Genomic DNA, 65,136 nt, shown 5'->3' with positions numbered 1-65,136 from the left:
CTTATATGTGTTGACATATGGCGGGTCTGGGCACGCTACCGGGAGGGCCTCCGCCGGTCCCGGGGCGTGACACCCAGCTTATTGAAGAATGATCCATATCTGGTTTTGGGCCAAAATTTTGGACTTTGGTATTATTGTAGCAGTCTGAAAATTTGTTGGTTGATTGAGGCGATAAGTTGATGGCTCAGCATGCTAAATCACCTAAATTTTGAATGCAAGAATCGGGTGCACAAAAAAAATATTAGACACTCCTACAATGGTTTTGGATGATCGAGTGCAGGAGCGAACATTTGGAACAGCTCGAATATGAGGTTTCGAATGCTTGAAATAAGGAATCAGATGCCCCAAACACCTAATTTTGGCTGAAAATGTGATTTTCGTAATGTTATGGACTTTGGTGCAATTGTTATATTATAGAATAGGCCGAGGGGCTTTTGTTATATTGTCCTTTCTAATTGGCCATCATTGTGATGATGAAACGTAGTGCTGAAGTCGAGCCTTGTGCCAAGAGCATCACACAGTGCTTTTCAAAAGTGAATGCGAATCGGGGGTCCTGATTCGATACAATAGATGCTAGAACTCCATCGAGTCGTACGATCTCATCGAGATAGACTTATGCTAATTTATCGCCTGACCAAGTTGTGTGGATTGATAGGAAATGAGCTGACTTCGATACACAATCCACCACCACCTAGATTGTGTTGTGACCTCTTTGTGAACAGGGTAGCCCCATGACAAAATCCATCGCTATATTTTTCCATTCCCAAATGAGAATTGGAAAACTCTGAAGCTTTTCCACTGGAAGCCGATGCTCCGTCTTAATCTATTGGCACACGAGGCATTACGCCATGTAGCGCCCAACATCTTTCTTTATCGCAAGCCACCAATAGTGTATCTTTAGGTCATTATACATTTTGGTGCCACTAGGATGAATGCTATAGGAAGATTCATCAGCTTCTTATAGAACTTCTCCCTGAACCTCCACGTTACTCAACACACACAATCGGTCTGGAAACCGAAGCACGCCATCGGAGCTAACGCTAAAATCACCGGCATGCCCACCCTCAGCGTCGTCTCTCACAATCCTTCATTATGAACAGCTAAAGCTTCGGGAGGTTGTGACTTATGAGGATTTTCCGGTGTGTATTCTTGCTCATGGAGCGAAGGAATTGCAAAATCATTTGATTCCATATGTTAAGGTCCAACAAAGCAACTACGAAGAATGAAAGGCTACCTGGGAACTCAAGGACGTGATGCGAGAACACTACCCTCACCTCTTTGATCAATCGAGCTGAGATATGGATTTAAGTTCCACGGACAAAACTATTTTTATGAGAAGAATGTAGCATACTGAATTTCAGTATACTTTCCCAAGCTTTAACCAAATTGGGTAAAGTACAAATAAAATAGTATATGAGACTACTAAAAGGAGTTTAGAAGGACCCTGGATTAATTACAAATGAGTTGGAGTGGAAATTGTGAGGAAACAAAGTGTCTGGAGCAAAAGAAGAAGGATCAAATATGCTAAAACTCTCGAGGTCTAGACCTTGAAGGAAGGTCTGTACCCTACCTATGCAAAAGTTGGCAAAATGGGTACCGAGTCCGGACCTTGATGAAGGGTCCGAACCCTCTGTTGGCAGAATGTGTGGGTTGAGGAAAAAAATTGCAATTAGTTGGAGGGGTTAAATTGTAATTGTTTGGGGGACTATAAATGGACCCCAACTCACTTCTCCTCTCATTTCTCTCTACACACAAGAGAAAACCCCTCTCTTTTCTCTCAAGCCCCATTTCTCTCTTTCTCACTCTTTAACTTCTCTCTGTAGTGATCTCCCCAACAAGTGAAGATGGGAGGAGATCACACTTGGAAGAAGCCTTGAGAGGAAGGAGCAAGCTCTAGAACAAGTAGGAGCTTGAGGAGTAAAGGAGACTAAGATGAAGTTTTGAGATTTTGAATTAGGGTTTGGGTTAAAACCTTTCAAAATAAGATTTTTGGAGATCCTAGATGATTCTAAACTAGATTGATTAAAAATTCACCGGGTGTTTTTGAAGGATTTAAAACCCTAGGTTTAAATTAGGGTTTTTACATTTTTGGGGTTTCCATTCAAATTGATAATTTAATCCTTTAATTGAAGGATAGTTCGATGTGAGGGACAACGTTGATTTGGAATACGACTTCTAATTGGAGGAAATGAGCCGATTTTGAAGAATTTCATTCGTTAGGTACTGAACGTGCCAAGACGTCATAAAAAATCTAGTTGCTTAGAAATCCTAGCAACTAGTATTTAACCGAGGTGGGTGGTGCCTTCCAAAGTGGTTGAATTTCTTCCTACATCTAATTTCCATCATTTGGTCATATACATTTATATGTGAATTATGCATTAGGGTCCAATGTTGTGTTTCTTGTTACATAAATTGCATGCTACATGAGTTATAAGGTAGGTGATTATTGTTATTAAACACTTGACTTAGTATGCATAAGAATAGTGCCATCGGACATTGGGAACCCTAGAAATGCAAGAGCACTAGTAGTGCAAACTAGTGTATGGACTTGATTAAACAAGGTGGAACACTATGTGTCATTGTAATTGCCAACCTAGTGACTCGGATTGAGTATAGCCTCAAGAACAAGTAGAGGAATGAGACATTGCATGTTTACCTACGGGTATATGGTGATGTGTTACCGTAGTCGCACAAGATGCTTAAGATGAGCATGTTAGGGATCAGTGGATCTCGAGATAGTATTGCCATGGATAGTGGTGAGTTTTCTTGGTTGAGAAAACTAGATCATACTCGCATAGTTTGTTATAGCTTGTGGAGGTTGCGACTCCACAAGCCATGAACTCCGGAGTCTCATGCATACAGGTGATTGGGTCTCACTATCTCTTTCCCGACAGACAACCTAAGTGGGTGATTGGGTTACCTTATGGCCTCCGACATGGCTTAGAGATGTGAGTCGGACTTGACCGTTGGTGAGCCCAGTGCGATTGGGTCATGAACATTACTTCATGTTGTACGGCATAGCGACATTTATTTATTTAGTATATGCATTGTGTAGTGGTAGACTACTTATCTATTTCTTTTGTCTACTTATGCCTTGATTAGACCTACTGGGAAAGTTGCCCGGGCCGGCAGCCGAACACACTGAGAACTTCTTTTAGTTCTCATCCCCTATTATGCAGAGCCAACCACGAGCGATGCGGCATCGGATTGAGGCAAGGGCGTTGCGCCCTAGGTAGCAAACTTTCAATTGTAGGTCACCCATGTATAAAGAAATGATGTATTTGTTGAATCTTTATTAGAAACTAAGATCGTACCTTCTGTCATGATTTTGATTTTTGTACCCGATTTGTTGACGGCGTTTTTCGCTCGTGGTTCGTCCTCGTACGCGATCTGCAAGAAAATGAGACGTTTCGAGTCTAATTCCCTTATCCCCGTAGATTGAGCCATCACAGTAAATTGGATTAGGGTTAGACCGGGACTCCCGTATGTTACATATTTATATATAACTTAATGTAAGAATGTTAAATCATGTCCGTCCATCAAAGACGTGTCCAGATACATCCTAACCGTAAGATCTACCGTATCTTTATAGATCGACTTAAATAGATTGATCGTATTTTTATGGATTGCCTTGAATATATCACGTGGGCCATATACAACATTCTCCTACTTGGTCTAGTGATATATTATTACCGTATAGGCGATACAAAAATTTTATTAGGTACTAACTAAATTATACAGTTAAAATCTCCCACTCGACCAAAAAATCACAATACTTTGATCATAGCGGTTATGCCCCAAAAGATGAACACTTCCTTCCATGTATCAAAAGTACGAATTCCTTAATCAAATAACTTTATGAGTTACAACTATATGTTCCCAAACCCTCATTTTACGCTCAATAGTAGAAGACCAGCGCGATGTTACAAGTATAAATATTTTAATAATAAATTTAAGTTTATATTTTTATAGACTGTGTGGGTTCATATATTTTATTAGTCAATTATTAATTAAATAAAGTTATATAAAAATAATTTAATAATTAAATATATTTAAATAAAAATAATTAAAATTCGTATTGTGCAACGCAAATTTATATAACTGCTTATTAATAATTAAATTATTTTATAAAGATTTCTGTGAAAAAGATTTAAGATAAATCTATTAAAATAATTTAAATAAATCAATAAATAAAAGAGGAATAAAATAATAGAAATAAATTATTTAATAAAATTAATTAGTTATATATATAATTGAGTCCGGCTACTATACTCTTGTGAGTATAAATTTTTTTGTAGTCATAAATTTTTAGTTGTTAGAGTTATCTCTTTGACCATTTTCACCCGTTAGATTATACTATTCAAGCAACTACCCACTCAACCCTAGATCTAGGACCACTATCAACCATCCCAACCTCACATCTTTTCATACAACGATCGAAAACTTAGAGTATAGTAGTTCTAGCCTATATAATTAACTAAATATATATAAATGTAATATTTCTAAAGTTTTGTTGCAGAAATATATCGACATTTCACGTGATTTAGATCGCGCTTATTGGATTAGATATTATTACATGTATTACTAATAAAATTAATTATTTATAATTTATTATTATATATATAGAAGTAAATATTTTATTTTTATTTTATTTTATATTTTTTATTATAATAGAAGTGGAGGGTTGGGGAGACGCGTGTCACTCTGAGGTCCCCAACCCTGCTTTGATGCGGTAAGTAAGAAGAGAGGAGCAGATGACACCGTCCCCCCAACCACACCATCCTTTATTACTGTACTTAGTAGAGTAATGTAAGTAAGAATAGATGAATAGATGAATAGATGACCGGTGTTCCCCCCGATCCTTCCATTTATTAAAGAAAGAAAAAGTAGAAGAATATATATATATATATATATATATATATATATATATATATATATATATATATATATATTGTTTTCTCTGGTTTTTATCCTTCTCTCTGTCGTCCTTCATCCTCCATCAGGTAATTCTTCTCTCGCACCTTTTCTCCGTTATGCTCTTTCCCTTGCTCTTTCCCTTGCTCTGTCTTTTCTCTATCCCGTTCCCGTTCTCTCGCTCTGTACTTCTTCCATGGTCGCGCCGCCAGAACCACGCGGCCACACACGGCCATGGACGAGGCCGTGCGGCCTCTTTTATTTATTTGTTTTTTAATTTTAAAATTAGTGCTCTCGATTATTGCAGGTTTAGTTAGTCGCACATGCGGTTCTCAATTGACCGTACGATCACTGTTACTTGAATAATTGATTTGCTTAATGTATTGCCAATTGTTCAATTGTATCTCAGCTAGTTTAATTAAATGTATCTTGATTCGTTTATAAATTTTTCCTTGTTTGGGTGAGTGTAATTAACATCTCTGTACTGTTCTTGTACTTAGAATTTAGTATCGTATGCATATCTTTGTTTATTTTGCTGAAATTGTTGCTTTTATTTCCTTTGTCTTAAATGGTGTTCAAGATGGATCCGGCTTTACAACTACTGGTAGCACTCATTATTTTAAACACTGCACTGAACATAGCTGGGGAGGAAGACGAGCATTACAAAGACATTTCATAATGCATATAAATAAATATCAGAAGAATAGCTTTAGACAGAGATTTAGCGTGTTACCTTTTATGAGCTTTGTGATCTACTCTCAGTGAGTGGAGGATTGTAAAATATGAATTGTGTCAATAGTTATTTATATAGAAAATCTTGTATACATTTTTACGTGTTAACCTTTTTTTTTTTTTTTTTTTTTGCCTTGAATGTCCCATATTTCTTTTGTTGTTTCAAAATTACAATGTTTTACATTTTTTGATTTATTTATTAATTTTTTATTTAGATTCAAAAGATAAATATGTGAGTAAAAAACATATATATTACTATCTACATTACTAGAATTTTACTTTTCACACGAAACACAGTAATTTCACATTCCTAGTAATATTTGATGAGATAACCGTGTGAACCAAATGCGGGAATTATACAATTCCCAGTAATCTCATTCCTGCCGACGAGATTCCCCTTAATCTCTCAATTCCTAGGAATCTTATATAACGCGATTCAAACGCCCCCTTCAGTTTTATCAACCATGACTTTATGATGCAAGTGTCATCCAAATGCATTAAGTTAGATAACTGATATGACATGTTTTTGGAACCAGGCCACCTAAGAATAATTCTTTCAAATTAGACCTGAAAATCTGTACCCTTGTATCCCTCATGTATCCCTTGCTTATCCTTCGAGTACCCCTCTAATATCTCAGTATTTTTCTATTATTTTGTTAAATCCGAGATGCACTTAACTTGTTAGGCAAGTATTGGTATCCGATACATATCTGATACAAACACAACAACCAAAATGAACTATTTGCCCCCCTCAAATCTCGCTGATTTTAATTTGAAGTTATTGTGGGTTACTTTTTCTTTTTTCTTTTTCTTTTTTTTTTTTCAAATCGTGCAAAAAATATGCGATTTTTTAGTACAGGTTGGCATGAGTCAATGTCAAAATGGGTGGGTATAGGCTGAATATACAATTATGAGTTAGCTTGATCAAGTGAGCTGGAAAAATTTAACAGGTAGCTGTATGCAGTCAAAATTCCATTCCTTTCTATTCTTCCTCTGTTTTCTTCCTCTCCGGATCTAGATTCTCTTGAAAAGGATAACTGAAGTTACAGCTTATTTCGAGCTTTTGCATTGTATACTTATTATGGTATTGTCTCTGTTAGTTTGTTCATTGAAGAAGATACTTGTAGCACAATGTCCATTGACATGGTCATTATCTACTTTCAGATTAAGAATGGCTTGCTGAGTTTGAAAAAGGTCAACCGTATTTTCATTGGAAATATCTCTAGGAGGATGCTCTCTACCAGTTCATTTGGGAGTTAAACAAATACGGATAGGATTCTCACGTTCAATTGATGCGAGCTATGGCTTGTAAAATTTCTAGTGGCACCATGCCTATAACAAAAAGCAGACAGAGTGAGGATAGTTGCCTTTCATGTTCACCAATTGGATCAACTTGTACATGCCAAAATGTGGAGCTCAAGAAATTAAGTAACGGTCATATTTTCAAACTAAGGCTTTGCCTTTCTAATGGAAGTTTGCGGCGTCTTAGCGGGATGCCTTACTCGCACAAATTTTCTAGAGGTTATGTTCTTGCATGTCATAGTAGTGAAGCCAGAGAAGGGATGAGGAGTTCTGACAAATGCATCGATCCTTACAGGTACCGTGAACTTGATCTTGTATCAATTTTGTAATTTACTATATAACTTGCATGATAAATAATAACTATTAAGTTTGTACATCAATTTTAAATCCTACAGGTTTTGAGACTGGAAATATACGAGTTCTCTAGCTTTGTTTAGTAACATATTATAATTGCAAATTATATTTCGAAGCTTAAATTGGAGGGATCAAATTTATCTTATTTAAGTTGTTATATAGCACATGCACAAATTTTGAAGGTTGTTTTCTTGGTCATGCTTATTTGTTATATACGCATGGAGAGCCTAAACTATCTATTGAATTATTCAACTACGTGGAACAAATATTGATATGGGATATGAGTACAACAGGATATGTGTATGTTGATATGACAAATTCTAGAAATCTTAGCATATGATATGCGGGGGTATATGATAACAAAAAGCTATTTTTAATAGATACATCATTATAATATATGACACTATTTATATCAAAACCTAAAAAGAATTTAAAAGATTTAGATAATTAGATAACACAAAGCAATGAACTCCCTAATTTATGTGAAAGTATAGTCAAGCTTTGATTTATCAAGAGAAAATTTATTAGACCAATGTTAATCTTGAGTGTTTTTTCAATTTTTTTCATTTCATCCTTGAATTCTTGATACAGGTATCGTTCAAAACAAAGTGAGATGACTTTATGACAAGCTTTTGCATCCAGGTCGCTTAACAATGATTCCATCCCGAAACATATTAAAAAGAACTCCAATATATATACCCCAAGCACTCTCTCACGTCTTTTCAACACGTCAGATAATTCATTGAAGTATCTGACATGTATCAAGCAACTGGTTATCGGTATTTGATATGTATCAGATACGGACATGACAACTGAATGAAGTATCTATTCATCATAGTTATTCAACAATCACATAATAAGTATTAACAGAGGGATATCTCATTAAAACTTCATGAGAAACATTTTATTTTAAATACTTTTGTAGGATTCAAAATTGTCGGTAGAAAGTTTTGTCAAGTGACTATTATAATAGGGCAGATTAATGGAATTTCTGTTAGATTAACCTAATAAACTTGATTGAAAGGGATGCCAGAACATGGCATACTATGTTGCAGGTTATATGAGACCATAGGTCTGCTGTCACACACTAACCTGGGAATCAATATGTGTCCAACCATACCTCATAACTTTGGCATTCTCTCTTGAAATGTCAAATTTTGGTCGTTTTGAGTCTCTGTAATTGGGCAAACTTATTGTTGCGCTTGGCACATAAGGACTACATTTTTATGACTTAGCTCTTGAATTTACATGTTGCAAAATGTACTAAAAACTCTAATCATAATAGTCAGTGCTATTTTTTGTGACTAAATATTTGCTTGAAAATTTATGTCAGTTCCTGTCAGTGAGAATAATTTAATTTGTAATTTTTATTATCCCATAAGTAAAGAGCAAAAAAGATAAAATATCTATCACAAGAGAACGATGCTTTTGTATCGAGACTATCTTTGCAAATGTATTTTCTTCAGCAGCTTCCTAATTGATAATTTGAGAGAAACCTATGAAAGAAGTTACTGTTAGCTAAGTTTTGAGACATCATATTTCTGGATGGATATAATATAACACTGATAATGCGTGCTAATTGCTATCCAATTCTGATAATGTGTATTTTGCTAAGACACATAAAACGTAAATTTCTTTGTCTATCTAGTGAAGTCGTGTAAATGTTTGATATATCACTTTGCGTGTATGGTTCATATCCGCATGGCAATATTTTGGCACTATCTTGTTGTAAAACTATTTTTCCTTTTTGCAGTAGTCAGCTGATGGACAAGCATTCTGGTGGGAGTAGTTCTCAACTGTGTGATCATAAAGCTACAGCTGATAGCAAATCAACCTACATGAGTCAAGGCTTGGCTGAAGCTTTTAAATTTGTTTATAATGATGCAAAGTTTGTAAACGAAAGAGCTCAAAATGACATCTTGTTGCTCTCACGGTATATTTACAAGCACAATGTAGTCGCTTTTTTTTTTTTTTGCCTGAATTAGTTTCACATCCACTGAGCAAGGATGTTCAAGTACTTCCTATGATAGTGTTCTGGTTCTTGTAAGATTCAGATCGGCAATTAATTTAAGACAAAATAAGTTCAGGCAATACATCTCTATCTATTGTTTGTAACCGGAACTCATAGTTATTCTTATTGTACTTTCACATGACTATATGCAACTGCTGTGAAACAGTCACTCCTTTCCATCTTGATTTACGCTGCCCTTTTTCAATTTTGATAATCATTCACAGTGGCATAACAAGGCTGAATGATCGCGCACGCCAGGATGTTGCTGTTCTAGGGATGGGATTTCTGAAGCTTGATGGTACGACACCATATCCAACTGCGCTAAAAGAACTTGTATAGTTTAAATTGTATTCTCATTTAAGCTCATTTGAATGTTGATGATTTGTGGAAGCTCGGGCGCGAAAGGACACTCAGAAGATTGACCATGGTGTCAAGAGAAAAGCTGCACATTTAAACCATATAGCTACTGTATGTACTTTTACTTAATGTCAGTATATTTGTCTTTCGATTACTTAAAATTGCCTGTGCCATCAAATATATTGGTTGCAGATATTAAAGGAAAAAGCTCATTCAGACTTGAAGAGAGCAGCAGACCAGCACTGGAGTGATGGGGCTTTAGAAGTACTGCTTCAATGTTTATAATTTTTCTGTCTCCATATTTCAACTGTTGCGACTCTTTGAATGGTTTATGTTTTGTTGTTCTTCTCAATAATAAGCATCATTTGCTGGTAATAATGCACTAATAGTTGATTGTTGATTCAAGTGAGTCGAGTAGTTCATATGAAAAGATTAAAACATTCATGATGTGTGTCTGCAAAATGAAATGTAAGCTTCTTGGCTTTCATGAATTTTGCCATGAAGTTTTATGTAGTGATATAATGAAACAATTTTGATGTATCTTAGATGAGATTATGCAGCAGACTATTTTTAGAATATTTGTAGAATGTCTTCTATAACTTTCGGAGTAGTTAGATAAAGATCTTTAATAGGTTAAGCTTAAATTAATGAATGTACAATGAGGCTGTCCCCCTTAATATCTTGAATCTTCTTTGCAAGGTTTTAAGTGCCCGTTGGCACGGGCCGTATCCACCGTGCCGTACCGTGCCAACAATATACCGGCACGATACAAACCCCTTGCCGATGGCACAGCTCAAAACCCTCTATTATTTAAATTAGTAAATAATTTTCTCAATAAATTTCAAAAAATGTGATAAAAAGATATAATAAATAGTTAGAATATTTTGTTGCTAAAGAAAATAAATATTTCATGCTATTATGTGTCAGCACACAAGAATTTTTTTGACTGGCACGCATCGGCACGGCTCGGCACGCACCGTGCCGTACTGTGCCGGCAAGTTTCCGGCACGACCCCGTGCCACGGCACTTAAATCCTTGCTTCTCTGCTATGATGTTGCCAAGCCTAGGATAGTACTTTTATATGTGTTGGTTTGTTATAGACGGTTTAATAAATATTTTCTTAGTATAGGAATGATGACTCATGTTTGCTGGTAACTGATAGAAGTATTATGGAAATGCCAAAATATGGCCTATGAAAGTCAAATTTCCTGCAAATCCTGTATTATTAGGGTTTTAGTAATTTTGCGCATTATTTTAGAAGCCTCGTGCACATCTGGAGCCAGATTGAGAGGCAATCTAGATGTGTATCAAGATAGAACCTATCTCAAATCGTGGGCCTATAGATCTCAATGTAGATCCTAGTCCCGAAAAGTAGTAGCATCAAGAGAACAAATGCTTTTAGAAGCAAAGTTCTATTATACACAACATTTGTGTTGTAGACTTATTTTTGACGGTAGGACATTGGAATTGACGATAAGCACTTTTAAGCATGATTGAGTACCTGACGTCTCTAGAAACAAATTTCGTGATTTTGATATCATCGTTAGAGAATTCTTTTAACTACTTGGCTCAAAATCAATTACCATGATCTTGGATTGAAATATCCAATCATCTACTTTTTATAAGCTTGTTCAATTATTACTCCTTTGTGGCTACGCAATATACTAGAAAATAATTTGGAAATATATATTTGGTTCCTAGCGACTTTGAATGCTTTAGACAATTTTAATGGTGTAGATTGCCTATTCGAATGCCTAATCATTGAAAATATGTCTACAGAATGAAGGCTTCAGTTGTATTAATATTGTTCTAGCTTAACTAGAGAGTAGGGTGTTAGAGCTATAAAGGTAAAATTATTATATGAATATATAACAAAAAGTATTAGATAGAAAGCCTCCTTATAGCTCCTACTATTAAATCATCGCAATTTTTCTACTAATACAACTTATTTGGTCCTTTGTTTTGTTTGCTTACTTTTTGTTCGGTTTCAGGCGGATTTGCGAAGAGCTGACTTTTGTGCTAGACGTCGTGCCATGGAAGATGCTTTCATGGCTTTGAAGGTTTTTGTTCTAATTTTTAATATACCCGTGAGAAATTACTTAGTTTCTCCTTTGTACTTTCGAATCAGTAGTTTCCAACAAATGGGAAAAGTTTATAGTGTTATTGCTCTAATTTTGCCGAAACATTCTTGTGGCCATTCTATTGCGATTAAAAAATATAGATTGTTTCTTTTTTAATTATTCTTCTTGATGTTCTGTGATTTATAAACCGAAAACTGCGTTCATAATTTTTAACATACTTTGGTTTTGAAGTATGTTCTGATTAGTACAAAAGGCTCCTGTTTATTCTTCTCATAGGTACAAAGTCTTATGGAAATATGTTTAGGAGACATGCGTGCTCATCTTTTTCTTGGCTGTCTTGCAGTTTGTTAAAAATATCCATGATATGATGGCAAGCAAATTGTATCAGCAGTAAGCTTCCATTTAAAATCCTGACGGCTGTCAATAACTTTTTCTCGTAAGGTTGTCAATGTTGTCTGTTGTTTTAATATATGACATCGATTTGTAGACCACCAAAGGACGGTTCCCTTTCCATTAACCGCTCGTTGGGATTCATCACCCTTGAGAAAAATGGGAAGGCTCTTGATCTGTTTGCTCGAGAAGTTTTAACTGATCGAATCACTGCCATAGAGGTCTTTTTCTCACTTAATCTATATTTTGTTTGTTTTGACTTATTAGAAGCTATGCCCCTAGTAATCCACCTTGATTCTTACGTAGGACGCCTATTGGAGTATGGCTGCTGCCTTGTCTGAGGCTGATGGTATTGACTATACCGATCCCGAGGAGGTAATTTTTATGGTTCATTTGACAAATTTTAACGTTTTTAATATTGTGCAAAAGGTTTTTCTTTTCTTTTTAAATCCCATTGCCCCATTCCAAATATTCTGCTCTCCCGTTATCCCTCCTGTCTCTTCCCTTATATTAAAATAAGTTATATACCATCTAGTGTGACTTTAATCCTCACCCAAATGATTATCTGTGAAGCATTTAGAAACTTCAAATATCTAGATTGGAGAAGATATATTCTTTTCTCTTTCTCTTTCATTTTTAATATTTGATAACTTTTGTGTTCTGTCCAATGTCTATTCTCACCCCTTTCAATTTTATGCTGTTTGAGTCAAACTGGTGCTTTTTATCTTTTTAGATGATGAAGGCGCTTTTGTGTAGAGCCGGGAATTTATCTTGTGAAATTTTATCCTCATCCAGATGTATTTTTAGAAGACTTATGTTAAGGAAATTACTAGCTTCTCTTCAATTCCACTTTTAAAAGGTCTACCCAAAAATTCTAGGAGTCACTGCATATCCTCATGAAGAGTTGTGCTTATCTCAAATTACTTGCCAAATCTTTCATTTATTTCAATGGTTAAGAGTTAATGCTTTCCTCAAATCACCTACCAAATTCGTTATTTGTTCCAATGGTTAGAGTCGGTTTTATCTCACATTGCCTACGAAATCCATCATTTGTTCCAATGGATAGAGTTGGAGTTGAGCCTTATTTCAAATTTCCTCTCAAATCTATCATTTGTTCCTAGGTATATAGTCGAACCTTTTCTTAAGTTACCTAACTAATGTGGCACATGGGAGGTGTAAGCCTATATTTCCTAAGGTATCGTTTGGTTCGGGGATAAGCAAAAAGTGGCTATTTTAGGGATAGGTATAAATTGAGGTATAAGTGGGGATTAGATCAATTTTGCGTTTGGACGAAAATTGGGTTATTCCTTGGAATAAAAAAAATAGCGTTTGGTTAGGTAAGATGGAATAAGAATTAAAGTGGGTAGTTATAAATAAAAAATAATAATATTATCCCTTTCATTATATTAGGATTTGAATTTTTATATTTTATATCTATATTTTAGAATTTAAAATATAAACTTTTAAAATTTAAAATTTTAAAATCTCAAATTTACAATTTAAAAAATTAAAATTTTAAATTTTAAAGTTTAAATTTAAGATGAAATTTTAATTTAAAAATACAAAATATCAAATTCTAAATATAAAATAATTTAAAATATCAAATTTTAAAATTTAAAATTAAACAATTTAAAATTTAAAATTTTATTTTGTAATTTTAAAAATTATAAATTTTAATTTTTGAACTTACGAAATTTAAATTTTATAATAAATAAATTTTTTTTCTCTCTTTCTCTCTTCACGGGTGGAACAAGATGGGTTATCCATCTATTAGAAATTAACCGACACAAAAAAAAATGCAGCGGAAAATAATTTTGCACTTTTAAATTTTTTTCGGAACCCAAATACATATCACATATGAAAATCAAAAACCAATAAATCAAACTATTGCCGGCGGATCATTTTCATGTTACTATGCAAAAATTTAATTTAAACGAAAACTCTTTATGTTTAGAGATCTTACCGTGGACCAGTTAAGGTCTCTTGATCTACTGTACGGTTGAAATTGAATATGACGAACAGAGGTTCTGATTAGCAGCGCACATGCCCGGCCTCTACGCGTATCCACACGGAATCGGTGACCCGATCGATCTTCGTCTCACGAACCGGATGAGTCACGGACCATCTGGACAGTGCTAGCAATCCCTTCATGATCCACTAGTCGATAAAGAGTACAAAAGTTGATCAGAGCAAAACACGCGTGCGGGAGAGAAATCGAAGAGAGATTGATCTCTATAAGCATATAGATCAAAAGACAATATGCATCTAATTAATTAAGGTACAAGGCACCTTAATTATCAAACCTCCAATCTGTATGGCACTATGTGCTGTACGGTTCCTCTTTTTCCTTTTTTTTTTAATTTTTTTTATGCACATTCATACTTGTATACATATAAATCTATATATGTATATATATAGAATTTCATAAAATCTTATCTAATAAGATTTTCTCTCTCTTCAATAAAATTAAATATTCATACTTATCCAATTAGATCAAATCTAGCAAAAATCTTATCTCATAAGATATTATGAATATTTAATTATTCTCTAATCCAATTAGAGATAAAAATTAATCTCTCCATATCTATTAGATCTTATCTAATTTTATTCTTATCCAATAAGATTACTTAATAAATATTTAAATCTCATTTAAATATCTTTTATGATTAAATATTATCCACTAATCTAATTAGAGATAAATTTAAATCTTGCGCATAATTCTCAAACTGATTCTGAGATCCTAATCTAATTAGGACTATCAGTCATAACCGAATTGAATAATTAAATCAAATTTAATTAAGCAGCTTCTTTTTATTTTTATCGCTTACACTAAACTCTTTAGTGAACAACTCTCATCCAAACAATTCAGGTGCACACAATTCCTAATGTGTGTAACCGTATAGGTTCATTACCATTCGGCAGTGGAGCTCAATATCAAACTCTTTGATATTTAATTAGAACTTTTCTAATCGATAAATAAGAACAATTCAATTCGAATCATTCATATTCTTTCACCGTCCGTGAGTGACACCTAGCAGTATATCACGGCAATCCAGAATGGTGATGAAGAATGAACCTTTCCGCTTACAATTACCATGTGATTAATTCCTTCCAACATACAACGTCCCAATCGAACTAAGGTCATGGTTACTCGCCAAACCTTATCATTCGATCATATGACTAGACTATCTGCAATCAACTCAATATGGCAACACAGTTGGAAACTCTTTCCATATACCATGTACCCTAGCTAGGGGTTTTTCGAGTCAAGTTCGATAGACTGCATAGGACATTCTCCCTCGTCATTGAGAATGTTGGATTCCTTATTGCGCATTCAGATGCCTCCCCGCATAAATCACTACAGCCAATCAATACCGATCATAGACTCGTGTCTAGAGTAAGTATTAGTACTGTCAAACGGTAGCAACCTATACGTGAAGCAACTATGATGCCTCAGGTTCGAGGAGTACTTCACACAACTGTAGCAATGAACTTGTCACTGGCGAGTATAGAACCATGTGACTGTTCAACTAAATAGTCACGCTGAGTGTACTTGTTCTCTAACAAGCACTTGCATGCTTGTTCTAGCATCCCTACACTAGTGACTTGAGATTCGTCACCTCATTAGAAATATAGCATACACCGGCCTATCCGGAATATCATCGTCCCTATAATATTTCTTTGGCTAGGAGCATTTAAAGAGTCTCGTATAGAAAAATATGTATCTCAAATTCCTAACTCTTAGGAATATGTCTTTTCAAACAAAAACCCTATGGACGATTCACGTCAATATTGTATTGCTATACAATAGATATGAATAGAATATCTGCCTTTATATTATGAATTATAAATAATTAATACATAAATACCCTTAAGCTAGTGTCACCAGATTAGCTTTTGGGCATATAACTAACACCACCTTAGGGTGGGAACACTAGTTCCTACCCCTTAACGGGCTATTCTAGAATAGCCCGTTCAGGTGGGAATTAGTGTTCCCACCAAACTTTTTTTGTGTTTGGGGGATAAGGGTGGAATAAAGAGTTTATTCCACCCTTAACCCCCCAACCAAACATAGCCTAAGGATATAGTTGAACCTTTTCTTAAATTACCTAAACTAATGTTGTATATTGGAGGTGTAAACCTAAATGCAGGATAATTTCTACGAAGTAAGAAAAGAAAATTGACCCTGGGCAATTACTCTCTCTCTCTCTCTCTCTCTCCCCGTCTTTCTCTCTCTATGCGAGCGCACGTGCGTGTGATAAGATAAAGAAAAGCTGAAACAGGAAGTAAGAAAAAGAGAGAACGAAACAAAGAAAGGAAATAAAATAGAATAAGATGGGGGAAAAAGAGAAACTGTTGTTTCACACCACTGACTTTTGCATGTGCCACATGCATCACCTTCTTCGGCCTCTACATTCACCACATCTCCGCTTTCACTCCACCATTTACTTTGCGCTCACTATCACACAACCTTTCTATGTACGTCCGCTCAATGCATTGTTGCCTTCTGTTTGCTGCAAAGCTCTGCTTCTTTGGTTGTATTGCCATGGCTACCGACATGCGCATAGCCCTACCACCTCCACCTTCTCCCATGTCCTTCACATCTGCTTTGTCTTTCTACCACCTCCGTGCATGTCGTTTCCATGCATGCCACACATCACTCTATACTCATTGCTCAGTTCTAGATCTGAACCTCACCACCTTCCCGTTAGTGTGTGCGACGCTTGATTCCATAGCATGTACTGCTACCACAGGCAAGGACTCTTTAGCCTACTGCTATATGTGCATGCAGCACTACCATTGTCTTGTGTTACGCCAAATTTTAGATCCAAACTGCTTTGCTGTAGAGCACCCACAACTGAAGCTCCAACCTCGTTCATGCTCATTGGCTCTTAGGTCAACATCGTCGGAGGAAGAGGATAGGCAAGCTCTTGGCCCTCCATTCTTCAGACCCAATCTCTTTATCCATGGGTATTTTGCTTTTTGATTGAGCTTTGCCGTACCTGCACTTCCTGCCCTTGTTTTACTTTAATTGTTTAAGCCTTCTTCTTTTACCACCATTGATGTGCTTCGATCATGACTAGAGGCAATGGGGATGGTGACCTTTCTTCTTCCTGTTCTTCAGATCCCAACTGTCTCAGTTATTGATCTTAGCCGATTGATGAAGCAGCCCACAAGGCTCGATGAGCTACTCACAAGCAATACAGCAGATTTATGAGTTATTTTATTCGGGCACCTATTACTGATTCTCTTTCAATAGCCCCTATTTGGATTTATTGGTGAATTTTTTGAATGCCTGTTATTAGTTATTATCTCAAGTCTTTGATGACCCACAACCAGATTTACAGGTAATTTCTTTGGGCACACAAACGGATTGTTTCTTCTAGAGTTGGGTCTTTACTTGAACTTGAACCGCCCGCAACTGGATTTACGGTTATTATTTTGGACACCTTTTGCCGATAAACTTTTTTTTTTTTTTCCCGCTCGCCCGAAAACCAGATTCATGCATGATTTCTTTGTACACCTGTTGCTAGTTCAAATTGGGCTTTTACTTTGGTGGCTGATGATCATTCAGTTCCAATTTGACATTCCAATTCGATGGCCACATTAAATTTGGTTTTTTACTGTCGGCCCACAGTTGACAATTTTATATCTCGTAGGTCGTTACTTCATCGTCGGCTTATTTTTTTTTTAACAGCTTATCATGCTCCGACGGTCTTATCATATTGCTCTTCCGCACTCTTATCGCCCTCGAGTGTAGGATTTGATTCAGTGATATCCTGCATGATGATATTGATCGGTACATCCGTAGCTACAGGAGGATCAATATGTTTGATTCATCCATTCATCAGGTTTATGACTTTTTTTTTGAAGTAAGATATGTTAATGAAGATTTCTGTCTCAAATGGCGAGCCACATCCTTTTGCTTTTTGACCTTGATGCACCCTACTAGTTAATTAAGATATGAATGAAATACAATTTCTTGTGCATATGCTTTCCTGAGCATAGATAGGATGAATGGATGATAGTGGGTACAATTGGCCTAATCAATTGTGGCCCATGAGTAGAATGTAATTAAGTAGATTCTTTATCGACTCAGGATATAAGCAAACACATTCACTTTACAATTCGAAATTCCTAAGCGCCTGCTCTTTCAGATATGAATGCAATTTTAGATTGTCTCAACAGTACCGTGGTTATTCTGTATGTTTATTATTCGAAAGTGAACATCACCAGAAAATTAACTTAACCCAAAGAACTAATGCACAACTAAGAATGATTTGCACGTAACTAGCTTTCAGAAACTATATGCAATATTCAGAGATTGGAGGGATCAATAGGCAGTATGCTCTTTTTTATTTCTTATTGTTGGCCATTTTTGCTCAATATTTTATTTTATTTTTCCTATGGACAGCTCGAATTGCTAGTGGCAACTCTTATCGACCTTGATGCAATGGACGGTAAAACTAGTGCCTCATTATTGGTTGAATGTTCGAACTCTCCTGATGTTAACACCAGGTATTCTACATAATCACTAGAATTGTCCTTTTGTTGTATGTTCGATGTTCTGAGATTTACAAGTTCAGTTGTCAGTTCAGCACCACCTAATTCGCTTCCTTGAGCTTATTGCAATCATGAACAATGTTAGTTAGAAAAGTTAACTTTAAATTGTATGCTTAAATAAGTTGATGCATTCTGTAGTAGGATACAACAGATAGTTCCTTTCTCTTCACACTTCACAGTGCCTTCTGAACAACAAACAAAAAGCAGCAGTGCACGCTGACAAGACTAAATAACATCAGTAGGTTACCATGCTTATGAAACATATAGTATCAAAGATCCACATATACAAATGGTGGGATGCTTCTGGACACAAACTAGTTGCAGTTCTGATTTATCTATTCCATTCTTGTTGATCATAGCTAATTAGCTGGTGGCTAGACAGGTGATTCTTTATGCTGACAGATCTTGGATGATCTCTGTTTGAGTCAAAATGAGCTGTGCCCCGAGTCAAATTGAGTCATTAACTTGTTTTTTAAAAATTGGGTTTATTTGTGTCTATAGGTTGCTATTAGTTTAAGAGTTGAGCTAAGAATAAGTTTAGCCAAACTAATTTGAAGCTTTTTCTGGATTCTTATATCTTTTATAATTGTCAGTAGATTTTTTATCCACATTAGTAGGGTAGAAAAGATTTGAATACAATCAAAATCCTATTTACTAGAGGGTTAGGAGCAAGGATTTAAGTGCCGTACTGCCGTGGCACGGGGTCGTGCCGGAAACTTTCTGGCACGGTACGGCACGGTGTGTGCCGAGCCGTGCCGATGCGTGCCGGTCAAAAAAATTCTTATGTGCCGACACATAATAGCATGAAATATTTATTTTCTTTAACAACAAAATATTCTAACTATTTATTATGTCTTTTTATCACATCTTTTGAACTTTATTGGGAAAATTACTTACTAATTTAAAGAATAGAGGGTTTTGAGGTATGCCATCGGCACGGGGTCTGTATCATGCCGGTATCTTATCGGCACGGTACGGCACGGTGGATATGGCATGTGCCAACAGGCACTTAAAACCTTGGTTAGGAGGTGGTTGAGATAGATATACCACCCTGATTAAAAAGATAAGTTCATCTCTTTTACAGGTTATGATAATAAAAAGAATTGAATAAAATAGGATCAGCAAAATTTACCTCTATTCTTATTTGAAATAGAGCCTTATCTGATCGGACCTTGTCATCATAAATGAAAGAAGGGGATAGCGTGAGAAGTGCTGTGAGTTCTTGCTGAGAATAGAAGGAATTTTCTTCCAGGCACGGCAAGCCTTTTTCGCAAACTCTTTACTTCTCAATCTATCGCTCTTTTGTTCTTTTATTTAGAAGTATTTTATTACATACTTCTGCATGTTTCAACCACATTTCTTACGGATGAAAAGCATGTGTCCAAAGGTGGCTAACTAACACTTGTATGGTTCATCATTTCCTTCTTTTTTTTGCTGCTCTTTGGGGTCAACAATCCAAATGACAATCTAGATGGTGACAGTGGTGTTATTAACTTGGAACATCTGAAATTTTTTTTTTCCATAGTAGTTCTGATATTTGCTGAGGGAAAATGTTTCGGAAAATGTTACCTGTTTCGGGGACGTTAGTTCTTTGAGCTCTTCTTGGCAAGAACATGCACGGGTTTTAACTTTTCTTTTTTCTTTTTTCTTTTTTTTTGCCATTTTTCAGGAAAGCTTTAGCAAATGCGCTAGCAGTGGCTCCGTCGATATGGATTCTTGGGAATGCTGGTATGGGTGCCTTGCAGGTAAGAGAAAGAGCTTCATTTCTATCCTGAAATGTTAATAATCATCATTACCGTCATCCAAGCCTTCACAATCAAAGAGCACAACTTACCAGATAATAAAGACTCCTCTGAAAGAATAACACAAGTTTCATATGTATGTATTATAAAAAAAAAAAAGAAAAGAAACAGAGAGTAGGTCCCATCATCAACCAGGAGGGTGAGACGGGCACTTAATGCTACTGACATTCCCTTCTGGAATTCAATATTTGACAGGGCTTTATCTCTTCTAATACATTATAATTTGGTGCAGGTGTCAGCTTTTCTCACAAGCTATTAAAATGCCATTTTTGACCGCGCAAGATCCAATTGATGTTTTTGTTGCTGTTCTTTTCAGCGATTAGCTCAAGATAGCAACCCTGCTGTTGCTGCAGCTGCTTCAAAAACCATTAACGAGCTGAAGAAGCAATGGGAAATGGAAGAAGGTGATAGTCTGAGGTTTACTGTGAATCAGTGTTGGCAGGCTGGGGAAAAAGATGGTAATAACTTGGATACTGACACTTCAAAATGACTCAGAAAGATCCAGACTCTTCGGGCGACCAAAACATCCTTTTTATCTCATGACTTCATTCACATGTTCAATGTAAAAAGGTTTTGGCCCAATAGCAAAGGACCGCTTGAGATTTATATTCTCTTTCCTCGTTAGTACCCAATACAACCACTGCAGAAGATAAGAAACTATGTGGGTGTTTCGCCTTAACTTTTGAAAAGTAATTTTGAGCGCAAAAGTAATTTTTAACTCAACAAGCGTATGGCAATTTCGTTTTTAAAAAGCTGATTCTGATTTTTAGAATAAGTTTTTTAATTTTTGAGACTCAAAATTAGAAGCAGCTAAAACCTACTTAAAATCTGATTTTGTTTTTTGCCGCAAATTGTAAATTTTTATTTTGATTTTAGGTTCAAATTATAAATTTAAGTTCAAATTGTAATTTGAAATTTGAAATTTTATATTTGAATTTTTAAATTTCAAATTTCAAATTTTAACTTTTAAATTTCAAAATTCAAAATTTAAAATTTAAATGTAGATATTTAGTTTCAAATTTAAAATTTAAATGCATTTATTCTTTTGGTGCTATTTATTTTCACTAGTCATCATGTTACCTTGTTTTCTATTGTCATGGTTCAATACCTTGTTCATACATTTTTAGGGATCTATGTCATGGTCCTCTATCATTTCATGTATTTTCTACATTGAAAGCATACAAAGTTGTCCGCTTATCCACATATCACATTTACCCTATAATGTATGAGTTCACTATACATGTACATACATGCTCAACAAGGGACATAGACATAATAGGTTATTCGAAGATTTCGGATAACACCACCCACCTTGTAGTGATGCCGGAGTGCGATAAACCACTTCCCGCGATTTATGGACGTCCACTACTCTCGACCCACGACAAATGAAGCCGAAATGAGGATTTTCCCCAATAGCTCGACGTAGACTCGTCGGAGCTTTGATCCGAGTTTCTCAACGCGTTGGATTACACTTCAATTAGGGCTGCAAGAGATCAAACCTATGTTAGATCTCTCATTTCACAAAACCTCATCTTACTCTAGGGTTCATACATGATACCCCAAAACATAATTTTTTTAGGATTTACTAGCATAGAACAAGCTCTAGAAACCCAAGAAACTCAAAACCAAGCCTTTTAGGCTTTATAACTAAACCCTAACAAAGAAATTGCAAGAAACCTACCTTAGATTCTTGCACCATAAAATTTCCCTTGTTCTTGAGCTTCTTCTCCACAATCCTTAAGTTCTAGCTTCAAATCTCCTTTAACTCCACCGTGGAGAAGGGTCTCTAGAGAGAGAAGGACGAGAGGATGAGAAGTGAAGGAGAAAACGAAGTGTTTTCTGCATAGGAGTAACAGGTGTAAGGATTAGGGTATTTATAGGAGCCCCACAATTGCGTTTAAACCCCTCACATTTCCTATTTTTGCACTATTACAAAATAGCCCTTTTCAATCTGGGTACCGGTACTCGGGTTCTAGTACTACCCGGCGCTTCTAGTGCCGGTACACAGTCTCCATTCCGGTACTAGCCCCCCAAACTCGAGGGCTACGAAATTCCTGATCTTCACACAGTATCGGTACACAACACTAGTACCGGTACACAGCCTAGCACAGTCCGGATCTCGAGAACTGTGCCAACACACACTATTTGGGTACTGGTACCGCATTGCTCTGGTGCCAGTACTCAATGCCAAACCTGCACTTTGACAGGAGTAATGCTCTGGAGTCTGTTTCCGCGCCCAGTTTGCGCCGAAAACACCTAAACACCTCCGAAACTCACGACTAACCATCCCCACGCCTCCGAAGTGACTCGGGGATGTCGAAAATTGTACTCGTGCCTCACTTTGATCAATTCCATCAAAGTTAGCATCATAACTCGGAGATTTGGTACGTTACACACGTAGAGCAACTCATCTATTGGAGCTAATTCATTCAGACATATGCGGACCTATGAATATGCGAGCACGTCATGGCACGTCCTATTTCTTCACTTTCATTGATGACTACTCCCTTTATAGTTCTGTATATCTGTTGTCTCACCGTTCAAAAGTTTTGAATTATTTTAAAAGCTTCTTAGTGGAGGTTGAGAACCAAACATAAAAAACTCTAAAAGTTCTACGTACTGATAGAGGACGAGAGTATTTATCAGACCAGTTCAAGGAACTATGTAAGGAAAAGGAGATACACAGACAGTTAACTATTCTCGACACTCCGTAATAAAATGGTGTTGCAGAGAGGAGGAATAGGACACTTTTGGAAATGGTTAGGTCAATGATGGCACAAGCCAACCTCCCAATTAGTTTTTGGGATGATGCGCTGTTGACTGCTGCCTATATACTTAACCGAGTGCCCTCTAAGTCAGTTCCTTCAACTCCCTATGAGCTATGGCATGGTATAAAACCAAATTTGGAAGGCTTACGCCCATGGGGATCGGCAGGATATGTGCATAATACTTCTCATAAATATGGAAAGTTAGGCCTTAAGAAAAATAAATAAATTTTTATTAGATATTCTGATTGCTCGAAACGATATGTGATGTATGGCAAGCATATGGATGGAGGAATGACTGAGACAGAGCTCCGTGATGTGGATTTTTTTTAGCATGATTTTTCAGAGATTGGTGAGATTAAAAAGAATCTTGTACTATACAAGGTGAAAGAACCTAATAGAAATGCCCCATTATTGGGCGAGAATGAGGCATTGAGGCCATATGAAGTTATAGCCCAAAACAGTGGGAGTGATCCTATAGTCAGTGGGAGTGTGCCGATTGACCATGGCTCACAAAGTCCATCATTACGAAGAAGTAAACGTGGAGGTGTTCCATGTTGTTGATTTGAGATTGAAGAGGAATCGTTCATGTGTGCTTCTACGGATGTTGATGAGCCAGCTTCTTATGTAGAAGTTATGAGTTCGCCAGTTTGTGATCAATGGCTAGTTGCTATGGAGGATGAGATGAGTCCTATAGCTAAGAACAATATGTGAGAGTTAGTTCATCTTCCGCCTGGACGTAAAGTTATTGGAAATAAATAGATTTTTAAAATTAAACAGAAGGCGGATAGATCGATTCACAAATATAAACTTGACTAGTTGCAAAAGGATACACCTAAAAAGAGGGAGTACACTATGAAGAGACATTCTCCCTAGTGGTGAGGTTTGTCTCAATTCGCCTGACTCTGGCTATCGTCACACATTTAGATTTGGAATTGTTCCAAATGGATGTGAAGGCTACTTTTCTGAATGGAGAACTAGACGAGAAAATTTATATGAATCAGCTTTCTGGTTTTATAGCTGAAGGACAAGAGCGCAAAGTGTACGTGCTGTTTAAAACGTTCCATTTACGGCCCGAAACAATCGTCTAGGCAATGGTATCAACGTTTGCACAGAGCAATTATTTCAATAGGCTTTGTGATGATCGAAGAAGACCATTGCATATACATTAAAAGGGAAGAAAAAAGTTTTCTTATACTTTCACAAGTTGTAGACGATATCTTGTTAGCCGAAAATAAGATGAAGTTAATTATCACCACACTGAGATGGTTGTTCTCTACTTTTGAGATGAAAGACATGGGACAAGTGGATTATGTATTGGGAGTCAAGATCCATAGGGATCGATCTCGAAAATTCTCACGTTTGTCTCAAGAGACTTACATCAAAAGAATTTTAGAGCGATTCTAAATGTATAATTCGAAACCTATTGACACTCTAATGGAAAAGGATCATTATCTTAACCTTGAACAATGCCTTAAAATAGAAGAAGAGAGAAAGCAGATGGAAAAGGTCCCATATATGAGTGCACTCGGCAGCTTGATGTATACAATGATGTGTACTCAGCCAGACATATGTTTCGCTGTTGGCATGGTTAGTTGATATCAGAGTAATCCTGGTGCGGCACATTGGCAGGCAGTTAAAAGGATTTTCAGATATCTGCGATAAACTGTGAACCTTGCTCTATGCTATCATAGAGGAGAACTTAAATTGATGGGATACACTGATGCTGATAGATCCACAGATAGAGATTGTAACACTCCACGTCCCTCGTAAGTCGTGCCGAGTTCCGTCAAAACGAGCGGAACGCGTAATTGAACGAGTTAAAGTGGACCCTAAGTGCATTGGAGTTCATAAACGGAGCAAAAAGGGACCCGGAGAGCAAATTTGGAAATCTGGCTAAGTCCCAAATTTTGAGCTCTCGGGGACCGGTCCCTGAAGGAGAGACCGGTCCCCGTGCGCGTAGCCTGCCAGGAAATCCTGAGGCATCCGGTCCCTGGTGGTGAGACCGGTCCTCGGGAGACCGGTCCCTGACGGGCAGACCGGTCCCTCGCTGCGCAACAGCCGAAAAACTCGAAAATTTGGCTAAGTCCTGGAAAACCCCCGTTCGGGAACCGGTCCCTGGTCGGGGAGACCGGTCCCCGAAGGCGAAAAATGCCCAGTCTGGGCAGTTCAAGTGGAAACAAGTGGAGGGGCTTAAGTGCAATTGTTACAACACTATATATGACTCACCCCTCTCTTCCACAGCCATTTCCACCCTCTCACCCATTTCCTCTCTTTCTCTCTCTAGAACCCATGCTCTAGGACTTGGAGAAGAAGAAGAAGAAGAGAAGAGGAGGAGGATTTGGAGGCTTTGGAGGTTCTAGGAGCTCTCCAACAAGAAGAATCTTGGTGGAGCTTGGACTAGAGGTAAGTTTTGTAAGGTTTTCCTCTAGGGTTTGGATTTTGGTTAAGAGATTTGGAGCTTTGTGCTCCTTAGAGGTTTTAGAAGCTCTTTTGAGCCATGAACACCATGGAACCCATGAGAGCTCAAGGTGCTCTCATGGTGAATCCTTGGAAATGATGTTTGGAGCCCTAGGGTTGGTACCAAAGGTCTAGAAACCTTGTTAGGATGCTTCTTAGATGATCCTATGCTATTCTTTGCTTAGGGTTGGGATCGATTCATGGGAAAACCCTAAATGGCAAGATTAGGGCTTGAATTTGGGGTTTTTGCCCTAGGATTTTTCGGGGACAAATTGACCCCGTAGAAACCTAATTGGGGGTGCCCTAAACACGTTGGACAACTTCGTTTAATATTTCGAAAATGTTAGAGTATAGTTCATGTACAAAAAGGCCTAATATGGCACTATTTGATTATAGGGCGCGGAATCGGCTTTCGTAAAGTGCGGGGGCCTTAATATTCTACACCCACACGACTCATAGAGGTGGGGGGTGCACGCCGGAATCGTTGGATTCCCCTCTATGTCTATTTCTCTATTTTTGAGCATATATATATATATATACCCATTCATGCATAGTAGGGTAGCTACATGTGGAACTTGGTTTGACTTCATTTATATGCTTCTAACGTAGTTGAACATAGAGAATGATAGAACCAAAACGGACATGTGTGATTGGACCCTCGAGATGTGTGAATGTAAGAATGGACTTGGACATTAGAAAACAAGGGTGTCATTGACATAGAAACAAGAATTGCATTGAGAGATGAACCGTTGAATATAGTTTGACCCATAATGACATGGTCGAAGATAAAGCCTTGAGAGTGGCAAGAATAAATAGGTAGAGACCTATCGTGATATTGGCATTGTGACTAGTGGCTATGAGTCCTCAAGTTGAGGATTAGATCGATACTCACCTTTCGTCTTGGCTTGAGGGAGGTCGCTCCCCCTCGAGCGGTGCGCTCCGGAGTTGGTCACCACTGGGCGTGGTAAAGTCCCACCAGTTGACGGTCCCTAGGGAGGTTCGAGTCCCCCGTTATTAAGGGATTTTGGGTTGTGAGTCATTGGGGTTAACAGAGTTAACCGGCAAGATTGGGTAAGAGCCAAAGTTTGATCATGATTGGAGCATGCATGCATTTCCATTTTGTATTGAAATTGTTTATCTTCTGACTCTTTCTTGCAGGCATAGTATTAGTTGCATTAGTAATGGTTACTTTTCTTCCTTTGAAATACTTATGCCTGGATAGACCTAGTGGGTAAGTCGGCGAGGTCGGATGCCGAGCCCACTGGGAACTTCGTTGTAGTTCTCACACCACTAACCCTACAGGTCCTAGCACGAGCGGGGCGGCGGAGGACCGAGGCAAGGGTTTGGCGCCGTAGGTAGCGGCCACCGGGGACTTTATGCATTTTATAGTCATTCCCTTTTGTTATACATGTATCAACTTTATTTTGTTGAATTAGGTATGTAAAGTGAAAACAATCATGTATTTAGTGGATGACTAAATGTAAAAAGATATGATGGTCGAATGGATTGTAATAGTATTATCTACTTGAATTTGGTACAAAAGAAATCAAATATCATATGTGTTGTATATTTAGCTTAGAGCTTTCGCTTCCGTTGTTGCTTGCCCTCGAGTAAGCCTTGCATTATATATGCAATTTTCTTGTTAATTCCTTAATTATACGTATTGTTAGAGCCTTGGGCGGACAGGGGAGGCTCTGTCCGTTCGGCGTCTGTTGACGCGACCCGAACCCGACCAAATTGGCGGGGATTGGGGCGTGACAGAGATAAATGCAAATCTATCTCGGGATATGCGTTTATACTTGGAGGAGCTACTATTTCATGGTGTAGTAAGAACCAACTATATGTCTCCTTGTCGACTATGGAGTCGGAGTACATTGCATGTACAACAGCAGTACAAGAGGCTATTTGGCTAAGGAGATTTATGATAAATTTGAATATAACAGCGCGTGAAGATGATGCTGTTATTATCTATTGTGACAACAAATCAACGATAGCTTATGCCAAGGATCCAAAGTATCATGGAAGATCTAAACACATTAAGACTAGATATCAGTTCCTTTGTAGTGTTATGTTAGTTGGATGATGGCTTAATATAACACTCCTCACTTTTAATTCTTCTCGTTATTGATCGCACCAACCACTTTCCATATGAAGAGCAGAACGAGATGAGAATATATTTGGGATGAGAAAATATGAATAAGTACCAAGTGTGTACGAATGAGAGATGTTGGAATTCGTCTACATTAGGATTTATCTAAAAAGGTTAATTGCATACACATCCCTGCAAACATGGTGAATTGCAGATATATTCCTGCAAAGCTCAACTTTCATAAGTTATCCCTGCAAAAGTCTTAATGTATTCAGAAATGTCCCTCTGGTTAAGATCTGTTAAATAGCTATTAATTTTTTAACAGTAGAGTTGTGAAATGACAATTTTCCCTTCTTCCTCTATCTCTTCAGGCTACGGGAGCAGATGGCGGCGACGGCGACGGTGACGGCGACCTTGTGGAGCTTGTCGGGGTTGCGACCAATGAGGACAAGGAAGAGGCAGAAAGCAAAGGTGCGGCCGATGCCGTTGGAGGCGCCCGTGACGATGGCCCATGCGGCCACCACGATGGTGACGACGATCGGATCATCGACGACAACGACGAAGAAGAAGAAGAAGAATGAGGAGAAAAGAATGAGGAAATGGAGGATATGGAGAAGAAGAGGAAAAAGAAACAGCAGAGGAAGAGCAAGAGGAAGAAGAGGAAGAAGAGGAAGAGGAAGAAGAAGAAGGGCAAAATTGTCAATTCACATTATTAATTAATCATGGTTAAGTATTTTAACTGTAGTTAAGTAAATTTCTCTAACGGACTCTAACGGTAGGGACATATCTGAATACATTAGTACTTTTGTAGGAATAACTTATAAAAGTTGAGCTTTGTAGGGATATATCTGCAATTCAGCATATTTGTAGGGACGTGTATGCAATTAACCCTATCTAAACTATTCCTAATCCATATGGGATAAGGAATAAATATTGGTAAGTATCTGAAGGTTGAGCTTTGTAGGGATATATCTGCAATTCACCATATTTGCAGGAATAACTTATGAAAGTTGAGCTTTGTAGGAATATATCTGCAATTCACCATATTTGCAGGGACGTGTATGCAATTAACCCTATCTAAACTATTCCTAATCCATATGGAATAAGGAATAAATATTGGTAAGTATCTGAAATATTCCTATTGCACATGGGATAAGAAATAAATTTAAGAGATAAATCCTAATTTGTTTAAATCTCTATCTATATGAGATTCAGTCAAAATAGGATTAAGATTAACGTCTTCCTTATTATTTATAGGGGTTATTTGCATACACGTCCCTGCAAACATAGTGAATTGCGAAAATATCCCTGCAAAACGAAAATTTCATAAGTTGTCCCTACAAAAGACCTAAGTTATGCAGATATGTCCCTACCGTTAAGGTCTGTTAGAAAAATTGTATTAACCACGGTTAAAATACTTAACCATGATTAATTAAATTATGAATTGACAGTTTTACCCTTCTTCTTCTTCCTCCTCTTTCTCTTCCATCTTCTTCGTCGTCGGCGAGGGAGGAGGTACGGCGGCGGCGGCGGCGACGGCGGCGAAACCTCTCCCTCTTCCTCTTTCTCTTCTCTCTTTCTCTCCCTCTTCCTCTCCCTCTTCCTTTTCCCTCTTCTTCGTCGCCGGCGAGGGAGAAGATGCGGCGGCGGTCGCGAGCCCTTTCCCTCTTCCTCTTCCTCTCCCTCTTCCTCTTCGCCCTTCTTCTTCCTCTTCCTCTATCTCTTCCCTTTTCTTCGTCGCCAGCGAGGGAGGAGATGCGGCGGCGGCACGCGGTGGCGAACCCTTCCACTCTTCATCTTTCTCTTCCCTCTTCCTCTCCCTCTTCCTCTCCTACTTCCTCTTCCCTCTTCTTCTTCCTCTCCTTCTTTCTCTTCCCTCTTCTTCGTCGTCGGCGAACCCGACCTCGCACCGCCACAGTCGTCTGCTCCGGCAGCCCAAAGAGGAAGGGAAAGAGAAGGGGAAGAGAAATATTTTTGGAGGGATATATTTGTGAGGGCAAAAAGGTCATTTCACAATAAAATTGTTAAAAAATAAACAGTTCACTAACGGATGTTAACCAGAGGGACATATCTGTATAACTTATGACTTTTGCAGGGACAACTTATGGAATTTTCGTTTTGCAGGGTTATTTCCGTAATTCACTATGTTTGCAGGGACGTGTGTGCAAATAACCCCATTTATAAATACATGAGGTATTGGCCATATACAACATGCAAGAAAAATTAATATAATCTCTCCACAAAATTCTCCCTCTTGGGTTCGCTCTAGTGCACCATCAGAAACCCTAGGGATTTGGGCAGTGTGTTGCGTTCGACTCTAGTAGCCGGTTCGCAACGAGAAAGAACACTGTATGCTANACTCTCTCTATAGAAATTCTCTCTATTGGATTCACTCTAGGGCACCATCAAAAACTCTAGGAATTTAGGCGGTGTGTTGCGTTCGACTCTAGTAGCCGGTTCGCAACGAGAAAGAACACTGTATGCTACAGATTTTTGGTAGATCAAAGAGTTTGTAAAACAAGACGAGATCCGATCCTGATAACTACAACATAAATTCCGTTATAAAGAGGTATGTAGAACTTTATGTGATTTTTGCAAATTAATTTGCGTATTAATTTTATCCATTACACATATTTTATGAGATCTCTTTCATATCTAGCAAGATCCTCATCTTTATTCTCTCTTTTGTACTTTCTCTCATATCTTACTTGGCTTCCTGTCAAATGTACCGAAAGTTATTTTTCGGCTTGAAATTTTTTTTCGTGTATTTATTTAGCCATAAAATTTTTTTTCAAGAAACTATTTTTACGAATTTGAGGGAAATATAGTGTTTTCGTTTTTGGCTGATTTTCAACAGAAAATGAAAACTCAAGCTACGTAAAACTTTTTCACTTATTTTTTTCCACCAACCCAAACAAATGTTATTTTTTTTCTTTCAACCAAATAAATGTTGATGAAAAATTAGCTTTTTATACAAGCCGGACATTACAAAACGTAAAAACTTTTTTTCCTCCAAATTTTTTTTCCAAAGAAAACTATTTTTTACGGTTTGACATTCCACCCGTAGATGTTATTTTTCAAGAGTTGGTTTTTCTCTTTAGAGTGTTTATTATTATTTCTACTTAATTATTTATCTACGAGCATTACATTTATATTAGAATAAATATTATGATTTTTTGTTTGACTATATAAAATTTTATGTTTTCTTTTGATGTTTACCCGCTGCGAAGCATGCGCACTTGTCTTAGTTTATGAACCAAGTTATATTTTAAAGAAAATTGGCTAAATGTTTAAAGATTATTATTTTAGGTATATGGCGTTTTAAAATTAATAATTAAATAAAAAATATCGTCAGATATTTTAATTTTGTTTCACAATATAAATAGTTATAAGTAGTCTACTGCATCACAATATTGAGAGTAGGACTCTATATTTCTCACTAAAGTATTTCTAATTTTATACTTTTATATATTTTCAATTTAGAATCTTTTCTTTTAAAAAAAATTATTCCTGTAGTTGAATATTTTTTTAAGCTTATTAGGATTAACCACTTTTTAGTCAATTGATCATTTTGTTCCTCTGTAAATTAACTAGTTTATCTTATTTTAACCCCATTTTACTGCACAAAAGGTCATTTTAAGTAACAATCAAGATTTTTAAATATTTACAAACTAAACTGTGATATGTATAAATATTTAGGGATTAAATAGGAATTTTTTTTATAAATAGGCTTCCCGAAAATTTTATTTACAAAAATAGACCTCCTTAAAAATTTATTGTAAAAATAGCCTTCAAATAGGCAAGGTCAGCATGAGTGGGTGGATAATGCATATATGCAGTGAATGGTTCACCGCATTCATATAGCGGTGAACCATTCACCGCATTCATATAGCGGTGAACCATTCACCGCATTCATATAGCGGTGAACATTTGTAGGTCTAGGCGCGTCGCGCGGTAAAAATAAATAATGCGGTAAATGGTTTACCACATTCATAATGCGGTTAACTATTTACCGCATATGAATGCGGTGAATCATGTACCGCATATAAAGGCGGTGAATGGTTTACCGTTTTTAAAAGCGGTAAACCATTCACCGCCTTTAAAAGCGGTAAATCGTTCACAGCTTTTAAGCACTTTCTCAGCCGTCGCGAAGGCGAGGGAATAACATGAAGGCAGTGAATGGTTCATCGCCTTCATAGGATTTTTAAAGCCTTATAAAAGCGGTGAACCATTTACCGCATTCATTTGAAAGCGGTAAATGGTTCACCGCTTTTAACTTCCCCCGCCAGCTCACCGCCCACGTGGCAGTTTGGAGTCTATTTTTGCAAATAAAAGTTTCATAGGCCTATTTTTAGAATAAAAGTTTTGGAGGAGACTAGTTGGGTAAAAAACCCGATTAAATAGTCATTTAAAAGTGAGTCAATTTATAAAAGGAAAAAAAAAAAGGGTGTGTTTAATTTAATAATTTTAATAAATTATAACCAATCAAATCAATTTACTCAACCACCTCCAAAACTTTTATTCTAAAAATAGGGTGTGTTTAATTTAATAATTTTAATAAATTATAACCAATCAAATCAATTTACTCAACCACCTCACCTTACTCTTACTTGTTTGGTTCACCTATTTTAGACTATGTAGTCGGAATAAAATTTATTGATTCCGATAGTTATTGTTTGTTTTACAAGATTTGACTTCCGATTTCTATTCCACTTTGGAATGGGAATGGTTCAATCCATCTACAGTTTAATTTGGCTTTGAATTCTGAATGGGCCATTCCAATGTAAACCACTCAAAACTTTCTCTCAGAAACATCTCTCCCTAGTCTCGCTTTATCACCTTTATCTCTCTTAGTCAAAACACTAATCAAAACACTGAAAATCCTAGATGTTCACTCCGATTTTTTTTTTTTTTTTTTTTTATTAAACAAGGGTATACCCTATTTGAGAAAATACAATGGGAAGTACAAAGGCCTTTGTCGCCCAACTGAGGTTATCCTAGGAATAGTTAAACGTACATCCGAAGCACTATCCCCCCAAGGCCGAGGTCTAAAAGTAAGCGCAGAAAATAACCTTACTACCCACATCTTCACTTGGAGCAAGACGGTTATTGAATAGTTTCAATTATTATTCTAATAATGAACCAGATATTTTTAGATGATTCATCATTCCATTTTTCTTTCCAATACAATCAAATTCTATCTTTTACGCCGATTCCAATTATGAACCAAATATGTCCTTAATCCCATGCGCGGTTTTCCCAGCGCCCAAATCTGCTGGTTAGTATCCATCCCCGAATGCTCCATACGATATCACCTTTTAGTGAATGGTTCTACAGGTGAGCGCCCATGTTAGGACTTGTTGGGATGTTGCTAGTCGGAGCAAACTATATTTCCCATTTTGACTACAAACTAAGAATTCAATACTTCTTTACATATTGTTAGCGACATATTTCGGCCTCCTTTATGATCTGTTAGGGTTCCTTTCTTTTGTTTTTTGGGGAAATTCAGCTGAGATATCGTGATTTTATTTTCATTTTAGATTCAAACATATCAGGAGAGCTCTAGATTCGGATTCAGAGTGCGAAGGCTTTAAATACTGTTCATATGACCCCTCGACACCACCCTTTTCCACACATGTTCAACTCTCTCAGGCGATTGTGGACCGTAGTTCTCAAAAAGTAGGAATAGTTTAACAGGAGTAGCTAGCTTCCATAGATTAGTAGTGGTAATTTCATCCACACTTAGCTGCTTCAGTAGTCTAGCAGCGTTGGTAGTACTTGTTCAGGTTAATTTCTTCGGCCAATCTGTGAGATCAAATCAACACTCCAAAATTTCCTAGGTGCTTCAACTTCAGCCGAGAGGTGGTGCCTGAGTCCAGTTGAACCAAGCTCTGCCAGAGCCAAGTGGCTGAACTTGGTAGCGTGCTTTAGAAGGTCAAGTCCCAGCAAAGAACTCCAGAGCCAAAAACTAGAATCTCCGACCAATTGTACTCATTTTGCTTATTCATCAAGAAAGAATATTAGTTCTTTTCTATTCTATTTATTTTTCGTCAACATGAGATCTTAGTCATTCCAGCTTCTCAGAATAGTAGGTTCCACCAACAAGGCGATTTATTAATTAATTATTTCATAAAAATGTGAAATAAATGATTCAGAGGCCAAATATTTTATGCGGCTGCAACAGGGTTTTCCAGCTTCAAAATCAAATCAACAATGACATGGCCACCGATGCCTAAAAGCCCTGTAGGCTTAACCTTAACACCATTCTCGGATCCTAACATTTATCCAATCCCAAGAGATGCTATTCATAGAGGTCGCGTTGGTATTGAATATTGTATTTATCCAAATCCCATCACTATCTATCGTCTGAATTTGATCAAATTCATCGATTCCGATAAAAAATTTACCTGCTAATATCTTCTCACCATGAAGAAGGCATTCAAATATCTCAATCTAAAGAACACAAGATAGATGCTATTGTCTCGTGAATCACAATATAGCTATAACGAACTGATCGACCGTACAATGCTTCAGTTTTCATATTAACAGAGAACACATATTTGCTCGGCTTTGAGACGCCTCTTCGATAAGATATCTTTCTTAAGATATTGTTGACACTGATATTTCAAGCGGTATGCCCGGCTTAGGCTCCAATACCTGTGCGTCAGGTAGCTCTTTACTCAACAGTTCCTGCGTAAAGATGATTTGCACACGGGTTATTAAGAAAAGCATAGCTAAACAATGTCGTAGACAGATCAACACAAAAAGGTTTCAGACTTGAGCACACTATGTACTCAAATGCATGAACTCATAAAAATCATGAGTTCATGCATTAAATTTAGCTATAAATTTAGCTATAAATTATGCATTAAATTTAGCTATAAACACAAACAGCACACCTGTAGCACTACGATATGTTTAAATTTTTATTAATTTAGCTATAAATTATGCAAATTTTCCTCGAAAAATAATTTATTGTAAGTTGAAAAGTGGGTGCGTTAAAATAGGACATTTAAGAAGTACCAGATGCCTGGTTTTTACAGTTGATATGAAAATAGAAGATATGGGACAAAGAATCATGCTTTTAGATAGTTTAACAGATTGTGTACGTCTTTCAAAAAGAATAAACGATGCCAAGTAGTTGTGTCAAGCTTTTTCAACAGCTAATAAAAAATAAAGTCAATTAGGTGAAAAACCAGGAATATCGAAAAACGAGAGAAGAAAAAGAAAGAAAATGTGGTGTGGCTTGGTTTTAAGCCTCCCTCCTTAGGCAAATATGTGTAATATATTGAAACAGGGATTTAAGTGTCGTGGCACAGGGTCGTACCGAAAACATGCCGGCACGGTGCGTACCAGGACGTGCAGATGCGTGCTTGTTGAAAAAAATACATAAATGTCGACACATAATCACATTAAATATTTTCTTAGCAATAAAATATTCTAATTTCTTATTATGAATTTTAATCATTTTTTTTAAACTTTATTGAGAAAATTATTTATTAATTTAAAGAAAAGAAAGTTTTGAGCTTTGTCATTGGCACGAGGGCTGTATTGTGTCGATATTTTGTTGGCGTGATATGATATGGTAGATACAGCCTATACTGATGGCACTTAAATCCTTATATCGAAATATTGTGTCTGTACCATATTTCAGCCAAATTGGACAAAGTGTGAATAAATGTAGTGCATAAAACTGTTTAAGGATTTTTGGATGAATTGGGATTGAGTTGAGACAATAATTGTGCAAAAGGAAAATGGCCAGTTTGTATAAAAAAATCCATTGGTTTTGAGATTTTGCAAAAGTAGACCATCTTTTTGGATTTTGCAGATTCGACCTACTGATATCAACTGTACCACTAACAACCAAGTAAACTGATATCATCTCTAGCAGTACCGACCAAGTAAACTGATGATAAAGGATTGTTTTTCTTGAAAAGAAAAACAACGAAGAAAGAAAAAGAGAAGCCGACCTTGAAAGATTCTATTGTACCCTCTGAATATAGGATGCGTGAGAGAATTCCTTTGGCATTCAGGTCACCATTGTTCATGGGGACTATATACCTACAATATAAACAACCATAATGCTATGTCAATCATCACTTCATCAGTAACCATTATGAGTTAAATATGAAGATTTTGGTTGATTACTTGGCTTTAAGAAGCTTCGCTAGCTGAACTGCATCTTCCTGTCCAGACACCAGTGTGAATAAAGGAAGCAATTGCTTTATCACAGGTGTGATGAGAATGTCCGCTTGATAATTTTCTACAAAAGACTTGTCGTATACGCAATGTGGCTCATGGTAAAGAGTTAAATTACTTTGTCCAAATTTAATGATATACCTATCCATAGAAATGTCAAGGATAATCTTCATAAGTAGAGGATCTTTAGGGGGGAATCATAATTAAATGAACAAAAAAATCAAAGGAGTGAGCATGGAGAGTCGCGAACAAACAGATGATCTTCGTTGCAATCATGGGAACAATCACTTTACCCATTTTCAGGGCGCTGCCAAGGAGGCCCTAGTATAGGACCTTTAGTAGCACAGATTTGGATATTTGTACCATTTTTTCCTTCTAAAACAGACTTTTGACCAGGCTCTAAGTATGTAACCTGCAATTAATTTACTTTGCTCAAGCATCAGTACCAAATAGTTTGCAAATGATGTAATAACATCATATATGAGCCAAAGTTGCACTACAAAAATGGAAGTTTGCTTTTGCGATGTCACAAGGTTTTGTTTGTCAGTTCACATAGAGTAATCAGAACGTTTCCCATAAGCAAGAATTAGAATTATCAATACTCAAATTTAAAACGGAAGTACAAGTCAATAGAAGAGAATAAAGAGTAAAGACTACTAAATTAAGCAGTCTACTAGAAGAGAATAAGATATCCTTCACAAGATATCGCCTACCTCTATCTCTTATTGATTTTAATCTCCTCAAATTACAAGTACTAACCATTGCCAGTAAACACACATACATTTTTAAGCCCTTTAAACCACCAAATACTAACCTTCTTGGATGAATCAGCAAGTGAACAGGCCATATCCTTCCTTCTCCAATTTAGAAGGCCTTTTCTATTCACAAAGTATCAGATTCACCTTCACAACTGTACTAATGTTCACCGTCATACATGCCATAAGCACCGAAAAAGGCCTACGGTAACACACTTTGACTTGCTAAATAGCAATGAAATTTGGGTGAATTGGCGCTTTCTTTTCTTCTGGTGGACAGGAGGATATTGGAACATCCTCAAAATGATGCATTCCGCCAATTTGCGAACAAATTGTACAATAAAGTTTGGATAATGGAACAAGTTATCCAGTCGTAACATGTAATATACAAGGATTTTCTTTTTTAATTAGTCCACACAATTGATTGTAGCTTCTGCAAATCGTAACACTTTTTACTTTTTAGGATAGTATATTTTACATTTCTAGGTGACTTCCCGATTATGATATTCTGAAATAATTTATTTAGATATATACTGTGCCGGGGTAGACATTCTCAAAAATCTAATCAACCAGTTACCTCATGCCCTTTAAACAAAAGAGATAAGTTGAATGCGGCATTCATGGATCCACATTATGCTTGCATTTACAATGCCTTAATTGAAATAGCTCCATATTTACTGTAATAATTTTATAATTTTTGCACTAAAATGGATGCAAAAGAATTGTCTTTGAAAAAGTGTGCATAATAATTACACATTCAAGTGTGTTCAAATTAAGTTTTGCATCTTTCAGGAAATATCACAGCCAATTCTTCCCTATGTGGGACATTTCATCAAGGAGACCCTTTTCAGTTGAGGTAGCGGGGAATTCAAGATATTCAATGCACACCATTTAGGGTTAGGGCCCTTGAATCAACCAGGGCTGGGGGTGCTTTGCTGCTCTGGGTCCAGTGTAGGGTAGACTGCTTTCATAATATCAGAGATATGAGACGGTTTGTACAACAGCCTTCACAATTTTTGGTTGATATGATCATGAGCAATGAACTATGAAGTCTTATAGATATGTTCAATCTTAAGTTATGATCAAGCATGTGTTTTTTGTGAAAACTTTATTTATATTTGATGCTTGCTGTAACGTATCTGTATTTCCGTATATTCTGATGTGATGTTCAGTCGAACAACAAAGATATAGAGAGACATGATGTCTACATGACGATGTGGAAATATGAATTCGGAACCAAAATTAAGGATTGCTCAAATGTAAGCATGGAATAGATCTCAAATTATGACGAAGAGTATAAATGCCCATCGGTACAGCCAGTGCCCACCCTAACATACCTTGCAGACAAGATATCTACACAATACAAGCAACATGCCGATGGCAAGGCTCAATACCCATTTTTCTTTGAAATTAGCAACTATTACATCAATAAAGTGCAAAACATTTGATAAACATTTATAATAGGCAATTTAGAATATATTGGCACCAAAGAAAATCTATATTTCATGCTATAATGTGTTGGAACACAAATAATTCTGTGAACAACACAACATCAACACGACAAATAACCCCAACCTACCCCTTCCATCTACTTCTTCCAAGGAGGAGGATCAGTTCAACTCTAAATATAATGCAAGAAATTAAGAAATTATCGAAAACTAAGATCTAAAGGAAAAGAAAGTTGTGTGTAATGCCCAAAAATTTTAGTCTTCGTGTCATGTTTTGGAACATGAAACTAAAGTTCCGAAACATGACATGGAACTAGGGTGGCAAAAACTTTTTGTTTCCACAGAATCCAATTGGAGGTTTCAGAACCTATCCATGTTTCCCAACATGGTTGGTGTAATATACCGAAACTTCGGTAGGTTGTACCGAACTTCAGTCAAATTGACCGAAGGGTGGTGATGGGCAAGATGGTGAGGACCGTTAATCATTCCGAGTGCTTCGGAATACATTAAATGAGTGGTTGGGACCTTGGAGAGCAAGTTGGGAAGTTCCAAGCCTTTTCGAGCTGGAAATGCTCTCGAGGTCCGGACCCTGAGTGCAACGTCCGGACCCCATACACGCAGAAAGGTTGGGTGGTCCAAAATAGTGATTTTGTGAGGGGACTAAGTTCAATTGTCATTGGGGAGGCCTCTTTTGTGGGTCTTATGCCCTAAGCCCCACTTCCCTCACTTGAGAACAAAGAGAAGAAACTCTCTTTCTCTCTCTAGGAGCTTCTCACACTCTTCTCTCTCTCTCTCTCTTTCTCTCTTACTTTCTCTAGGGTTTACTCCAAGGATGGAGTTTGGAGGAGAAGGAAGCTTACTTGAGGAAGAAGCTTGGTTCTTGTGCAAGGAGTTGGAGAAGAAGCTTGAACTTGAGGTGAGTTCATGTGAATATGAGTTAGGGTTTGGCTAAATCTCTTCTAGTTGTGGTTTCTAGAAGATGATATGTTAGGTTAAACTATTAATCTCCAAGAAAATTGGGTAATTGTGGATTATGGAAACCCTAGGGTCAAAAATGGGGTTTTGTTAAGTTTGAGATCTAACTTGGGTTTGATCTCTTGTAGCCCTAGTTGGAGTATAAACTGACACGTTGGGAGACTCGGATTGGAATTCCGATAGGTCTACGTCAAGAAATTGAGGAAAAATCCTGTTTCGGCTTCGTTTGCGTAGGTCGGGGGAAAGCGGCAATCATAAATCGGGAAACTCAGATTCTAGCACCCTAGCATCCCTACAAGGTGGGTAGTGCTATCCGAAACAGTTAGATTTCTCTTTATGTCTAAGTCACCATTTGAGCATGTATGTGTATATGTAAGATTCATGCATTGTAGGGTTAAATGGTAATATGTTGGTACTTTTTGCGTGCTTTTAATATAAAGATGCATATGAATTGGCAATGGAACATTGGACATTTGTGAACCTATAGATGTATGAATTGAGACATGAACCTAATTAAGGTAGAAAACATGGTGACATTGTGATAAATGATTGAAATAGCACCTTGTGGCATTGAATGCTAGTAAATGGAACACTTTGTGTCTTGTGGCATTAGTGGACATGGCATCCTCATAGTTGTGGATTGGATCATACTCACCTATAGTCTTATGCTTGAGGGCGGTCGCTCCCCCTCGAGCGATGAGCTCCGGAGTGGTCATCACTGGGTCGTAGCGAGTATCTCCCCAGAAGACAGTCCCGTCAGATCGTAGCGAGTATCTCCCCAATTGTAGGGGTTTGGTTGGTGAGTTTTGGGGCTAAACCTACGAGTTAACCAAGAGGATTGGGTGTTGATAATGGCAATTGGCATGTATCATGAACATCATATATATGTGGGTTTATTATTCTTGTTCAGGCATAGTAACTGCATTTGATTAGAAATGGCTATCTATCTATCTGTTCTCTTTACTTATGCCTGGTTAGACCTAGTGAGAAAGTCGGCGGGGTCGGCAGCCGAACCCGCTGGAAACTTCTTATAGTTCTCACCCTACCATTTTTCAGATCCAGGCCCGAGCGAGGCGGTTGAGGATCGCGGCAAGGGCATGAGCCCTAGGTGGCGAACATCCGTGTATTAGTGGTACCTTGTTTCATCTTGTGGTTACAATGAAAAGTGTAATGGGATGGAAATGTATAAATCATGTAAATGGCACATGTTTTTGGGAAAGTGGATGTAAATTATAGTATGATTGTATTTGGTTAAATGTAATCAAGATACATGTATGGATGTGATAATAATAGTAGTGCTTTCACTTGTGGTTGTTGCTTACCTTCGTGTAAGCCATGTATATCTGAATTTTCGTTGCGCAAATTGTTATACATGTTGATACTCGTGCGGAGCCTTGGGCGGACAGGGGAGGTGTTGTCCGTTCGGCGTCTATGGACGTACCGGGACCGACCAAATTGGCGGTCGCGGGGCGTGACAGTTGGGTGGTTGCAGAACCTGGCTGTGACTGTAGCTAGGAAAGAAAGGTAGATTGGTAATTTCACCTACCATTATATATAGCTTGCCACCCAAGTCACTTCCTCTCTTACTCTCCCCCATTCTCCTTCTCCTTCTCCTTCTCCTCTTGCTTAGCTGAGCTCGCCTCTCTTCCAACCCTAGAAGTGTGAAGAAATCTCTCTTCTTCCGCTACCCACTTCACCGAGAAATATCGAGTTTCAAAGAGCTTGGTGAGGTGATTTTTACTTCCTTAGGGTTATCATTTTAATGACCTCCAAGATCAAAGTGAGTTGTTCTTGGTCCTTGATCTAGTTGGAGGATTCTTGCTTCGACCGAGTGTTTCATGGGCTTCAAGCTTTTTTTGTGGGTTCTCATGACGCTTTCAGTTGGATTTTGAAGAATATGTTTGGAACCCATGGATTTTCAAGCTTTTGTGTGAACTTTTAAATGGCCAAGCATTCAAGCTAGTTTGTGGCTATCCTTGCCTTCTTGGACCTTTCTAAACAATCAATTGAAGTTTTCTTGGGCGATTTACATGAAATCCATCATTTTCAGTTTCAACCTTGAAATAGAAATCAATTTAGGGCTATGATTTCCCATGCCTCTTTTACCTCGTTTTGGAGCATTTCCATTGCCTCAAGTGGTTGGAAGTTGATTCTAGTAGAATCGACGTAGCAACTCCGCGAATTTTGCAAAGCTGTCGTTGCTAGTAATGCAGTTTAGGAGGCTCGATTCTGAAACCTAGGACCCAGGTTCTAGAACCAGCTCAATGAACAGGGCAAACTAGCACTAGTCATACGGAACCTAGTATGAGGTTTCGGAACCTCGTGCCATGTTCTGGAAGGTTCTAGAACCAGCTCCATGAATAGGGCAAACTAGCACTAGTTCTACGGAACCTAGTATGAGGTTTCGGAACCTCGTGCCATGTTCTGGAAGGTTCTAGAACCAGCTCAATGAACAGGGCAAACTAGCACTAGTTCTACGGAACCTAGTATGAGGTTTCGGAACCTCGTGCCATGTTCTAGAACCCTAGCATTAGTTTTTGGAATCTAAAGCTCTAGAACTTCAGTAATGAGTTTTATGAGTTCTTTTGGTCAAGAATTGTAGTCTAGTATAGTGCATGACCCAAATGGACTCTCCCTAAGTCCAGGCGAAGATCAAGGAGTTGTGAGCACACTAAAATCGTCAAACTAGCCATTCGAGGTGGGTGCTCAATCTGAAGTGGGTATAGTACCACCACGATGAAAATCCTGATATATTTTGTTAACATCAATAGCATTTTGAAACACTGAAATACCGAGGTTAGACTTCTACTTACGATGACAATTGCAAAAATCTAAGCAAAAGTACAAAGAACGACATAACCGACATCGACTAAAAGGCGACTTCCAAGAGGGTGATCTCGTCCGGCTCCATCTAAGCAAGGAGCGCTTGAAAGGCAAGAGTAAGAAGCTTAAACCCATTCACTATGGAGCTTTCAAGATCCTACACAAGACTGGTGAGAATGCTTATTAATTGGACCTACCGCCTACATGAGGATGTTTTCGATTGTCAATGTCAAGAACCTAAAGTCATTCGAGTTGTCGTTGTTGGATGATGAGCCTGAATAAATATTGTCATCCGTGAAAGATCTTGTCGTAGAACGTGAAGAGCACTTAGCTGAAGATACTATTTTGGAACACAAGGTCACGACAACACGCAAAGGTAAACGTGAATCCTTTCGTGTTGGACGAAAAGGTCAAAAGCCAAGTGCCGCCAGGTGGTTCATAAGGGAAATAGGGGAAACTCAACTCCCTCACTTGTAGTTCTAGATCCAGCAGGTGCTAGCTCCTCTCATAATTAGGGAGTCATGATCCGGGACGATCGGAATTCTAGATAAGGTGGTGTTAGTTCCAACTGTTACGGATAAGGCGAAGGCAATTGCAACTGCTTCATTGGGATAAGGATCGATGTGATTTTTCAACTGATCGGAAGAATGATCAAATTGTTTAACCAATTTGAATAAGAATAAAACCAATTTTGGATAAAAATAGAACCAACTTGGATAAGGATAAGGAGATTAGATGTTCTTTTTCAAGTATTTTATTCTTATCTTTTCGTAAGCCTAAAAAGCTATAAATAGGAGCCCTATTGGCTCTTGTAGAGCCATTCCAGATAGCAAATATACAAAGTTTTTTCTATCAAGTGTTCTTTGTATATTTCATTTATAATATGATTTTAGGTATCCATCTGGGAGGCACTGCGACATTGCTTCCTCCTCCTCCGACGTTTGCAAATCTTTTCATCGAATATGGGTGAAATTACAAAAAGTAGTATTGTAGCAAAATGTTTTGAGGTATTATTTAGTTAAAAGAGTTATTAGCGATTAATATCTGATGTGCATTAGATTGTGCAGCAGAAGCACAATATGAAATTCAAGGATTAAAATTAATTTTTTTTATTTCTATATGAGATAAGTAGTTGGATTATATTTTGCAAAATTTTATTAGCAATTGGCATGTTAACTTTGATATCAGAACACAAGACAAAAATCATCAATGGTCAAATCAACTGTGTGAGAGAAAAATTCAGATTTTAATGACAAAAGTTTTGTTACATATGGAATATATACCGTCTTATTTTTATTTCTCATTTAGCTTGACAATGGAAATTATGAAGATGGAATATTTTGTTAGGAGGCAAGAATGTAATACCTCATGTCTTTCTTTTATTTTACTTGTTTGTGTATAGAGTTAGACAATGTTGTATAACTTATAAACCTTACGGATTCATGTGCATAATGGCCACCTTAATTAATACAAGGTCTTTATCTTTTCCTCCTGTACATTGATACCCCAAGCCGTTCTCTCCCTCTCTTTTGATCTCTCTTTCTCACCGTGTGCCGCACCCCCTTCTCTCTCTCATATGCATGCATGCACGGGGGGACTCCTGATCTTCCTCGTCCTCCGATGTTGTCACAACTATCCTTGGCCTTCATAGTGCTTCTTGATTGTTGTCAGCGTCATTACGTTCGTCATCAACGACACCTTCACCACCATCGTTTCTTCATCGTCTTTGTAAGATTCTGCTGATTAAATTGATACCTAGCATTTGATAGAACAATACTCCAATTATTTGGAGGTAAGCGCCGAACATTTGCTAGCTTTTCATTTTGTAATATGGGATAGCAGTCTAAGTATGAGAAAATTATGATTTGCAGTTTTCTAAAATAATAATTTAATATATTATACACATTTCAGCAAAAATAAAATTTAAAGCAAAGGCTTCCGACTATGTTTCGACTTTGACTGTCAAGTTCTTTTAGTAAAATTTTCGAACATTCGATAATCTGTTATGTAAATTAGTGGCTAAATAAATATTTTAAATTATAATATCTCTTGGTATTATGCTATATTAATGTTGGTCAAGTCGACATGTACTCTATTCTAAAAGCTAGCTTCTACTCTGTAATGCACCCCTAGGTGCCTGCACCTCCAAGCGCCTCTATTCTATATTTGCAATTTTGAGCACCCTTGTCGGTGATTGCACTTTTAGGTGCCTATGTTCTATATATGCGCATATGTGTTCCTCTGGACCCCGCCAATGGGTCACTTTCTCTAGTTAGTTGTAAGAGACTTGTTTGCTTTTCATTTATTTCTAGAAAGAAAAGCACTTTGTCATATTATAATCTTTCCTATTTGATATTCACAAACTCAAATAATCTATGTTTTTGTAATATTATGCAAGAAAAATGAATCACCTGGACTGCATTTCTACACGAAAATTTCACTTCAGAGTATATAGTTATTTATTTACATGCTTAATCTGACTAATGTGATGCATGGTTGCTTACCCAGGTACTGAGACTATTTTGCCGCGTGAGGACGAGATCAAGCGAACACTAGTCATAGTACGTAGTTCGAGACACTTTCTTTTGGTGATAAATTTTTGTTTAGCTAGTTAAATGTTAATAAGTGGGTTTTTGTAGATTATCATCCCGTTTTATTCGATTCTTCTCTATTCTTTCCTCTGTATTGTGGAATAAGTGAAAATTTTTGCAACAACTATTGGGCGGAGGTTTCAATTGTGTTTCGTTGTGAAACTTAGTATTGCAAGTTGTAAAATTATTTTGGTTCTAGTCAATCTTTTGTTTCAAGCCTAGCTGTTTTGATTCATTGGTTTTATCAAATTTTATGATTATCATTTTGTTTGACTCTTTGTTGGGTTATGTAGCCTTGCATATTTGCTGATCTAGCAAGTATGTGGTGTCGGATATGCCTCGGGTTTGGGGTGCGACAGTAGCACTGATCCAATCTATGATGATTCAGTGTAAGGCCATGCAAGCCCATACTGTTCCACATGAGCCGTGGACTAATCTTTGGGCCTTTTTACCATTAAAACGTAAGTCTATCTTTAAATTCCGTCTTCTTTCACCATCTAGGAACATTGGGGAGCTCTTCCAAGTAGTGGAGAATGCAATCCTCACTCCCATCCACCCAATTTATTAAAATAACATAGAATCCCAACTTAGAAATAAGGGTATTTGAAATTCCCATGCTGTTAATGTTACATCCACTTCAAAATCAAATTATTTTCTAACTCTAAAAGAGGGATTTATGTCAACTACCGATTTGATCTAATTTTGGCAAAAAAATTATAATTTATGAAATGTAATATCACATTAACTCGCAAATGCTGAGATTGCTTTGAAAAATCGAGCTAACCTTGTGCTAAGAGTAAATCTTCCAATTAGCTTCGACTTACGCAAAATTTTATTTAGTATAATTGCAATTTCAATTGTAAATCAACTTGTCATACAAATAGAAACTAGTTCTGCAATCAGTGACAATGATGCTTAGAAGATCTATCGCTTATTTGTAGTCTCAATTCCTTGAAAACATCTTCCTTTAAAAAAGATCCAAAGCCATCTTTCGTGGAATGATTCGAAAAATAGCGTAGGGCTATGGGAGAAGTATCGTCTGCATCATTGTGAAGGATGGTGGGACTAACGTTTTTCATCTCGTGCTCTTTTTGGGAGTGCTTCTAGGTGTGCCGGAAGCCGTGCATTTTGAGGGCAGGCCACAATTTCTGGAGTGTCATTTTCAGTTCAGTATTGCACATGAGGGCACGTAAAATGGGATATTCTCTGTCTGCTAGCATGGTGGAATAAGCCCCTCCAGGTTTATGATGTTATGTAAGCTTGTTTTCGCACGCTTGTCACGTGCATAAATACCAAATGAAGTCATACTAAATTTGATTTATGTCAGAATTGATTTCAAGTCAATTGATGTCTTGTGTGGTATCATCAACTACATTTTGCTTTCAAGGCTAACCGATTTGCTCCGAGAGGCCTAACGATCCGAACAAAGAGTTGTGACAAAAGCACTTAACTAGTAGGACAATTTCGGATAGCCAAGCACATGCAGGACTCTTATGCCACCTCTCATATCAATCGCCAAAATTGTGAGGGTAAAGTCAAAGAAGAGAGTTGTGAAGCTTGGCTTACATTGCTAAAGAGTGGTCTCAAGATGGCTTCTGCATTTGGAGTGGCGATTACGGGAAGATCTGGCATCTTCTTGGAGAGGGGAGTCAAAGTCTTTACATGGCAGTGATCATCCAGGCTCTGCGTGATTAGCAAGCAATCGAGACTGGGAAGGTCGTCTAGCTGCCTCCCCACCATCCATCCCCGAAAGATTATATTTAGCGAGCAAATTCTCCAATGATAATATGTTTATAGAATCGGGCAAGGTCACAAGAAGAGCTTATTACTTACCCGAAAATTCCCCAGCACCTTCTTGGCACCCTCAAACAGCCATGGCAAGCCGAAATCCAGGTTTCCCACAAGGATGGGATCCACCAAGATGTTCAGCCCCTCCACGTCCCACAGCCAGCTATTACCCTGCAAACAATATTTCATATGGCAAAACCCGTTCAACCTACAGCTTCTTATCTTATCTTTTTTCTAAAAAACTGCTAATGCACAGGGAAGAAGAAGAAGAGGCCGGTGGTGAAAGAACCTCCAGATATGTGAGCTCTATGGGCTTAGAATCTTCAGATTTAACAGCAGAAGCAGCAGCTGAAGCGGAAGAATCGTGCCTTTGAGTGGTGGCGGAGGAACTGTTCTTGGGACGGAGCGACGTGCTGGAGCCGAAACAGAGATGGGAAGTGGGATTGGGAGGCAAAGTGGCGGCGGCGGCGGCGGCGGCGGCGGTGCTTCTGCGGCCCCCGCGTATGGAGGCGTAGCAAGAGGAGGGGAAGAAAGACGATGGGACGCACGAGGCGTGCGTCGCCATGGATGGATGGGAAAAGAAAATTTCGGCTGTTAATATCTTTGTTCAATTTAAAGAATTTTATTGCAATTCTTATTTGTAAGGCTAACTGATTTTCTTCAAAATAATTTTAGATTTGAAAATCAACCAATAAATCCAATCACACTCCGACTACCGGGTCGCGAGTAGTCGCGAGTCCATACTTAGTCTTGTATATAATATAGCTGGTCGTGAGTTCATTATTATCTTATCTACCTATCATACCTATATAAATATATGAATCCGTAGTTCAGATTCAGGTGGTAGTGAGGGGTGTAGGCGCTGGTGCGGCGCAGGCGTGAGGAGCCCAGCGGGGGAAGAGAGCAGGGAGTTTTTATTTTTTCTTTCCCCTCTTCAATTTTTTTTTTCTCCCTTCATATTTGGAGAAGAAGATTTATAATTTTTTGTTAAGTCCAATCTAATTTTTTAATTTTTATTATAAAATTTTAAAATATATAAATAATTTTTAAATAGTTTGGACTATTTGTATTAAATATAAATTTTAATTTTATACTATTGAGCATTTATATATAAATTATATATTAAAAAATAAAAGAAAGATTGATGACGTTTAAGTTAATTTTATATTTTATAAAATTTAGTTGCGAAAATCGCATAAATATACTACCAAAATCTATAGAACTAAGCGATACGTTTAGATTTTTAAAGTCAAAGTACCATTGATTGACTCAAATCTAATATATCGACAAATTAAATAATCAAAATAAAATTTTGAAAGATTGGATTTATATTTTTCGTCCTTCAAACTATAAAATAAGTGACACTTTAATTTTCGAACTTTAATATGTTATGATTCAAACTATAAGACATGTGACACTTTCATCCTTAAACTTTAATTAGTTATAATTTCTGACTTCAATATGAGGTATATTATTTTAGTTCTCAACGTTTATTAATGTAATAATATCATTTATTAATCGTATAGTTTTTACCCTTATTTTTTTTATTTTACTATCTTTTCTTTCTTTTCTCCTTGCTTTTAGAAAAGTAGTATACGTTGCATGCTCTGATATCATGTTAGATGCTGCTACTTTCTTGTATTATTTCTAACATATTTATTGTAGACGCCTTGTATACTTTGGGTATATGGCGAGTCTGTGCACGTATCGAGTAGGCTTCCGTTGGGGCCCGGGCGTGACAGTAATATACCAAATTCCCGTATCGTAATGCCAACTTTGGCCGAATTGATTAAAATGTGGTGTGAAGGCGATAGGCAAAGTTTCCATATAGCCTTGAAAGCGTTGGGATGGTTAGAAGTGAGTTTCGGGAGAGTGTTTTCGGTGCAAACTAGGCGCAGAAACGAAATCCGAAGTATTAAGTCTATTGGAACAGCAGAATTTGTATTGAGTACCGGAACCACGAATGGAGTACCTTTCACGCCCTGGGATCCAGTGAAAGCCCGCCCGGTGCGTGTCCAGGCCCGCCATATGCCTACAACATATAAGACGTCTACAACAAAGCGATAAATTAAACAACAATAAATGAGCATCTAGGAGTATCAGAGCATACAACAGCTAGATTATAGAATAAAGAGATAAATAAAGATCTAATCCACTAACATAAACATAAAGTAGTGCAACAACAAAACCCAAATTCAAGTGCTATAGATACAATAGTGGTGGTCTCTATACATGGATACAAAAACCCGCCCTCTCTACAATAATACAAAAATAGAGAGATGAACCACCTAGGACAAGTACTCCTCGCTATCTAGCTAATAGCGATCCCTTTTCCGCGATCCCGAGCCTCTCCCGGGGTGGATGGCTCTGAAAGACAACAATAAAACAAGGGGGCGTGAGAACTATTAAATAATAATCCCCAGTGGGCAATCGCTGACCTCCGCGAAATGAACCACTAGGCTAAAAAAGCAAAAGTAGTAAGTTCTAACATTTAAATAGAGTGAACGACATGTATGATAAATATGAATTAAATTTACTAAACTACTATACCTCTACTAAGCATGAAGTTCTACAAGTAAAAACTATTATAACATGAATAGTTTGTATGTAAACAACATAATATCCACAAATGTAACTAGTAAAATGTCATTGTTACTAATTTGTCTAATGTCCACCTTGCATTTTAGTTCCATAATGTTCCAATCATGTAGGACCTATCCATGGGTAGTCCGGCTTGCGCCGTGCCTAATGGCCCTGTGGTAGTCAATATTCCTACCCTAGGAATGAGCCTCCCATACGGCATCCCATTTCGGCGCCCAATCCCGTATGGGCGAGCTTATGTTGTGATGGCTATCTCTGGAGTGCCGGCTTGTGGGAAGTGACTCTCACAAGTATGTGCGAATGAGCACAATGGCAAGCAAGCGTAAATATCCGTCTCAAGTCCAATGTCATCATGTCTAAAATATGGTATAAAGCCAGTGACCTAAAGGCCCATTACTATGTCATCAAATAGAAGTTTAACCATTCATTAGGTTGATGCCCCTTTATGGCATTTTTGTCCACTATGTCAACATGAGTTTTATGTCCAAGAGCATATTATTCTAGTCATTTCCTTTGTAAGAAACATGATTCCAAATCATATAATAGAATGCTATTCTCATGCATGCTAACAATGCACATATCTCTCTCCACTATATAGAGGTAATTTTCATGAAACATAACATACGCGTCTTAAGCATTCTAAAATTCACATATGCCCTATCTAGCATGAATATGCATGATTTTCTATTTTACAACAATTAAAACGACATAGGTGGAATTTATTTCATTTCGGTGAGGTCAAATCCACCAAGACTCCTCAAATCCCCGTCGTTTGCGCCGACAAAGGTGTCCACACGTCTCCTAGCTCCCTAAAGGAAATTCTAGGAGAGTTAGACAAAACCAACGAACATCCATGTGTTCAACTTTAACCAACCGAAAAAAAGGGTTAAAACTCACCTATAATATAGAAAAACCCTCTTAAATCCCAAATGTGAGCTAGGTCCTCTCAAATCCAACCTAAACAAATGTTCTAAACTAATTAATTGAGCTCCAAAAGCTTCTAATCAAAAATCTCCAAATAAACCCTAATTTTTCTATTTCTAGAGTTTCTACACAAAAACCTCCAAAAACAAGAATCAAAAGGGAGAAACATATCACTAACCTCTTTAGAAGCTTCAAACTAGGCTTGAAATGAGCTAGGGTTAAAGATCTCTTCTCCAACAATCTCTACTTCAAGTTCCAAGTCTTCAACCATGGTGGAAGTAGCACCAAGAAATAAAAAGAGGTGTTTAATCCTAAAAAATCCCAACAAAATGGAAGAAAATCAAAGAGGAGGTGAGGAGAGCTCCCTTACCTTGATCTCCACTAGTTCCAAGCTCAGGGAATACTAGGTTGGCGTGGGATGCTTTACAGACTTGCTACAATAACAAAAACACCCCTAAAAAACTGCAGTCTGCGAAACTGCATTGCGTACCGGTATGCCGGGCAAGTGTCACCGGTTAACAAGCAGCAGCCTGCGCAACCCGAACCTCGGGTTCGTAGAAAAATACACTGGGTACCGGTACCAGCCCGATGCAGTACCGGTACCAGGTCCAGTTCCGGTAAGGGCCCGATGCAGTACCGGTATTCTGCTCTGCAGAGTACAACCCGAGAGCAGCCTAAAATCTTCACTTTAGAGATTTTGGTGCTAAGTTTTAAACCTCGATTATTGGAATGCGAACCATAGGTCGGAACACTGTCTACGACCTCCAGAATACCTGAAAAAACTCAGAATACAGATCAAACACTCGAACCTTGCAATTTGCAAAAGTTCAGTGTGTTACATTCTCCCCTCCTAAAAAGTAGCTTCGCCAACGAAACTAAAAAGCAAAGTACCTCAAGACTCCATCTGAAAAAGATGGGGATAGCGCTCCTGCAGGGTGCTCTCCAACTCCCACGTAGCCTCCCGTTCATCATGGTTGCTCCAAAGAACCTTCACATACGGAATATCACGATTCCGAAGTTTCTTCACCTCGCGAGCCAAAATCCTTACAAGTTGCTCTTCAAAGCTCAAATCCTCTCTCAGCTCCAATGGTATAGTATAAGGTGCACGGTGAGCTTCTTGAAGAATGTCCTCCTTAATCGCTGATTCCACCGGTACGCAAATCCGCCCGCGGAAACGCAACATTGCTTAATTATCCACAAGGAAATCACTGGTGTAACCATCAACTATCTTAGCTCGAATCTTTTGCAACTCCACATCGTGAACTTGCTTTTCTTTAATTCTTTCCAATAGTGTAGGTTGCACCACCAATGTCATCAATCTCAAGGGTGTATCAGGGGCCTCCACCTCCAACTCCAACCGCTTCATCTGCTCAATCAACGGCGGTTGAGTGACTACAAGCATCGCTAAGTTATCCGTCGATTTCCGACTTAGCACATCCGCTACCACGTTAGTCTTGCTCGGGTGGTAAAGAATAGTCAAATCATAACCCTTGAGTAGCTCCAACCATCTACGCTACTTCAAGTTCAACTCCTTCTGAGTAAATAAGTGTAGCATACCAGATTTTTAATAAAAGTGAATATAAATAAAAATAGTGCGAGATACTATTTTTATTGGATTTAGAAAAGTAAAATATAAGTCGAGATCGACTCGTGCGAAAATCGGAGTGAAAACAGAAGATTTAGAATTTTCTGTGAGAGACGGGACTGATATTTTAGCAGAAAATGTACAGTGTCAGAAAATTCCAAAAATCTAGGAATATGTTAGGATTATTTTTATGAGGCTAGATTTAAAGTTTCATGTCGATCCGATACCCGAAAGATGGAAAATAAAATCCGACTGCTATCTGCTAGAGATTACAGTTCGGTAGAGCTTTCGGTGACCAAACATGGTCATAACGGAAAGATTTAAATTTCTTTCGTCAAGTTAAGGAAAATCGAGCCTGACTGTCAAATTTGAGCTCAATCGGACATTCAAAAGGGCTCCAGCGAAAAACGTCAGTTTGTATCTGCTAAATTACTATTGTGAATAGTATTTTGGGATGTTGACTTTGAATAGAAGCTACTAGGCTTCTTCTTCTTCACAGCCAACACCATCACCCTCACACACACACACGTTTAGAGAGGGAGAGAGAGAAACCCTCCTTTTTTTCTCTAAATATCTTCCTTATCTCTCTAAATCTCTCGCTCAAATTTGCGGCGTTGGCGGAGAGCGAGCTTGTGAATGCGTTGGTAGCGACGGATCGAGCTTTCGTGCGCCCGTTGGAGCGGTGTGCTTCCGTCTCGGCATTCACATTTTGGTAAACTTTTGGAATTGGGCTAATTCCTTTATGCTTAGTGTTCTAGTTGTCACAGCCCGCGAGCCCCGCCTATTTGGTCGAGGTCGCGGCGCCGACAGCGCCGAACGGACCGGGGATTCCCCTGTACCGCGGACAGAGTCTCCTGTACGTTCAAGGCATCGCAATCAATACAATTACAACAGGTTCCAAACAGGAACAGTATTCAACATACAACGATTGCATAAGGAATGTATCAAACAACATAAACACATCCTAAGTTATTANTAGTATTTTCAAATATAATTTGAAGATAAAAATACAACATCTGTTATCTATACTGGATGTTTAATCCCACCCCTCATCAAATATTATCTATTCAATTTGACAAGAATAGTTTACAAGAATAAAATTTTAGAGACTCGTGTGGCTTATGGATGCATACAGGGCGGATCCGGCAAGGAGGGTTCTTCCACCTCCTGAACCATTTCTTTAGCTGGTCGGGACGGATTCGAGAATGGATTGAGTTTCGTTATATTTTATTGCTCTATTTACCACTCCGTTCAAGATAAGTCAAAGTGCGAGTTGTAAGAACCCGACCCGCCAGCAATAATAATCCATTGAGCTCAAACCACCGGCCTAAAATGCTGAACTCCAGTTTTTATTACTAGCGTGTCGGTTTGTCACAGCCCGCGACCACCCGCCTATTTGGCCGGGGTCGCGGCGCCGACAGCGCCGAACGGACAGAGTTTTTCCTGCACTGCGGACATAGTCTTTCTTGTACGTTCAAGGCATCGCAATCAATACAATTACAACAGGTTCCAAACAGGAACAGTATTTAACATACAACGATTGCATAAGGAAGGTATCAAACAACATAAACACATCCTATGTTATTACATTCATTCATTCATACTTTACCTCTTGTTTACCATTTACTTTTACTTCCAACCAAATGTAATCTAAGCTACTACATCATTATTCACAAGTATAATACATCTTAATAAGAATTGTTACATCAATTATTCATTACAATTTTAATACATTGATCTTTTCATCTCTATACCCCTAGGATATGTCGACTCGGGGTACGGCTAACTCTGGTCTCTATGGTAAGGCGCTATCTACGGAGCTACGCCCTTTCCTCGCGCCGTCGCGCCGCTCATGTGCAAACCTGTAACACCCCAAAGCAACGTGGGGTGAGAACCAACTCTATGGTTCCTAGTGGGTACGGCCACCCAAGGGAAAAGCTCGACCAACAGGTCCGAAGGAGGCAAGCTGCAGGTTTTAATAAACAGATAAATATGATATTTAAATGATGCAACTACCAATACCATGCCTTGCCTCACAAATGCAACATGAAGATAATGCAATTCTATGCAATGCAATCAACTAAGTAGATCAATTGATTCTACTTTAATTCCACTATTCATAGCTTATCCAAATGACTTCTAAGTTTCCTCTATCTTAGATTCTTGTCATTTACAGTTTTGAACATAAGGCTTCATCTACCTTTACAAAGCTAACCGCCCGACTCGGTCTTGAGTCAATCATCTGCGGAGTACCGCACAAACCAGGCTCGAGGCGAAGAACGTCTCACTTGCACCTCGGCCTTAAATCCCCTCAACTAGGACAATCACTATAGCTCATAAGCTTGTTACCCAATCATTTGGCTAAACCGAAGGGGTCGCCCTCAATCTCACGTTTTAAGTCTCATAGGGGAGAAGTCTCGCTGAACTATCCCCCGAGACCGCCTGCGGACAGCTCGCTGACTGTTTGGGCAGCTCACTGACTGCCCTTCAAGTGACAAATACTCCGGAGTGCACAGCTTGAGGGGAGCGACCCCTACAAGCACAGACAGGTTATGTGAGCACGATCCAATCTCTCAGAATTGGGAACATCCTATCAACTAAGGATAGTATCAACATAGAACCAATAGGTTTCTATACTCATCAATCTAGTGTTTTAGCTACACTAAGATTCTCATTACTACTCATCATGAATGATCATTAGCTAAATGCCATTCGTCATAGGTTAGCATTAACTAGGTGCCACTCGTCACAGTTCAAGTATTCTCAAAGCACTATTGATACATTACACTAGGTTATCCTTTACCTAGGTTCCAACTCATTAGCCACATCACATATAGAGTGCTAAGCTAGGTCACAAGAAATCATGCATACTAGAATCAAGAACTAACTTAATTAGTTACACTATCACTAGCATGCAACTGTAAGCAACAATAATACTCATCTAGCATCTATATGTATCATGCTCAATATGCATATGTTAATTAGCATATGTTACCTAACATAGTCCACAAATATATTAACATGCATATGTTCCAACTTGCATAATATAGCCTATTCATTCATACAACATCATTTTCATACATCTCTCTAACATTTAGTTTATGCATCTCTCTAACATTTAGTTCATGCATCTCTCTAACATTTGACATATTAATTTGCCATTGTCCACTAGCATGCATTATATTCGTATGCAATTATCATGTAATATCCATTTCTCACATTATATGCATTTACCCAATCTTCACATCACATGCATCATATAGCATTTAACCCATTATATGCATCAACTAGGAAATCATATTTTTCTTCGACATGAGGGCGACTTAGTCGCTTCGGTAAGCACAACCCACCTGTTAGCGCATTCCGATTGCTTGTCGACACTTGCAATCGACCTCCCGCGGCATCCGGTGCTCGGTTCCGTCAGAACTTGCAATTGCGCACCAACCGCGCATCGCTTCGCAGCCTCGGGCAAAAAGGTCGTCGTTTTGTTGTTACGGTGCCTCAAATCCAATTCCATGATTTTACGACGTCGCCTCGGCCCTCCAGGCGGAACCGAAGCCTAAACGTCCGTTTCTTTAATAACTTCGCACCGGCTCGACGAATCGCCGAACCGACTTCGCCAGCACGTTCGTTTACCTGGCAATTAGGTTTACAGAGGGNGATGCTTCAAATCCATTTTCATGAATTTACGATATCGCCTCGGCCCTCCCGGCAGACCCGAAGCCTAAACGTCCATTTCTTTAATAACTTTGTAACCGCTCGACGAATCGCCGAACCGTCTTCGCCAACGCGTTCGTTTACCTAGCAATTAGGTTTATGGAGGGTCAAATGAGATCAAACCCTTATATTTTCAAAATTAGCATTTTTGAGCCCTAGGTGTTTACTATTACAAGATGCTCCAAATTGGAACTTAAATCATGCAATAAACACTCATTTAACATCCTAGGATTCCATCAAACCCATTTCTAGAGCATCTAAATAAAACTCTAAAGATCTACCATGAGAGGGCGCAAGAAGCTTACCTCAAAACTAGCTCCAAACCATGGAGAAGATGAAGAAGATGAAGACGATCCATCTCCAAGTTTCAATCTCCACCAATCCATTCATTTTTGGGAGAGATCTAGAGAGAGAAAGGGAAGTTCTTTCTCTCCCTTTCTCCATGCGTGTGTGCGTGTGATGCGTGTGCGGGTTGAGGCTACACGGTTGAGGGAGGAAGAAGAGATTAAGTCTCTTTTACAACTTAGCCCCTCAACTTTACACTATTCACCTCGAGCAGCAGTTTAGCAGTTCGAAACAGTTGGAGCCCTTCTGAACGTCCGTTTATGCTCAAATTTGACAGGCAGACTCAGTTTAACGTACTGTGTAAGAATATATCTTAAGTTCTCAGTTTCGACTCCGTTTGGTCACCGAAAATTGTGCCGAACTGTAATCTTAATCAGATAACTGTCGGATTTTATTTCTCACTCTACGGGTGTCAGAATGGCATGAAACTTTAAATCTAGCCTCATAAAAATATTTCTGACATATCCTCCAGTTTTCATAATTTTCTGACACTGTGCTTTTTCTGCTAATTTATCTGCCCCGTTTCTCACAGAAAATTTTAAATCTTCAGTTTTCGATCCGATTTTAGGACAGGTCATTCCCAACATATATTTCACTTCTCTAAATCCAATAAAAATAATATCTCATACTATTTTTATTTATTTTTATTTTATATTTAAAATCCGGTATGTTACATTTCACCGCAACCTCACCGGAACTATTTAAATGTACACCGTAACTTCATAGTTTTAAAAGTCCGGTACCTTACACAGTTTCATATAAACTGATCGGAATTAATATCCCATCCTATGTGGGATTGTTGAGGCGTTATACGAATAGAGTTTTAGCTGATATTTGACGGAACGATGGGAATTAAAGAATGAAGGATCTTCCGTCTTCCGTTTTATTTTCTCATCATGTCAGATGGATTCAAGATGAATTATTATTTTTTTATTATTTTCTCTATTGTTCTTTATATTTATATTTGTTTACCATCTATTAACTTTGTTTATTTTCCTTAAGACATCAATAAACTGCCATCATATCCCCAATCTTGATAATAATAATATTGACAATTTATTATTTGAGACAACAGTTAACAACTCTCATAAAAGGCACCGTTGATTATATGAATTATACAAACTATAAAGATAAATAACACATTCAAAATTTGAAATCGAAACGCAGTTGACTAATTCAAATNTCAAACACTATTTTCTATTCATAATAATCCACTATCTTTCTTATCACACCTACTCCAACCAATCATTATCCTTCTTTATTAATCATTATCTTCTTATCCCACCTACTCCAACCAAACACTATTTTTTATTATTTTAGACTAACTCCAACCCCCAATCAAATACAAAAAAATTTTAACCCTACTTTAATCCTAAACTTAATTCTATTTTTGAAATAGCTAATTTTTTTTTAATCCCGAACCAAACAGAGGCTAAAAGACTTAAAAACTGTCGGTGGGAATCAAAATTGATGTGCATGTACGACATTAAATGTACCGTTCGTCATTGCTGTCCAATTTGGGTCTGATTTACTTCGTCATTGCTGATGTATGCTTATTTGACCTCTTTTTTTTTTGTTTTTTGTCTTTTCTATTTGATTTTTATGTTTTTTTAAGGGAGAGTGAGATAACTTCTCTATTGAATTTTCTGCTTGGGTAAGAAGATACTGACATTGCTATCGTCAGCTAGTCAAACTAGCCTATTAATTTTCAGGCGCAATTACTTACATGTTTTTAAAAAAATTTTAACTTTTTTATTTATCCCTTTTAAAAGTTAATATGAAAAGTATTTTTAAAAAATTTTAAATCCTTTCAAATATATTTTTAGAGTTAAATTTTGCTAGAAAAGTGTTAGCAACAACTGTTACTCCTGCAAAATTATCATTTTACTTTTTCAAATTTATTCTTTTACTGTCATCAACTTTTCTTATTTGTCCTTAAGTTATGGATAAAAGTATTTTTTTATTTTTAATTATGGTAGAAATTTAACTTAGATTTAACATGAGATTACTTAACGGGCACTAACAATAGAAGTATTTTTAAATAACGGAGAAATATATGAGCGATATGTTTGAAAAAAAATAGGAAAAAATAAAATATTTTAGAAAATTTTAAAGGCGTATAGATAATTATCCCTAATTTTAAAGGTATAGATTTGCCTATAAATTTTAGGCTGGATTTTATTAGTTATCCTTTGGGGCAATTTGAATTTCCAATTCAATTTCAATTATGATTTCAAATTTTATATTCAAATTCTAATTTTGGATCAAAACTTAAAAGTGGTTTTTGAACAAAAGTTTTAAATTCAAATTTAATTTTGAATAATTAAAATTTAAATTCAACTTTATTCAAATTCTAAAATTGAATTCAAGTTATGAATTTATATCTAATTTTGAGTTCAAATTTTTTTGTTCAAATTTTAAATTCAAATTCAACATTTTTAATTCTAATTTCAAATTAAACATCAAAATTTAAATTCTTGTTAAAACTTTAAATTTTAAAATTTAAATTCAAACTTAAATTTAAAAAACTAAGGTTTCCACGTGTGAAGATTAGTTCCATATTAGAAACTAAAAGTATATTGTTGCAGCACTACAACAGAATTAGGTTATAGGGACACATGTTTGGAACACTTTTGTGTAAGTGTCCCATTTATACCAAAATATTTTAAAAAATCTACTCGTGCCTAAATATAAAGTTCAATCCAATAAAAAATAAAAAGTTACTCTACTTAACCCACCCCATCCCGCCCATTCGGCCCGATTACAAATAGAAAAGAAAAAAAAAAAGAAAAATCGATTACCATCTTCCCTTCTCCCCTCATTCAATCTACTGAAATTCTAGACGAAAAGCCCTTCCCTTTTCTCTTCCACCGCCACCGCAGCCAACGAGGTAGAGTTCCAGCGGTTGCTAAATACTTAAATAAGTGTTGATAAATTAGCAGCACTTTTTTTAGGTTATAACGACACTCTTTAACTGTCACTATATACCTAGCGACCCCACTAGCAACACTTTTTAAAAGGTCGGTAATTTAGCCAGCAGCACTTTTTTTTGACCTGTACCGACATTTAAAAGTGTCGCTATAGACCATTTTTGTTGTAGTGCTGTTATCTATATATTCTTTCTTTCTCAAGCTAATTGCTTAAGAGAAAATGAGAGTTATGCTTTCGACTAAACACACACACACACGGCACGAGCATGAGCACGAACCAGGCTAGGCCAGGCGGGCTGCGCAGTCGAGGCACCTGATTTATTTTTTATTTTTTAGTTTTATCTTTATCTTTATCTTTTGGTTGTTCTAATTCTTTTGAAAATCCTAATCCATATCTTGTATAATCTTAAGCTTATCTTGCGCTACACGGAATTGACGTGTTGAAGCAAAATTTTTGCCTTGGATATATATATAATAGAGTTTGGGTCCAAACACCGGCCCAAAATACTTAAGCCGATTTATTATTACTGTATATCCAATCACATCCCCATTCCTATTTTTATCCGATATGGGACTATTGGGTTAAGACCCTGACGTTCTCGTCAGTCCAATTACACATACAGTCCAAGATCATCAGGTGATGTGAGACTTGTCTCGTTTTAGCTCTGTCATCCAGATTCTGGCATAGCCGATCATCTTATCATTTAGACTCCCTCAATCGAAACACGCAACACATTTTCGACTGGTGATTGGCTCCGATACCAAATGTAAAAACCAGTCTACTAGCAATAATAACTCGTTGGGCCCAAACACCGGCTCAAAATGCTTAACCCCAGTTATTATTTCTAGTGTCTAAATCTCTTATATATCCAATAACATCCCCATTTCTATCCGATGTGTGATTATTAGGGTGTGACAAGGTTGCATGAGTTCAACCTTGTACCTGGGCATATCTGAGAGCAAAACCCTAATCTCTACCTAACCTTCTCTTATTTCTCGCCATTGATCTTTTGCACTGATTTTTACCAAGCTTTCTAATATTTCGTTGGATCTCCTAAGGCTTGCTCGGTTTATCTTACGCCACCTTGAAAGCGTGTTGACAGGGTGAAACATGGACGTTGTATTGCTGAAAGTAATTACCTGAAAGCCTTATACGTGGAGTGGCAATTTCGTTTCTAGATCAATGCTCTGCATGCGCCTCAATCCACATACCTTTTCTAATCCTTTTCACTACAGTATTTATTATTTAATTTTTTTAAAATTTTTTAAAAATTAAAATTAAACTTTCGAATTATTTTTAAAGAATATTTTACTAAAAGATCAGAAAGATTTTTCAACACCCCACTTACCTACCAAATAGAAGAGGTGCGCGGGCAATCAACTATTCATGAGGCATATGTATCAACCGATTAGATAATAGTATGATCTCTCTAGCTCTCTATGAGGCATAAGTGTTAATCGATTGGAGAGTAGTACAATCTCTATCGACTCTCCATAAAGCATATGTGTCAACTGATTGGAGAGTACTAGGACCTTTCTCGTCTCTTCATGAGGTTTAGTGCGGCATGTGACCAACCAATAAGTGGTTTGGGACATGAAGTAATTTGGGTAGATCTATAACTAGTGGCATAGTAGCACCTTGATGTAATTGAGGCATTGTAGTCATAAAATTTAATTAACGCATTTCTAGTATATATAGAAATAGTTGTTGTTATTAATTATCCTTCTACTCATACCTCTTTTGGACCGAGTGTAGAACATCGTTCTTGGTGGTTGCATCCATCAATTGAAAACTGTCAGTAATTCTCACTTCCTGTAGTTATCTCTTTTTTAGATTCTAGCAACGCCGGCGGGACAAGTGAGGGCAGCAAGGCCATCACGAAATAGAGAACCTAGCAAGATCTAGATGTACTTGTTATATTTTGAAAAATAATGTGTTGTAATATTTTGGAAACCAAATGATGTAAGCCTAAGGAAGTTTATTTAGTTGAATGTTTGTATAGTAGTTGTACTCTAATGTATCTCACATACATATCGTGTATTAATATATAGGTTGATGTATGTTACTATTTTATTCGGGTAGGAGAGTTATTACCCATTCGCGGAGTCTGTGCGCTTGCCCGAGCGGGCCCAAATTGGGGGTCTCAAGGCATAATAGATAAGAGTGGTATCAGAGCTTAGGAAGAGTCCTAGGTGGTTTTGGTACGATGATAAGCCTTAGAAAGATCCTAGAGATCTAGAAATGTAAATGGTGCCTGAACCTTGGAGATAGTGGTAACTGGGTCTTGTGACGTTTCCAAACCAGATGTACGGAACCATTTGAGAGAAATGATCTTTTATTCTTAAACTAGATGATAAAAAGGAATGTCCCGCGAGGATTTTCACTTAATTGGGTCTATTGTCAATTTTGTCTACACATGTTCAATATTCTTAGACGATTACATTATGCTTGGACTAATATCTATTCTAGGAAAAACCAAGATTCTAGATTTAATATGATACAATAAACTTTTTTTCGATTCATTCCCATCCAATTAAAAAAAAAAAAAACTTTTGGGTTGATTTCTTGCTGAATCGTAAGAGAAAAAATCTTTTTCTTCAATTTATTGTTGATTTTTTTTTTCAGTCATAGTATTCTCATCAATTTTGGTACCGACATTTGTATTGTCAGAATATTATCATGAACACTCATATTGTCAAAATATTATCTGCTATTATATGAGCTAAAAGGTTCAAATTGTTACAGCGGTTAGATACGATGCATATTCTTTAAGAATAGTAGATATTTAATTTGGCAATATCAATTCCATATATATAATTATATTTTGTCTTTTAGGGTTGTATGTTTTGTCATTGCTGTTAATTTGTTGCTAATTTGTTCTTTGATAACCAAAGTTTGCATTCAAAATACTTTACGACAAGTATAGAAACATAGGGGGGCTATTGTCCGTGTTCATGAAGCCAAATCCACCGAAGATACCGAAACCCTTCGTAAGCTTCGACGAAGGTGTCGACTAGTCTCCTAGCACCCTAAAGATGTAGGAACAAGGGTCAAACAAACTTATGATCAACCTACGCTCAATCAATAAGCAACATAGGCTAAGGTGGAGAAAAACTCACATAGGTGAAGAAATCCTCTCTCAAACTCTAAATGGGAGTTGAGTTTTTCAAATCCAACCTAAATAAAGGTTTCAAACTCATCAATTAGTTTCAAGCCCTCAAACAAAAAGCCCCAATCTAACCCTAGAATCCCAATCTAGGATTTCATCAAGCAAAAAGCTCCAAAACTAGGATCTAGGGGAGAAGAACTATCACATACTTCTGGAGAGCTCCAAACCAAGTCCAGATCCTCAGTGGTTAAGGTAGTCCACTACCAAGCCTTCAAAAGCTAAGCTCCAAGTCCCTCAAAGGTGAGAAATGAGAGCGGGAAGGTTGATGCTCCAAGGCTTCAAGCAAGCTCCTCTCTTCTCTCTCTCTAACTCCTTCTTCCCTTCCTCTTCTTTCTTTCTAAAGTGGGTGTGAGGAGAGGAATGAGGGTGGAAGAGAGGAGAGGCTCTATAAGCCTTCAAAAGTAACAAAATCCACTTAGGTCCCTCAAAAATCCACTCTGTGCATTGCCGGTCTGGGCTATTTCGCGTCTTAGGGACCGGTCTCTTCGACTTGGGACGGTCTCATAGCTGCCCGAAAATCCAACGTTAGGGAATCGGTCTCCCGCCACGGGACCGGTCTCTCCCGGCAGACGCGCTCGGGACCCGTCTCGCCACACAGGGAGCCAGTTGCTTGCCAGCTGCCGCAACACTGAGCTGAGGGGACGCGTCTTTCATATCAGGACCAGTCCCCGAGAGTGAAAACTCTCAGGACAAAGCCAAAACTCTAGAGATCGAAACTTTAGGCGCGGAATACCATCTACGGCCTTTCACCAATGTGGAAAAGTTCAGAGTACTGCATCAAACACTCAAACCTCGCAATTTGCAAGTCCAGTGCTACAGTTAGGGTGGTCGCGGCAATGTAGATCACCATTCCATTCATCAACAACTTCGAATGGGTATTGAGAGGTCCGAAGAAATAGGGAATCAAAGATTCCCCTCACTCTCCCATCGAAGCCATCTAGATGGTATGGATAGTTACGATCGCAGGACCAAAAAAGAAAAAAAGAGGGGAAGAAAAGAATTTTTTTTCTTCTTCTTCATTTTTCGTCCTTTTTTTCTTACCTGTTGATAAAATGACGGATTGGATGAATCAGCTCGACGATTCCTCACCTTCCGCGGCTCGGCGATCCTCCTCCTTTTCCGCGGCTCGGCGATATCACCTTTTTTTGAATTTTTGTATGTCGGACGAGTGTAGCAATCTATCTATTTTTTTGTTCTTTGTCTATCGTATCATCTCTCGTAAAAAAAATTCTCCCATGTTTGATTTCAGTTCTCGTATCTATAATGGAGGGGGTGGTCAGAGATATTTGAGGGATTCGAAATTCGAATTGAATTTTGAATAGTTTTAGATAGTTGAGGTTTTTTGGGAATTGGTTGGAGATTCGAATTCGTATCGAATTTTGAATCGGTTGTTGATGGTTGGAATTGGTTGGGAATTCGAAATTCGAAATCGATTTTAAATCGTTGTTGATGGTTGGAGGATTTTTGGGAATTGCTCTAGGGATTTCGAAATTCGAAATCGAATTTTGATCGTTTGTTGGAGATATTTTGAAAATTGTTAGAAATTCGAAATTCGAATTGAATTTTGAATAGGTTCTGGATGGTTAGTATTCAAAATTCGAATGAGAGATATTTTGGGTGTTGGTTCGAAATTCGAATTCGAATTTCGAATCGAATTTAAAAATGATGTATTCGAGATTGAATTTTTAAATGTGGGTAAAAATGTGGGCCGTTATTCATGAATTGGGCTGAATATTGGGCCCACTTTGATGAAACTTGTTGGGAGGAATATTCATTGGGCTGGAATGAGGCCGAATTTTTGTATAGGCTAAATCTTACAGAGCTTTATGAGCCCATTAATTCACATTTATGAATGGGCCTATTGTGGATTAAAATCATAATTATTGCCCAAGATTTCTCGGTCAACATGAGACCTATTGGGATGTATGAATCCGAATTTAATCAGTTTTAATTACTTTACCCCAATTTTTTTCACTCCAAACAGTACCTGAATGCTCGGCTTTTACCTGCTGACAATCAAACACTGAGCCACAAATCTGCCAATTCTCTTTCATTCCATTCCACCAGAACTGTGTCTTTAATCCTATACATCTTGGTTCCACCAGGGTAACCGTATAAGGAAACAATGAGCCTCTCTCAAAAATGTCCTCTCGGATCTCTGAATCCACTGGCACACACAGTCTGTCCCTGTACCGCAGTACTTCCCGAACTGTCCACACAAAACCCTCGGCCTGTCCCCTCTCCAACTGCTCTCGAATTCTCGACAAGTGCGGATCTCCACTCTTGTTCTCTCGGATCCTATCCAACAGAGTGGGCTGCTCAAGACCATAGACATCAGTCTTGTAGTAGATCCAGGGAACACTACTCGAGCCTAACCGCTGCAGCTTCTCGAGTAACGGCCTCTGCTGAGTAATCAACGATGCTCAACCTTGCACAGCCCTTCCTGCTGAACTATCTGCCTACATTTGCCTTACGGATGATACTGAATATTAATGTCATAGTCCTTCATAATCCAACCACAGACGCTTGCTCAGATTCAATTCCCTTGAGTAAATTGATACTTGAGACTTTTAGATCGGAAAATCTCGCAGTGCTCGCTGTACAATAATGTCGCCACAACTTCAAGGCAAAAACTACCGCGGCAAGCTCCACGTCATGCGTAGGTAATTCATCTCATAATCCTTTAACTGCCTGAAGCATAAGCAATTATCTTACCATGCTGCATCAGCCACACAACCCAATCCACTGTGCGATGCATCACTATAGATCACAAATCCTCCCCACATACACTGGAAGGGCAAGGATAGGCTGACATCAAACCTCAGTCTCAACTCGTCGAAGCTCCTCTGACAGTCCTCACTCCAAAGGAACGAATCCCCTTTCGAGTCAATCGAGTGAAGCGTGTGAAAGCTTCGTAGCCTTCCACAAACTGACGTAATATCCCAGTCCAAAAGCTCTCACACTACTACTAGAAATTAGTCATTAGTGGCTTTATTTATTGATGCTGATGATCAACAAATCTGCTAAAAGTTTTAGCAGCATATGACACAAATGCTGCCTATGCCTGGTGCTAAAAGTATTAGCAGCATTATTATAAATGCCGCCAATATAAATCAATTAGTGTCATTAAGGGATAATGCCGCAAAAGAGGAATTAAATGCTAATTTAAAATTGTTTATTAGCGGCACATAAATTAATAATGCCGCTAATACAAATATATGATTTAGAAATTAAATTTTAAAATTTTAATTATTTATTTAATTACATTTTTTTGAGATGCTACCTACTGTTCATTATTTTTTCGTCTTAAACTTTGCGTGCAAATGTGAATCAACTAGGATTCGAACTTAGGGCTGGCAATGAGCGAGCCGGCTCGCGTCAAACTCGCGTTTGACCGATATTTGCTCGCTCGAGCTCGACTCGAAATTAAATGAGCCGAGCTTGAACAAAAAAAAAGGCTCGAA

The 65,136-nt window shown here is 37.7% G+C and overlaps 3 protein-coding genes and 1 long non-coding RNA gene across 7 annotated transcripts; 2 read left to right on the top strand and 2 right to left on the bottom strand.

The window, feature by feature from the left end:
* Window positions 4,916-21,230, top strand: LOC109710401. 3 transcript variants are annotated; one of them, XM_020232938.1, is made up of 13 exons: window positions 4,916-5,003; window positions 6,811-7,243; window positions 9,056-9,235; window positions 9,538-9,611; window positions 9,705-9,781; window positions 9,863-9,934; window positions 11,662-11,730; window positions 12,095-12,141; window positions 12,239-12,362; window positions 12,448-12,516; window positions 18,557-18,660; window positions 20,375-20,450; window positions 20,824-21,230. In XM_020232938.1, exons 2-13 carry the CDS (start codon window positions 6,939-6,941, stop codon window positions 20,995-20,997), a joined length of 1,371 nt encoding a protein of 456 aa, XP_020088527.1. In that variant the 5' UTR covers window positions 4,916-5,003; window positions 6,811-6,938; the 3' UTR covers window positions 20,998-21,230. The 3 variants fall into 3 exon arrangements, with proteins under 3 accessions (XP_020088527.1, XP_020088528.1, XP_020088526.1); XM_020232939.1 differs by lacking the exon at window positions 4,916-5,003 and adding an exon at window positions 5,846-6,596 and having other exon boundaries at window positions 20,740-20,854; XM_020232937.1 differs by lacking the exon at window positions 4,916-5,003 and adding an exon at window positions 5,851-6,596.
* LOC109710402 lies at window positions 16,471-17,833 on the top strand. Its single transcript, XM_020232940.1, has 2 exons — window positions 16,471-17,112; window positions 17,267-17,833. Exons 1-2 carry the CDS (start codon window positions 16,619-16,621, stop codon window positions 17,301-17,303), a joined length of 531 nt encoding a protein of 176 aa, XP_020088529.1. The 5' UTR covers window positions 16,471-16,618; the 3' UTR covers window positions 17,304-17,833.
* On the bottom strand, window positions 34,126-47,155 carry LOC109710258. 2 transcript variants are annotated; one of them, XM_020232768.1, is made up of 7 exons: window positions 46,690-47,155; window positions 46,446-46,571; window positions 46,179-46,352; window positions 36,314-36,432; window positions 35,970-36,161; window positions 35,792-35,882; window positions 34,126-34,511 (listed from the first exon to the last, which is right to left on the bottom strand). In XM_020232768.1, exons 1-7 carry the CDS (start codon window positions 46,963-46,965, stop codon window positions 34,422-34,424), a joined length of 1,068 nt encoding a protein of 355 aa, XP_020088357.1. In that variant the 5' UTR covers window positions 46,966-47,155; the 3' UTR covers window positions 34,126-34,421. The 2 variants fall into 2 exon arrangements, with proteins under 2 accessions (XP_020088357.1, XP_020088358.1); XM_020232769.1 differs by having other exon boundaries at window positions 46,179-46,337; window positions 46,690-47,151.
* LOC109710011 lies at window positions 53,065-55,142 on the bottom strand. The gene is made up of 2 exons (XR_002216264.1): window positions 54,861-55,142; window positions 53,065-53,476 (listed from the first exon to the last, which is right to left on the bottom strand). It is a non-coding gene; the product is annotated as an uncharacterized LOC109710011 (long non-coding RNA).

Source organism: Ananas comosus, linkage group 5 (assembly GCF_001540865.1).
Source record: "Ananas comosus cultivar F153 linkage group 5, ASM154086v1, whole genome shotgun sequence".
Taxonomy (NCBI): Eukaryota; Viridiplantae; Streptophyta; class Magnoliopsida; order Poales; family Bromeliaceae; genus Ananas; species Ananas comosus.
The sequence above is the reverse complement of the archived record's forward strand: the minus strand, read 5'-3'. Positions and strand labels throughout refer to the sequence as shown.

Excerpts from the sequence above, each read along its gene's own strand:
- LOC109710401 (XM_020232938.1), top strand. The coding sequence starts at position 6,939 with ATGCGAGCTATGGCTTGTAAAATTTCTAGTGGCACCATGCCTATAACA. Across the intron at positions 9,782-9,862 it reads ATTTAAACCATATAGCTACT|ATATTAAAGGAAAAAGCTCA; the intron begins GTATGTACTTTT and ends TATTGGTTGCAG. Across the intron at positions 12,142-12,238 it reads GCAAGCAAATTGTATCAGCA|ACCACCAAAGGACGGTTCCC; the intron begins GTAAGCTTCCAT and ends ATCGATTTGTAG.
- LOC109710258 (XM_020232768.1), bottom strand. The coding sequence starts at position 46,965 with ATGGCGACGCACGCCTCGTGCGTCCCATCGTCTTTCTTCCCCTCCTCT. Across the intron at positions 36,433-46,178 it reads TGAGACCACTCTTTAGCAAT|GTTACATACTTAGAGCCTGG; the intron begins GTAAGCCAAGCT and ends AATTAATTGCAG. Across the intron at positions 35,883-35,969 it reads GCGAAGCTTCTTAAAGCCAA|GTATATAGTCCCCATGAACA; the intron begins GTAATCAACCAA and ends TTTATATTGTAG.
- LOC109710402 (XM_020232940.1), top strand. The coding sequence starts at position 16,619 with ATGTACGTCCGCTCAATGCATTGTTGCCTTCTGTTTGCTGCAAAGCTC. Across the intron at positions 17,113-17,266 it reads CCCAATCTCTTTATCCATGG|ATCCCAACTGTCTCAGTTAT; the intron begins GTATTTTGCTTT and ends CCTGTTCTTCAG.